This window comes from Vicia villosa, linkage group LG7 (assembly GCF_029867415.1).
Source record: "Vicia villosa cultivar HV-30 ecotype Madison, WI linkage group LG7, Vvil1.0, whole genome shotgun sequence".
Lineage (NCBI taxonomy): Eukaryota > Viridiplantae > Streptophyta > Magnoliopsida > Fabales > Fabaceae > Vicia > Vicia villosa.
Genome location: NC_081186.1, coordinates 62,846,504 through 62,918,592, shown reverse-complemented (window position 1 = coordinate 62,918,592; position 72,089 = coordinate 62,846,504). Strand labels below are relative to the sequence as shown.

Genomic DNA, 72,089 nt, shown 5'->3' with positions numbered 1-72,089 from the left:
GATGGTCAGGTGGTAGCTTATGCATCTCGGCAGTTGAGATCTCATGAAGAGAATTATCCGACCCATGATCTTGAGCTTGCCGCAATAGCCTTTGCGCTTAAGGTGTGGCGACATTACCTATATGGCGTTCACTTCGAGATGTTCAGTGATCATAAAAGCTTGAGATACCTTTTCGACCAGAAGGAGTTGAATATGCGTCAAAGGAGATGGATGGAATACCTCAAGGATTATGACTTTGAACTGAAGTACCGTCCAGGAAAGGCTAATAAGGTGGCAGATGCCTTAAGTAGGAAGGAGTTTCGGGTTGCTGAATTGATAATGTTAGAATATGGATTATTGGAGAAGTTTCGAAATCTTAACCTTCAGTTTGAATGGATGCCCAATGGTGTGTTGATTAGTAACTTGAGCATCCAAAATGAACTGCGAGAAAGAATTCGAATGTCACAAGACCGTGATGAGCAATTACAAGCGAGCGAAGGCATGTATGATTTCGTTAGAGCACCTGATGGAATTATTTTGTTTAAGCAGAGAATGTGCATACCGAATGATTATGAGTTGAAGCGTTTGATTCTAGATGAAGCACACAAGAGTAGATTTTCTATTCACCCTAGATCGACCAAAATGTATCAAGACTTGAAGAAAGACTTTTGGTGGCCAGGAATGAAGAAGGAGATTGCAGAGTATGTAGCACAATGTTCCATTTGCCAACAAGTTAAGATTGAACATCAGAGGCCAGGAGGAATGTTGCAACCGCTGGAGATACCAATATGGAAATGGGATTCTATCTCCATGGATTTCATTGTGGGATTACCTCACGCTCGAGGCGGATATGATTCTATATGGGTGATAGTGGATAGGCTGACCAAGTCTGCTCACTTTTTACCTGTAAAGACAACTCACAAAGTGATTCACCTCGCAAGACTTTTCATAGCGGAGATTGTACAGTTGCATGGTGTACCATCTAGTATAGTGTCTGATCGTGATCCAAAGTTCACTTCGAGGTTTTGGAAGATGTTCCATAAGGAATTGGGGACTAGACTGGATATGAGTACATCTAACCATCCACAATCCGATGGGTAGACAGAGAGGACAATCTAGACGATTGAAGATATGTTGAGAGCTTGTATCCTGGAAAAAGGTGGAAGTTGGAAGGATCATTTGCCGTTGGTAGAGTTTGCATATAACAATAGTTACCATGCTAGTCTGGGTATGGCTCCTTATGAGGCTCTATACGGGAGGAAGTGTCGATCACCGCTATGTGTGGGCTGAAGTAGGGGAGAAGAGTATTCTTGGACCGGAGATTATACAAGAAACTACCGAGAAAGTCAAGATGATCCAAGATAATCTTAAGAAAGCCCAAGACCGACAAAAGAATTATGCGGACAAACGGAGGAGGCCTTTAGATTTTGAAGTTGGTGATCACATGTATTTGAAGGTCACTCCAAGATTGAGGTTGGGAGGACCGTTCAAAACGCGTAAGCTCAGTCCGAGATACGTAGGACCATATCAGATTATGAGCCGGGTGGGTGAAGTGGCTTATCAGTTAGCATTACCACCTTCACTATCCAGGCTGCATGATGTGTTTCATGTATCTCAGCTCCGAAAGTTTGTGCCCGACGCTTTTCATCCTATTCTTCCAGATTCCGTTGAAGTAGAACCAGATCTTTCCTATGATCCTCAACCTTACCGTATCTTGGAGCGTGCTAGCAAGTCTCTACGGAGTAAAGAGATACCTATCGTGAAAGTGATGTGGGATGAGACGCATCCCGAGGAAGCTACGTGGGAGCTCGAGTCAGAGATGTGGGAATCCTACCCTCGCTTGTTTTGGTAAGTTTTCGAATTCGAGGACGAATTCTAATTAAGGGGGGAGAATGTAATACCCGGTATTATATTGTCCGAATTATTATCACTAAGATAATGTGATATGATTAGTGAGACAAATATAATACACCTTTTATTAGTAGGCTTAATGTAACAATTAGGCCAATTAGTAACAATGGGGGGCATTATAGTACTTTCACCCTTAAATAGAATTAGGACTTGTTTGGTCCCCTCATTCTTTCCTTGGTCAAAATAGAATTTTGTGAGGGAGAGAAAGAGAGAAGGAAACGTGGGAAGAGAGGAAGAGGAGAAAGTTTCCAAAACATGGTCCAAGCTCCATACTTGCATGCACCAGAATCTGTCCAAGATTTGCTTCTATCATCATCTTCATCTTGCTCTCAGCTCCATCATCATCTTCATCTCCTTCTAAGGTGAGTCCTTTGTTAGAAACCTTGGGGTTTGCATGTAGGGATTTTATTTGGGGTTTAGGGATTGTGAATCAATTTATGAACCAATGATACTAAACATGTTTAGTTGCCTTAATCCTTGCATGTTATGATTCTGAATGTGTATATATGATGTAAATTTGTTGGGACTGTATTGAGGATACAAGGAATCAATTGTAGGACATTGGGACTGGTTTAAAACTCTTAGAATGCAGAAAAATCGATTCTGCTTCAGAGTAACCGGTTACTGGATTCTAAGTAACCGGTTACCCTGTGTAAATTTGCGTTGCTGGGCATTTTTCATGCCAGTAACCAGTTACTGGTTCCAGAGTAACTGATTACCCTGGGCGCAGGGAAAAAAATAAGCAACTTTTGAAAATTCATAACTCCCATTTCGTGTATCCGTTTGACGCGTACCATATACCGTTAGAAAGCTAACGAGATGTACTATCTAGGAAAATATGCCTTGATGTTTAAATAACTTTTTTCGATATATCTGACATGCCTTCAGTTAAATGCGACTATGGAGAATCTGTGACTTATGTACTGTTAGACTGAATTAACTCCATTATATTTGAATTGCTATGTTATGCTGAATTGTGAATGCTATATTGTGATGAGGCATGAATATATTGTTGATGCCCGTTGTTCCGGTTAAACAATTGGGATTGTGTGCTTGTGTGACCGGCGTTTGATGTGTGTGTGTGCTTGAATCGAAACTGGCCGAGGGCTAGGTTGCGTTATGTCCCGGGCTTTGTGATCAATGGGACAGTCCCGATCATGTGATCTTGGGCTCACACCTGAGCTACCATTGCAGTGTGCTCGTGAGTGCCGTACGGGGCTTTTTACTCACTTGGCGTTAATACACTTGCGTGCTCGGTATGGTGGCGTTATGCGGCTAAGTAGGCCTACGCATAACAGGTAAACCATCTCTAGTGGTGCCATGTAGGCTACATAACTAGGCTTTCGCCCGATGGACCCATGTGTCAAGATGGCGTATTGTACTCGGCGTTAACACACGTGCGTGAAGATGGTTAATGGGACAATGACGCCAATTAGGCTAAAGTCATCTCGCGGCCATTTAGGCTTGTGCAAACCCGTCTAATCGTCTTGCAGTGTGCTTGTACAAGTCTCTTGACAATAGGCATGGGCGTGATTCATCGAGGGTGTGTTTTTATAACCTAGTCGAGGCATTAACGCGTTTCTGGATTCCCCGTATATGGATGCGGGTTTGCATACTTGGTTGCTTATATAATTGTATATTTGCATTATTCATCCAATGGTGGATGAATTGATTATTTGCTCCGTATTTGTACCGGAAGTAAGAATAACCCCGAATCAATGGTGGATTCGTTCATTTATGTATGTTCCCTTTAGATCCGAGTGGACTAATAGGATAGGCGGACTCACTGAGATTTAGTAATCTCATCCCATACCAATTATATTTTTTCAGGTGGTTCGAGGCAAGATCGTGGTAAGGGAAGGATGGATTAGTCCTTTTGGCGATGCTTGTTAGATGTTTCTTTTAGTTCTTTATCGTGCTTACTAGTTCTTGTATTCTGGGCATGTACTCTTGTGATGTACTAATATTTTGGCCATGATACATTCGGCTTTTGTACTTGTGTACTTTTATTTCCGCTGCGAATATTATGTATTTGTCGTCTATGGACCATAATTAATACTTTACGCATATTATTCTAGACATATATGTGTAGGGTGTTATAGTTGGTATCAGAGCCTGGTCGATCTTCGGCTTTGCTAAGACGCATCATAATGCAGTACAATTCTGCCTCATATGTGTATAGTCAGCATGATTCCTTATGTCTTATTTATGGCATTGAGCCTAATCAACTTGATTCCATGCGTAGGACAGACAAGGAGATGGCTGAGCAACGCAGAGGTCCCGGAAGGCCCAGAACTAGGAATGTGGAGCCCGAGCAAGAAACCGGAGATGCAGGCGTCCCTTGGCAACAGATGATGCAGCAGATGCTACAGCAAAATCAGATGATGGCTCAAATGATGCAAGGCATGCAAGGACATCAACCTCCTACTCAACTTCCCGTTCCTCAAGCTGCAACTGGACCAGACTTTCGTGCCTTCTTCTAGATGGATCCTCCAGAGTTTGTTGGCGGACTTGATTCTCTATTGGCTCATGATTGGTTAGCTGATATGGAAAGAGTGTTTCAAGCTATTCAGTGTGCTGAAGAAGAAAAGGTGATCTTTGCTACTCAGAAGATGAAGGGACCGACTCTTAGGTGGTGGAACACTGCATCTACTTATTTCACCGCACAAGAGATTCCTAAGGATTGGAAACACTTTAAAGTAGCATTCTTGGAGAAGTATTTCACTAACAGTGTAAGGACTCATAAGGAGCGAGAATTCCAGAACTTCAAGCAAGGCAACATGTCTGTTTCAGAATATGCGGAGAAGTTCGAGGACTTAGCTGATTATTCTCGACAAGCTGTTTATGCTCCGGATGAACTGATCGAAAAAATAGCAAGTGTACTATTTTCACCGGTGTAGTTATAATGGGTTTTATTCCAAGTATCGATCACGAGGATTGCGTAGGAAATATAAATTATTGTAACTAGTCAATTAAACAAAATGGCATATGAGTGTTTTTTTTGTTATAAGAAAATAAGTGAATTAAAATAAATAAGATGAAATTAAAATTTACTTTTTAATAACTTTTAGAGTAATGCCAAGGTAGGTGTATGATTTGCCTTATAACTCCTCTGAATAAAGATCTCTTTAACAAGTTCATATCCTGCAACTATTTGTTCTTAAGGGTGTTTTCCTAAGTCCTTAGTGAAAACCTTTTGGTTTACAATCCTATTGCCTAAGTCCTTAGAAACAAAGGATTAAACCAAAGCTGAAATTAATCAAGAATATTCAAATGACCTTATGGTATCCCTAGTCCTAGGTGGTAACTATAAGATTTAATTGTTTAAAAACCTTAACAACCGTAGTCCTACAGATTGTTAACCGGAGGTCAATCCTTGTTTTGCCGACAAAGAAAGCATAAAAACATTAAACAATCAAATTGCATAATATGAACATAGGATTAAAGCAATACGATATTCAGAGTCATTACAAATCAAATCAGGGACACCCCCTGGCATTGGGGGGTTTAGCCTCTCATAGTAAACAAGAAATACAAATTAAAAAGTTTAGATATCACAAAGATTGGGAGAACTCTGATCTTCAATGGTGTCCACCGTTGAATCTCTTCGTCTTCCAAAACCTTGATGAAGCTATCTTTCAAACCCTTGATCTCGAATTCTATTGTACGCTCTCCAAAAGTGTCTTCTCCTTGTCTCTCAAATCACTTTTAATCTCTATAGGTTTTCAGATCCCAGCCAAAATACCAAAATTTCCCCCGGGACTTTAAAATCGTAAAAACATAAAAAATTCAGAAATTTTGTCCGCACAGCTGACACGGCTGTGTCAGGTGACACGGGCAGACCGTGTCAGCTTCTGGTCTTGGGGGAAAAAAGCTTCAGGAGGCCTGACACGGCCGTGTCAGGGGACACGGGCAGACCGTGTCAGCCTCTGCCTCTTTACTCATTTTTGTTCCTTGATTCCTTTTTGCGTACCTCTTGGACATGCGATCTTTCATCAGTCCAAAGCTACCTGAAACCATTACCACACGAGATCAAAAGCACCTAATTGACAACAAAAATGTCACAAAAACAAATTGCAAACAAATAAGCTACACCTCGATAAATTAAAGAAAACATTTGAAAACCAACACAAAGTGTTACCAAACATGACGATCGTGTGTCGAATTCATGATGAATTTAAGTGTAAAATGGTGACCGATAACAACCCCAAACTTATCTCATTGCTTGTCCTCAAGCGATGCAAGCGATCAAGCAAAGGTCACCTTGAATTTCTTTTTGTTCCACAACATAGCCGATATCATTCGCAACTTGAATCTCTTCCTTGAGTCAGCTTTTCGGCTTATCACGCCTTGTTGCCCATCACACTTCACATCAAGGTGTATTTCACCTGCAAACTTTTCACACTTCTCACAAAGTCTCTCGTGGTTAGAGTGTTTTTCGCTCAGATCACAATATGCGATATCAACCCTTGACTTTGCGAACATCCTACTTTCATTACACAAAAAGAATTCACACAATTTGAGGGCTTTTTGGGTTGTAATGGGGCTGAGGTGGAAGTTGGATAACAATGAGTGGGTACACAATGGTTTTTCTGCACTTATGTTACTTCTCTCGTTTTTGTGTTCATGTATGTGTGGGGGTTTCTTCTTAGACTCACTGTTTTCACCGACACTTCGAGTGTTAGAATCAACGAGTCTTTCAATTCTTTTTGGGCAAGTGTGTCAAACTCCTTTTTCTTTTTCTCTTCTTTTTTTTTTCTTTGTGTGTTTCCTCCATTTCTCTTTTCTCTTTTGTTTATTTTTCTGCACCTTGCCCCTTTATTTTCATATGTACCACCCCAAACTTACAATTTTCACACGGCTTTGAGATAAACAACGATAAATGCTAGACGAAAATGGTAAACATGAAGGATGGAGAGAAAACAAAACAAACAAGGGGGAATGGCTCAACGGGGTAAACGAGGGATATGACAAAAACAAAACAACAATGGCAGAAAACAAGGATAGGAGGAAAAACAAACAAATGCCTCTTGTGTGATTTCACAATTGTATTGTGTTGGTAGGACATACGCAAAATTAGGGAGATAAAGTCATACCTGATTTCACTCTTATGGTGATCTCTGTAAGTGTTTGGCCTTTTATGTTCCTCACCAGGTAGGTTAAGTTTGCAACTTCCACACCGTTCACCAAGTTGCGTTCGACATTTTCGGCTACATCTACTTCCAAAGTGCCTTGAGGAGTTAGCTTTTGGTTGTGTCGTTCATCCATTCACCACTCATTAACTCATGCCTTCGACACCAATCTTCACCCTGTTACACTTTTGACACAACTAAAAAAAAAACAACTTCAAACGATAACAAACTAAAAATGAAATACTAAAACAAGAAAACAATACTGATAAAATCCCTCCCCCACTTGCACTAAACATTGTCCCCAATGTTTTCGTACTCGCGAGAGAGGACTTACAGAGCATCTTACTGCGGAGGAGGATGGGGGAAATGCAACATTAATTGTTACATCATTCTGTGCATTTCAGTCATCATGACGCCTTGACGAGTTTGTTTAGTTCCTTGACGGTGTAACTCCAGACCTTGGCGTGCTTGCTCACCTTGGAGATCAGCGAATTCGCCATGTATCCATTTCCATTCTTCACTCGTGAAAGAGGAAGATTGGCTACCACCTTGTGACGATTAACCCGTCTCTACCTGTATATATTCTCTCTCGGCATTCGGCTGAAACTGAAAATCTCTCCTAAAAATTTCATGATAGAGCCAATTCTCACTATACCAAATTTGTCTTTTAGCAGCACCCCTACGAAAGCGCTTTTAGGAAAAAGCGCTGGTATAGGCTTCGCTAAAAACAAAATTAAAAAACACGCTAAAAAAGCGCTCTTATAGGGGGGGTATGAAAGCGCTTTTAAAAAGCGCTCTGGTAGGGGGGGTATGAGAGCGCTTTTCAAAAGCGCTCTGGTAGGGGGGGTACGAAAGCGCTTTTCAAAAGCGCTCTGGTAGGGGGGAGGAACGAAAGCGCTTTTCAAAAGCGCTCTGGTAGGGGGGTTTAATGAGAGCGCTTTTTAGTCAAAAGCGCTGGTATAGACCAGGCTATGAGAGCGCTTTCCAGAAGCGCTTTAGTAGCCTTTATTAATAAAATTAAAACCAAAAACACGCTTCTACTGTTTCTCACTTTCTCTCTTTCGTTTTCTCTGCACGCGAAACAGAAACCCTCACTGTCTTCTTCATCATCCTCCATCGCCCCTCCGTCCACCACCTTCGGTCCTCCGTCCACCACCATCGGTGCCGTCCACCACCATCGGTCCTCCGTCCACAACCATCGGTGCCATCCACCACCGCGAAGTTCTTCTCCGATTCTCACGACATCTTTCAATTTCGGTAATCTTCACAAACTTTGAATTGAGTTTTGATCATTGGATTTGCTTGTCGTTAGTTCTTGCGAATTTGTTTGAATTATTTGTTTATTACTCGAGATGCAATAGATTTGTTATAATGGAAGTGTTCATAATCTTGCTTTTGTGCATACTAACTGTTTGTGGAATGGATTGAACCAAGTATGTATCAATACTGCCTTGCTTTATGAAAATGTATTGGAATTGCTTGCATCTCCCATAACTGAAAACAGAAGCAAATAAATTGAGTTATTTTATTTTAAAAATTTCTATTGTTATGCTTCAAAGAATACTACTTCATACTCTGTACTAATTAGTGAACTGTTCAATTTTGTTTCATCATCGTCGCTCATGTGTTGATTGCAGCCAAAATATCTGAAAGTAAAGCAAATACAAGCTGAATAAATCAAGTACAGTAAAAATATACAACGAGTTTAAATGAAGTAGAACTAGAATGACAAAATATAAAACTTACAGTGAGTTTAAATGTGGCAGTGAGATAATGGATTCTGGAAGCTGTCCCGTTAGATCATTGTATGAAAATGTATCAATAGATTTTCAATAGTTTTGATCATTGGATTTGCTTGTCGTTAGTGCTCTAATTGTTTCACATGTAGAGATTAAGTAAGTGCTTATTGAGATAGGTGATTTTGTCTTGTTCTATTGCTACCATTTTCTTCTTGTCTTGTTCTATTGCTACCATTACCAAGGTTTTTTTCTCTCATCTTTCACAACTTGCTCAATTTACAAATTCTTGTTACTATATATGAATTTATGAAGAAACATTATTGGTATTTTTACGGTTTAATCAATGAAATTGTTTGTGTAAAAAATGAAAGACATGGTTGGGTATCTCCGAGAATCTTCCATCTATGGATAGTTATTCTTTTTTTGTTGCTTTTCAATTCTACTTGATTAGTTCTAGTGTATAGCTTGTGTGTAGACTTAGGAAATGAATGATATTCCAAAACACATTTTTATTTAATTTTAATTTTAATTATTTGTATAGTAAAATATATGGTATGCATTTTCATGTTTGTCTCTTTTATTTTTTATGATACATGCAAGAACTTATTAAGTACTTTTTTTATTTAATTTTTGTTTTAAGTTAAATTAATAAATAGCTAAACATATTTAAATAATTTTTGTAAATTCGAGTGTTTGTAGTTACTATAGCTAATTGATAATTGATTTCATATCATTTTAAATAATGGAGTTCTATATTGGGGTTTTTTTGATATTGTGTTAGTAGGGGTGTATTTAACTGCATCGTGTGTGTGTTTAATTTTACAGTTACTTTGAAGTCTCTGGTTTCTACTTGTACAACACCGATTCAAACCTACCCATCTCCCACATCAAGTCTATAACTCAGGTTACTATCCCTTTCTTCTTGCTTATAGTTTGTTATATTCTGCTTATAGTTTATTGTTTATGGTTCTATTTAATATCAATTTAGTGTCTCTCAACCAGTTTTTTGGTTTGTGGACTTATATTACCTTGAAATAAGGTAATGTCTTCTTTAAGAAATCGGGTATTCTGATTAGGTATTCTGATTAGGTATTCTATTATGATGATAGCTATTTATTATCTTGACAGAATTCCTTATAGAAACGAAGAAGCATTTGTTTAGCTTAATTAAGACATGGATAAGACATGGATGAATTCAAACCGATTGTCGAAAGAGTACGAGAAAGGGGTATGGGAATTGGTTGAGTTTGCGGTTGCGCACTCCAAATACCCGCTTCGAATGCCGTGTCCTTGCTTGGGTTGCTGTTATGGGGGTAAGGTTGACGGGAATCAGTTGGGATCTCATTTACTACGGTTTGGAATTGATAGAAGTTATACATGTTGGACAATGCATGGTGAGAAAAGTAACGGGAATGCTGGGTCGAGTTGTAATAGGAAGTATGCTTCAAACGACGATTGCACAGACACATACGATTGCGATCGAGTCGAAGAGATTGCAGAAGCGCTTGAAGAAGATCTTGCGGATTGTCCCAAAATGTTTGAGAGGTTGGTAAGCGATGCAGAGAAACCGTTGTATGATGGTTGTTCAAAATTCACAAGATTGTCTGCGGTGTTAAAGTTGTACAACTTAAAGGCGGACAATGGATGGTCGGATAAAAGTTTCACAGAGTTATTAGCCCTTATGAAAGATATGCTACCAGAGGATAATGTTCTTCCCAATCGAACGTATGAAGCCAAAAAGATGTTGTCCTCTATTGGCATGAGCTATGATAAGATACATGCATGTCTAAACGATTGTGTTTTGTTTCGAAACGAGTATGCAGCGTTGAATGAGTGTCCTAAATGTGGTGCCCCTCGATATAAGAAAAAGTCGTCTCCTGCTAAAGTCTTATGGTATTTTCCTATAATTCCGAGATTTAGACGCATGTATCGTAGTGAGACCGATTCAAGACACTTGACTTGGCATGCAGATGAAAGAATTATTGATGGAAAGTTGCGACATCCGGCAGACTCACCACAATGGATGAAAGTTGATATTGATTATCCTGAATTTGGAAAAGAAGCAAGAAACCTTCGGTTGTCATTGTCTACTGATGGAATGAACCCGCATGGTATTCAAAGTATCTCGCATAGCACATGGCCTGTGATTCTTATGATCTATAACCTACCTCCGTGGCTATGTATGAAGCGTAAGTACATGATGTTATCAATGCTAATTTCTGGGCCTAAACAACCAGGGAATGACATAGACGTATACTTGGCACCGTTAATCGAAGATTTAAAGTTTTTGTGGGACAACGGTGTGGAGGTTTACGATGGGTATAGGAAGGAAAGTTTCAACTTGAGGGCGATGTTGTTTGGAACAATTAATGATTATCCAGCATACGGAAATTTATCCGGGTACAGCAATAAAGGTCAAAAGGCGTGTCCCGTTTGTGAAGATGAAACTGATACGACACGATTGGATCTTTGTCAGAAGAATGTCTTTCTCGGTCATCGTAGATTCTTAAATTCTAATCATCACTACCGTGGGTGGAGAAAAGCATTCAACGGAAAGGCCGAACATGGTACAGCCCCGCCTTTTTTGTCAGGTGATCAAATTTTTGAAAAGGTGAAAGATGTGAGCACTCAGTTTGGCAAGCCTTTTGCACATTCACTTGTCAAGGGTGGGTGGAAGAAGAAGTCCATTTTTTTTGAACTTCCATATTGGAAGTCGTTGTACGTAAGACATTTCCTGGATGTTATGCATATTGAAAAAAATGTATTTGACAGCGTTATAGGTACGTTACTCAATATACCAGGAAAGTCTAAGGATGGCGTTAACATAAGGAATGACATGGTAAACATGGGGATGAGAACCGAATTGAGACCCGTGACGAAAGGAAGACGAACATATCTGCCACCTGCTGTTTACACTCTATCTAGAAAGGAGAAGAAAACATTGTGTAAGTTCCTCAGTGAAGTTAAAGTTCCAGAAGGCTACTCTTCAGATATTAGAAGACTTGTGTCCATGAAAGACCTCAAGTTAAAGAGTTTGAAGACGCATGATTGTCATGTTATAATGGAACATTTTTTACCAATAGGTGTACGTTCTATTCTGCCAGAAAAAGTAAGAAGCGCAATAACTAAGCTGTGTTTCTTCTTCAGGTCAATTTGCAGTAAGGTGGTCGATCCCGCGATCTTACCAACATTGCAAAAAGAGATAGTTGTTACTTTATGTGATCTTGAAATGTATTTTCCTCCCTCGTTTTTTGACATAATGGTTCATCTAGTCGTTCATCTTGTGAAAGAGACACAATTGTGCGGACCAGCTTATATGAGATGGATGTACCCTGCTGAACGTTATATGAAAATATTAAAAGGGTACGTGAAAAACAGAAGTCGACCGGAGGGTTGTATTGCCGAACGATACGTTGTTGAAGAAGCGGTTGAGTTTTGTACTGAATATCTGTCAAATGTTCAATCAATTGGACTCCCCAAATCTCATATTGTCGAAAAAAAAGAAGGAAAAAGGCTAATTGGAAATAAAGTTGTGACAGTATCAATGGTCGAACGGGATCAAACGCACTTGTATGTTCTGCACAATGAGATTGAGGTTGAGCCGTATGTTGAAATGCACAAGGTTGTTCTCCGAGATTTAAATCCAAATAGAAATGAGAACTGGATAGTACGAGAGCACAATCGAAGTTTCATACCGTGGTTTAGGGATCATATTTATTCAAAGTATCGTTCAGATCCTGCTTCAGTAACAGAAAGGTTGAGATGTTTAGCCTATGGTCCAAGTGTAATTGTGCTTTCTTATAGCGCATACGCAATTAATGGATACACATTTTATACCAAAGAACAGGATGATAAAAGTACTATGCAAAATAGTGGTGTTACCTTGGTAGCTGAAGCAATGCACATATCAAGTGCGAATGACTTAAATCCGAAATTTGCAAATTTGTCATATTTTGGGGTTATCGAGCGCATTTTGGTGTTTGATTACGCGAAGTTTCAGATTCCTGTATTTGGTTGCAAGTGGGTTGAAAATAATAGTGGCATACGAATGGATAAGTCAGGATTTTTGCAAGTGGATCTCAATAGGGTAGGGTACAAAGATGAGCCTTTCATTTTAGCCTCTCAAGCTAAACAAGTGTTCTATGTCAATGATCCGACAAGTACGAAATGGTCTATAGTGCTTTTATCTAACAAAATAGTAGATGAAAACATTGAAGATCAAGGTGATATTGGTGTTGGCATTGAATCTTGTACAAGAAACGATCAAAATGAGAATGAATCTTGTACTAGAAATGATCATAATGAGGGTATTTGGATCAATCCAACCGTCCGCGTTGTTAAGAGACGCGTAGAACACAATCCTACAAAGAAAAGAAAGAGACGTTAGTGATAAAGGTAATAGTATACATATTCCGACTAATTTGTTTTATTCAATTTGTACCGATTGTTTTAATCAATAGTATAGTACTTATTCAATTTTGGTGCATATTCTCGTTTTGTACATAACTTTTGAACCATGTATCCGTTTGTCGACTTCTTTACATGTAACTATACTATTTTGACGATTCCGGAGCTGCTCATGCACTTATATGTTCATTTCGGGACTGTTTTTTTATCGGTTTTGCTTCTGCCCGTAATCAAAAGTTGGGCTTAGGGTCTGAATTTCGGAAAACCGACTTTATTTTTGAGTCCGTGGGGACGTTTTACCATAGCCATGTAAATTTCGTTCAATTCCGACAACTTTATTTTTTGACGCTTATTTTGATTTGTACCGATTTCGTTTCCGATTTACTTGTACATGCATGGTTTGACTTCCATTTTACTTGTATAGATTGTTAGCTTATTAATAGTGTACTAATGTGCTTTAGTTTGTTTGATACAGGTTAAATGGCTCCGGATAGAGATGCTCCACCTGAAAACTCACAAGAAAGAGATGCTCAAGAAAGAGATGCCACGGATACAAATGCTCCACCTGATACTGAAGCAAAAGAAGTTGCACGAGGCATCACTATCATGAAGGGAATCGTTCGACATAGAGACCAAGGATTAGTATACCGATTGGAATGGAATTCTGATAAACAAGCAATTAGTCCTAATTCTGCAAAGTTGACAAGTTATATTGGTACACTTGTTCGTATGCATATTCCGGTCTCCGTAGCTAGATGGAATCTGAAAAGCGAAGACTTGGATGCGAAAAAAAAAAGCGATTTGGGACGAGCTTCAGGTATATATCATATATGGTTAATTGTTGTTATTATCTTGATGATAAATTGTTTAAATTACTTATACTAACACACTATGAGTATTTTTTTTGCAGAGGACTTTTGAGATACCAGATGATCGTAGACGCTACATACTTGGTTTGGCCGGCAAAAGATATAGAGGGTGGAAAGCTTTTTTGACAAACACTTATCTTAAGGATAAAGATGGAAACTTTCTTGAAGAGGCACCGGGACGGCCAAAAAAGTATGAGATCTTCATTTGTGAAGAAGATTGGGCTAAGTTTGTAGAGCAAAGAGATGAAGATTTTCGGAAAAGGAGTGCCAAGAATAGTGCGAGAGCATCCAAACCCGCATATCCATACAAAAAAGGGCGTATGGGATATGCACGCTTGGAGGATAAAATTGTAAGTAAATAGAAATGCGTTTTAATTAATTGTCTAAATGTGTTTTATTTGACGATTTTATCATTTGTGTCAATGCATAGTTAGAGGAGACTAAAAGTGAGGAAACCTCACTTCCTGAACATGTGTTGTGGAGGGAAGCTCGTGTGGGCAAGGATCATGCTGTCGATCCCGAAGTTCAGAGAGTTTTTACTGAATGTGTAAGTATAATACTGTGTCTTTAATTAAATCAAATGTTTTTTACCGGTGTAGTTATAATGGGTTTTACCCCAAGTATCGATCACGGGGATTGTGTAGGAAATATAAATTATTGTAACTAGTCAATTAAACAAAATGGCATATGAGAGTTTTTTTTTGTTATAAGAAAATAAGTGAATTAAAATAAATAAGCTAAAATTAAAATTGACTTTTTAATAACTTTTAAAGTAATGCCAAGGTAGGTGTATGATTTGCCTTATAACTCCTCTGAATAAAGATCTCTTTAACAAGTTCATATCCTGCAACTATTTGTTCTTAAGGGTGTTTTCCTAAGTCCTTAGTGAAAACCTTTTGGTTTACAATCCTATTGCCTAAGTCCTTAGAAACAAAGGATTAAACCAAAGCAGAAATTAATAAAGAATATTCAAATGACCTTATGGTATCCCTAGTCCTAGGTGATAACTATAAGATTTAATTGTTTAACAACCTTAACAACCGTAGTCCTAGAGATTGTTAATCGGATATCAATCCTTGTTTTGCCGACAAAGAAAGCATAAAAACATTAAACAATCAAATTGCATAATACGAACATAGGATTAAAGCAATACGATATTCAGAGTCATTACAAATCAAATCAGGGACACCCCCCTGGCATTGGGGGGTTTAGCCTCTCATAGTATTCAAGAAATACAAATTGAAAAGTTTAGACATTACAAAGATTGGGAGAACTCTGATCTTCAATGGTGTCCACCGTTGAATCTCTTCGTCTTCCAAAACCTTGATGAAGCTATCTTTCAAACCCTTGATCTCGAATTCTATTGTACGCTCTCCAAAAGTGTCTTCTCCTTGTCTCTCAAATCACTTTTAACCTCTCTAGGTTTTCAGATCCTAGCCAGAATACCAAAATTGCCCCCGGGGACTTTAAAATTGTAAAAACATAAAAAATTCAGAAATTCTGTCCTCACACTGACACGACCGTGTTAGGTGACACGGGCAGACCGTGTCATCTTCTGGTCTTGAGGGAAAAAAGCTTCAGGAGGCCTGACACGGCCATGTCAGGTGACACGGGCAGACCGTGTCAGCCTCTGCCTCTTTACTCATTTTTGTTCCTTGATTCCTTTTTGCGTACCTCTTGGACATGCGATCTTTCATCAGTCCAAAGCTACCTGAAACCATTACCACACGAGATCAAAAGCACCTAATTGACAACGAAAATGTCACAAAAACAAATTGCAAACAAATAAGCCACAACTCGATAAATTAAAGAAAACATTTGAAAACCAACACAAAATGTTACCAAACATGACGATCGTGTGTCAAATTCATGATGAATATAAGTGTAAAATGGTGACCGATCATGAACTATGGAAGATTGACCAGTTCATGATGGGATTAAGAGCCGACATTGCTCATAGTGTGTCCCAAAGAGAGTTCACTACTTATGCTGAATGTTTAAGGCAATGCTATGTTGCTGAAAACAGTTTGAAGAGGGTTCAAGAAGAGAGGAACCAGAACAGGACTAATTTTAGGGAGCAAGGAAGATCTATTCAACACTTGAGGCCCCGTAACCCTCCCTCAAAGAAGAAGCAGGTTTATGGTGACCAATCAGCTCACCCGCCTTATTGTCTCAAGTGTAATAGGAAGCACACCGGGGAGTGCACGTATGCTTCAGTGACTTGTTACGAGTATGGAGAGTCAGGTCACATATCCAGATTCTGCCCCAAGAAGAGAGCTCCTGAGAATACTGCAGGTCGTGTGTACACCCTAGATGCAAGAACGGCCAAGGGAAACAACAATCTAATTTGCTTACCCCTCAAAAGACTCGACGTCATCCTTGGAATGGATTGGTTGTCTCTTAATTCGGTGTATATTGGTTGCAAGGAGAAGGCCATATTTATTCCTGCAGAAGAGACTTCTTCCGATGATGAAATTACCAAGTTGATAGAAGGTACGATCAGCGCGGTTAATTATCTCTTTTCTCAAGAAAGATCCTTTCTTCTAGTTCTTTCTAAGGAACCTTCTGTAAGGGTGGAATTGAATGAGATTCCTGTGGTATGCGAATTTCCTGATGTGTTTCCTGAGGATATCACTTCTCTTCCTCCGGAAAGGGAAGCGGAATTCTCAATTGATCTTGTTCCTGGAACGGCCCCAGTTTCTATCACTCCTTATAGGATGTCTCCTATTGAACTCAGAGAACTGAAGAGCCAGTTAGAAGAGCTTCTAGCTAAGCATTTTATTCAGTCCAGTGTTTCTCCATGGGGAGCTCCATTTTATGAGTGCATTTTTTCAATCCTAGGTTTTTCGACTACCCTTTAATGGCTTCGAAATAGAAGTCTTGAAACATTTAATGGTTTCTTTGTCGCAGCTGCACCCTTTGAGTTGTGCTTATGTGAAAATCTTCCACTATTAATCCAAATATCTAAATGGGAAACCTTATCTGACCCTTTTCTTCCACCTATTAAAAGGTCAATATGGTTTCGTGACCCAGGCATGGGGTCGTGGTTTGATTCTCCTGGTGCTAGCTATTTGTAATTTTGGGGCTTTTTGGAAAACTAAAAGTGTTTTGCAAAATTTATTCTTCCAGGTAGCCTCGCTCCGCCTATTGGCTCATGCAACATCTCAGATGCCATTGGTTTTTTCCTCGCTAACTCGATTCTTTATAATCCCATACCTTTCGAGGTAGACTTTACTAAATATCTGGCCAGTGGTTTAGTAAAAGGATCAGCCAAATGATAGCTTGTTTGTATATATGTCAGTGAAATGATCCCATCCTTTATCATTTTTCTCACGAGAGAGTGTCTAAGACCTATGTGTCTAGACTTTCCATTGTATACTTCACTGAATGCTCTAGCCAGGTGGCTTGACTATCACAATGTATCAATACTTTTAAGACATTATCTTTAGCTAATGGGACCTCCAATAAGAGATCCCTCAACCATTCTTCTTCTTGTCCAGCAGACGCAAGAGCCACAAACTCTGATTCCATGGTTGAGAGAGTAATGCATGTTTGTTTCTTACTCTTCCAAGAAATCGCACCTCCAGCTAATGTGAATATCCATCCAGTTGTAGATTTATACTCTCCAACGCTTGATATCCAACTTGCGTCGGTATATCCTTCTAGTATGGCAGGAAATTTACCATAATGAAGGCCAAGACTTTTATTCTTTAACAAATATCCAAAAATCCTTTTTATGGCCTTCGAATGTTCATCATTTGGATTGCTAGTAAATCTACTCATTTTAATAACCACAAATGCTATGTCTGGTCTAGTGCATTGCATTAAGTACATTAGACATCCAATTGCACTTGCATATTCCAATTGTCCATAGATCTACCATTGTTCTTTTGAAGTTTGACACTAGGATCGAACGAAGTGTTTACTTCCTTAAAGTTAAGGTGTTTGAACTTTTCCAACATTTTTTCAATATAATGTGTTTGATTAAGTTCATAACCCCCACTATTTAGTTTTACTTTGATCCCTAATATAGTGTCAACTAATCCAAGATCTTTCATCTTGAATGTGGAAGTTAGAAATCCTTTTGTTTCTAAGATTCCATTCATTTCATTGCTAATAATCAACATGTCATCAACATATAGACATAGAAATATTATAGCATTTCCACACACCTTTGTGTACAAGCATTTGTCACAAGAGTTTGGAATGAACCCATTTGAAAGTATGGCAGTGTCAAATTTTTGATGCCATTTTTGGTGCCTGTTTTAAACCGTATAAAGATTTGACAAGTTTGCATACCTTATGTTCATTTCCATGAAGTGTAGCCTTCTGGTTGCTCCATATAGATTTCCTCATCGAGATCTCCATTTAGGAATGCTGTTTTAACGTCCATTTGATGTACAATAAGGTTGTTCAAGGAAGCTAGTGCAAACAATATTCTAATCGTCGTAGTTTTTGCTACTGGTTCATATGTATCGAAATAATCAATACCTTCCTTTTGTCTAAATCCTTTTGCAACTAGTCTGACCTTGTAGGTGTTTAATGTACCGCTGATGTGATACTTCTTCCTAAACACCCATTTGCATCCAATGGATCTTGATCCCTTAGGAAGATCAACTAGTTCCCAAGTGTGGTTTGACATAATTGAATCCATTTCATCTTGGATAGCATCCTTCCAAAAATAAGCGTCCCTAGAAGTCATTGCTTCTTTATATGTTTTAGGATCATCTTCAATTTGAAGAATAATAGGAATTTTATGAACATCATTCTTGTTATTTCCTTCAACTAGATAAACAAAAATAAGTTGAGTATCGATTTCATCTGGTCCTAGACCCTTGTTTTTACGTGCCCTTTTGCTTCTTCTTGGTTCGGGTTGTGTTTCAACAATCCGCGTCCAATCATTGTCACGAGACTCTTTGATCATAGGATTCTCTTGTTCCTTATTCTTTGTGATAAGATTTTCAAAGAATTCTACATCTATGGATTCAACAATTACATTAGACTCTAAATTTAAAAGTCTATATGCTTTGCTATTTGGTACATATCCTATGAAAGCACATCTGATCCCTCGAGGACCTAATTTTGATCTTTTGGGATCCATATTTTTGTAATATGCTACACACCCCCACACTCTAAAATAATCAATATTTGGTGATCTTCCTTTCCATTTCTCATATGGAGAAATTCTAGTTGTTTTTAAAGGAATCCTGTTCATTATGTGACTTGCGGATAATAATACTTCACCCCACAAATTAAATGGCAATTCTGAATGCATTAACATAGCATTAATCATTTCTTGATATGTTCTATTTTTTCTTTCGGCCATGCCATTTTGTTGTGGTGTGCGAGGTGCAGAACAATCGTGTATTATGCCATATTCTTCACAATATGCATCAAATTCTGCTGAAATGTACTCACCGCCTCTATCACTTCTAAGTACTTTTATGGTAGTACTTAATTGATTTTCCACTTCCGCTTTATATGTTTTAAAGGCATTAAAAGAATAATCTTTATGCCTTGAGAGATATACATGTGTGAACCTAGAACAATCATCAATAAACATTATAAAATAACGGTTTCCCCCACGGGTTAACATTCCATTGAATTCACACAAGTCAGAGTGCACAAGGTCAAGAACATTTGTTTTTCTTTCAACATTTTTGAAAGGTTTCTTTACCATTTTTGATTTAATATTTCGCATTTTCAGAAATCATGAATGTTACATGATATCAATCCAGATTTAATTAGTCTATTCATAGTACTAATACCAATATGTCCTAATCTAGAGTGCCATAATGAAATAGATTCAAGAATATAAGCGGAAATAGAAATTTCATTAATAATACTGTCGGTAGTACAAAGTTTGATCATTCCTTCAGCGAAATATCCTTTTCCTACAAATATACCATTACGGGTCAATATTAATTTGCCCGATTCATATACAGATTTAATACCCGGTTTTCCCAACAAGTCCCCACTAACAAGGTTTCTATTCATGTCGGGAACATGAAGGACATTGACAAGAGTGACTTTCTTTCTAGAGGTGAAGTTGAGTTCGACGGATCCTGTTCCAACGTCATTGACCATTTACACTTCTTGTCCATCATTGACTTCGGTATAGGTTTTGAATGCCGCTTTATCATAAGATACATGTACAGTTGCACATGTGTCATACCACCATCCTTGGACCTTTCCTTTGATGGCCATAATTTCGCTTATAGTAGCGATTATGTCGTCATTTACATAAACAACATTAATCTCAATTTTGGGCTTGTTGTGCCTGCAATCTCAAGCATAATGTCCGGGTTTGCCACATGCGTAACATCCATTTTTAGTGCCTTTTTGTCCGCCATAGTTTTTGAACTTGTTTTATTCTTTCTTTGGACCAAGATGGTTTTTTGTGCCATCATATTTTTTCTTTCCTTTTGCAGCACAGCATTTGCCTTTGTAAATCCAGCGGACTCGGTCTTCTCACAATCCTTCGTTTCCTCCTTGATTCGAAGGTGTTTCTGAAGTTTCTCCAACGAGAAATCCTCGGAACTATGCAGCAATTTCTTTCTGTATCCTTTCCATGAAGGTGGCAATTTTGCTATGAATGCACCGACTTGAAAAGCTTCAGGGACATCAAATTTCACGGCTTTTATTTTATTCACGAGAACCTGTAACTCGTGTACTTGTTCAAGAATGGGCTTGGAATCCAACATTTTAAAATCAAAGTATTTAGATATTAAGAACTTTTTCGTACCTTCTTCTTCGGCCTTAAATTTGAATTCAAGTGCTTTCCAGATTTCCTTTGCAGATGCAGTACTAGTGTAGAGATCATAGAGACGATCGGATAATGTGTTCAGAATATGTCCACGACATAGCAATTCATCTTCCTTACGTTTCTTTCTCTCCTTTTTAATTTTGTTTCTTTCTCTCCTTTTTAATTTCATTGGTGTCAACTGCAGTTGGTTCTGGAATTTCCTCCAAATCAGGATCCAAGACATATTGAATTTTCAGAGTAGTCAGGAGAAATGTCATTTTCTCTTGCCAACGGGTAAAGTTTTTTCCATCAAAAGGATCTAGTTTCACAAGGTCCTGGTTCATCAGTTTGATGCTTGAAACAGAAGCGTCAGTGGCCATGGTTTAGAGATACTATAAAATTGTTAGAAAATATCAGTTTCAATCGAATGGATCGAGGCTGGAATCGTGAATGGAATCATATTCCTTATAGTATTTCAAGCACTCTCGAATGTCTTAGAGTTTCGATGTAGGAATACCTAGGATAATTCAGACTTATCGAGTTTGCGCAAGACCGACGAAAACTCGAATGCAGCGAAGAATGCTTTGGAATTATTTTGAGGAATTTCGGTTTTTGTGATGTATTTTCTGAATCCGGAATTATCCTTTTATAGGCCATGTTAATATTGTTTCAAAGGTAGCAACCCTTGATGAAACAATATATTTTCAAAAGTTATAACTGTTGGCACTTTCACTAGTTCATGCATCATTTGCATGGTTTCACTTCTGCAGTATTTCGTGAACAGTTGCCAACTTTCTGAATTCAAAATTTAAATCACGGACACTAAGCAAAATGTAACAACCGGCCGTCGCCCGCCGGAGCCGCCTCATTAACTACGCGAATAGCCCGATCGCTATGTGACGTCTACTAGCTGCCACTAGCGCCTCTACGCCCACGCCCCGGATTCGGAGTCAAAGCCGGAGCCGGTGTCGCCACCACATTTGTCAATGTGACACTTTATCTTCTTTTGTCCTTTTGTTGAGTTAATGGTATTAACTCTTTATAAAGACTTTCAAACTGAGTGAATCTTCCAATGTGGGACTTTATTACATGCATTTATTAGTATTTACTCACTTTCACTATTTTATCATTTTAAAACACAACTTGTAATGTTCATTGAATGAATTACAACGATTCATATGTAAGTGACTATTCTATACTCTTTTTTTGGTCATTATTATTATTATGAATAATTTTTTTATCCATTTGAACAATCAATGTATTATATATATATATATATATATATATATATATATATATATATATATATATATATATATATATATATATATATATATATATATATATATATATATATATATATATATATATATATATATATATATATATATCTGATAAATTAAAAAAAGTAAAATTTATTTATAATAGTAATCCATAATAAATTTATATCCACTCAATTATTTTATACATTATAAATTTTATTTTTATTAGATTTAAGTGTGTGACATTTTTTTCTTTTTCTCAAATCTCAACCTTTTATTTTTCCTTTTTTCTTTTTCATTTCTTTCAATTTATTAAGTGTGTATCTAAGTGTTCCATCATATATCACCCCTTACTTTAGAATTTAACTTCCTCATGCTTTTAAATTTTATCAACCAATTGATCTAGTAGTATTCTTTTTATTAATTATTAGTTATATTCAAAGCATGGTTTTTAGTTAACTCATTGGGCTATTCGTTTGATTTCAATATAATTCCTGGTTACTTATTTTGAGCAAGTTTTTGGATGATACACATACTAATATATATCCATTTTATATGACATTTCATTTTTATGATGCATGAATGAGTTATGATAAGACCATCTAAATAATATTATACTTTCCTTCATTTCATTACCATCTTACAAAAGTTACAAAAGTTAAAACTTCAAAGTATGTGAAATCTGAAAATTAAACATTAATAAAATATTCAATTATAAGATACCATTTGTTATTAATACATCTCGGAGAACTCACATTCACATTTGCTATCAATACATCTCATAATATAAGGAAGCCAGCACATATAACTAGGACAATCCCGAAAAGTCCTACATGGATATTCTCCTTCTGTAATGAAAAAATAAATAAAAAAAATAATGTTACTAAAACATTACAATAGATTGTGTATGAACTATATGAATAAAGAAGAAAATTTGAAAATAAAGAAATAGCATTATGGCATAAATAAACTTGAAAATTGCAGTCATAGTTTTTTCTCTTTACAATGTAGGAAAAATGAATAAAAACTTGTTCAATTTAAGGTATATATATATATATATATATATATATATATATATATATATATATATATATATATATATATATATATATATATATATATATATATATATATATATATATATATATATATATATATATATATATATATAAAGGGAAAACAATTAAGATGCCTTTCATACTTATGGATTTGTGAAAAAACCCTTCATAACATTAGAATTATATTAAATGGCTCTTAGTAGTTCAATGTGTTATAAATATCCTTTTAATAGTAAGTTGGACCTGTAAAAACAGACTAACCTTTCGGAAAGTTTTTTTAAAATATTATGTAGGAATAATGCACTCATGGGATGAAACATATTTATGCACAATTTGATTATTTTTAATATACGACACAATTTGAGTGTATTGTATTTTGTAGGATCAATTTTGTTTATATATATATATATATATATATATATATATATATATATATATATATATATATATATATATATATATATATATATATATATATATATATTAGAAGATTTGTTTTTAATGGCAGAATTAGAGATCGGAAAATTTTAAAAATTGGTCATCAAAATATTTTGCGATTAAGATAAAATTTGGTGTCCGATTTTAGTGTTTTTTTAAAAAAAAATGAAATTAAAAGTTGTGAAATTCAGAAATTAAGGATATGTTTGGTGCGCAAGATATGATATCTGTATCATATCCTATCTCAATCAAGTGTTTGCTGACACAACAGAATATCATAAGTTAATCCTGAAACTTATCCTATCTTGCCTCACTAGTTCAAATTGTTATCCTGAACCTAAGCTGGGTTAGAATCTGGCAGGATATGATAAGAAAATAATGTACTAATTTTCCCCTATAAAATATCATTTAAAATAAAAAATTAAATATGACAAAATATAAATAAAAATTAATTTGATATTAAATTAAAAATATTAATAATAATTTAAAAAAATATGGATGATTGTCATAAGGATAATTTTTTAACTTAATAAAATATAAAAAAAATTAGAATTTTTAAAAATATGAATACTAATTTTATTTTTTATCAAATTAAATATATATTCTTGCAAGGGTAATTTTGTCATTTACATAATACATGAGTTTTATTTCTTGGGTCGAGTACCCTCCAAACGTAGGTGTGGTTTCACTAAATTAGGTTACCAATATCTATTGTTATTTAGTGCTTTAATTATTGACTCTGCATTGTTATCCATTTGTGTGTTAAACATAGTTTAACTTATTGGACCACTTGTTTCAACACCGTGTCCGACATTTGTCCCCTCGTGAATAGAATTTCAAGTGGGTTTAGAGTAGGCACTCTATTCTGTTTTGGTAAGCTCTAGGGAAGATATTTTATGTTCAAGTGGACAAAACTAAAGATTGAGGTTTAATCAACAGGCCACCTGTCTTGGATGGCACAAATTATGACTATTATAAAGTCATGATGGTTTCTTTCTTAAAATCCATAGGCTGCAACGCTTGGAAGACTGTAGTTAAATGCTGGAAACATCTTATGATCATTTTTGAAGATGGTTCAACAAGCTTAAAGCCTTGAGTTAATTGGTCCAAAGCTGAATATGATGAGGCTCTTGGAAATGATAAAACCTTGAATTCTATATTCAATGGTGTTGACAGGAATATGTTTAGACTAATCAACACTTGCATTGATGCCAAAGAAGCTTGGTAGATTCTCAAGACTGCTCATGAAGGCACATCTAGTGTTAGGATGTCAAGGTTACAACTCCACAAGTAACGTGAGAGAGAGAGAGAGATAGAGAGAGAGAGAGTATTATAGACATTATTTTCAAGAACAAAGAAGAAGAGAATGAAGCCAAATATGATTTCACCCTATTGGCTCAAGATGTTGTACCCAATTGCACCAAAGAGAAAAGATGAACTAGGAATCATTGAGGAAAACAATAAGATATTTTATTGTAGGATTAACAAGAAGTACCCCATTACATGGGAGGTGAGACGTCAATGTAATGATGTTAAATAAGCATTGGATGAGAGACAACCCAAAAAACCAAAATAATTTTATTTTTATAAATTTTTTAATTTTAACATTCTTTTTTAGAATAACATAATTGTAAGAAGAATGGAGAAAGAAAGTTTAGGGAAGAAATAAAAAAAAAATTGATAATTTTTAGAAAAATTGTAGATTAGGAAGAAAGTCTTTCGCTCCTCACATTTGAGTGGTGCGATTTAAGTGTTATGTAAAGAAAATCGTCACATTAGTATTAAGAAGCGGTGCAATCTACCTGTTATGTGTTACATCACGTTACTCTTATTATCCAAAAGCAGTACAATTATAACGTTATATAACTTTTATGTTAACATTGGAGATTGAAATTTTGGCGCACCTGATCATCAAAGCAGCTTAATTGTATGAGGTCTATCAATAGTGTTTTAGTTACAACAATTTTCTTCTCTCATTCTCTTGTTCTCTTATTCATCTTTTTTTTACCCACATTACCATGACACCTAAAAAGTGAAGAGGTGCAAAGCAACCACAAGCAATCAAGCACCAAATCTCACTGACAATCGATTCAAATGTTAAAAAGTCGCAACAAAGTGGGAGAAGATAAATTGATCCAAGTTCAATTGAAAAATAAAATTTTATTGGGATGCTTTATTCGTCCATGTCATCGTACTCAATAACCTAAATGCTCGAAAGTGGAAACCTTTCAATAGAATTTTGAGGAAAAAAATGCCAACCACACCATTTGGTTAGAGTTCCTCAGGAACGTGCATGCAGACACTTTAGAACACAAATCTTTTGTGAGAGGAAAAATGATTGATTATATGATAATTGATCAAATTCTTCACCTTCAAGTGTGGTATTCAAAGAAGAAGGAATGTTGATCCTCAATCTCCATGATGAAGGTGATAAACTAATTTGGAAAGATGAAAGTAATTTCACAATTTTGCAAACATTGACTATAAAATTAAAACTCAATAAGAAAAATTGGTGTTAACATGGACACAACATGAAGTTGACTCTGATGCGGCATAAAATCTTTTAAATTCGTTTGAAGAACTCAATTAATATTTTCTTTAATGTTATGAAATCAAAATGAATCTCTAGAATTAGATAAGAGAAAAAAATTATTAAACCATTATAGGGCATTAAAATGTTGTATTACAATCTTTGACCTTATTCTTTTTATAATGAAAAGTTACGTTTCTTTTGTTAGCAATTAAGAAGTAATGTGATATGATTGTCGGTTCTTTAAATATTAGGGGATGGGGAAGTAGGATTAAGAGGAAACAAATAAGTACTATTATTCAAAGAGATAAAGCGGATTTGGTTTTTATCCAAGAAACTAAGTTAAGTAATATTTCGGAAGTGGTGGCTAGGAGCTTTTGGGGTAATACGGATGTTGACTTTTCTTTTATGGGATCGGAAGGTATTCGGGAGGCATTCTCATTTTGTGGAAAGCGAGTTCCTTATCGGTTATTATGAGCTTTCGTGGCCCGGGCTTCTTGGGTATAAAGGTTAGTTGGAGGAATAAATTTTACTATTTTGTTAATGTGTATGCGGCTTGTTCTATGTCTTTGAAGCGGTCTATGTGGAAGGCTTTTGCGGAATTGAAAACTAAGTTTAACGATGGTGATTGGTTAATTGGAGGCGATTTTAATGCGGTTAAGAATAGTAGTGAAAGAGTTGGAAGTTCTACATCGGTCAATAAAATGGAATGGAGAGAGTTTTCCAATTTTATCGACATGTGTGGTTTGTGTGATGTTCCGTGTAAAGGGAAGAAATATAGTTGGTTTAGTGGATATGGCAAAACAAAAAGTAGGTTGGACGTTTTCCTTATGGATGGGAATATTATATCTTCGTGGGGGGTGGTGGGGAAATTGATTGGTCAAAGAGATGTTTCGGATCATTGTCCGGTGTGGGTGGTGGTTGATAAGGATGATTGGGGTCCTAAACCATTCAAATTCAACAATGAATAGTTTAACAATAAGGAGTTTTTGCCTTTTTGGAAAAGGAATGGAAGGCGCTTATAGTTCGTGGTCGTGGAGATTTTCGCTAAAAGAGAAATTTAGATTAATCAAGGATAGTCTTAGATGGTGGAACAAAACAGTGTTTGGCAAGTATGATTTGGAAATGGAGGAAGGAGTTAGAGAGTTGAATGAGGCGGATGAAAGTGATGTCATGGGTGATGAGATTCAACTTGTTAAAACAAAGGCTAGTGGTAGGTTTTGGTTGAATCTCAAGATTAAGGAAAATATGCTTATTCAAAAATCGAGATTAAAGTGGCTTAATGATGGGGATTCCAATAGTAAGTACTTCCATAGAGTGATGAAAGAGAGGAGGAGAAGGAATCATATTAGTTCTATTGTTACAAGGAGTGGTATTATGGAAAAGGTGGAGGATGTTAAGGAAGAAGTGAGACGTCACTTTAATAGTAAGTTCAAGGAGGATAATTTTAGTAGACCGATTCTTGAGAATGCGAGTTTTAATTCCTTAAGTATGGAGGAAAGTGCTTCCCTTGAGTCCCCTTTTAACAAGGAGGAAATAAAGGAGGCGGTTTGGAATTGCGATGGTTCGAAAAGCCCGGGGCCGGATGGTTTCACTCTCTTTTTCGTGAAGAATTGTTGGTATTTTCTAAAAGAGGATTTAATGGCGTGTTTTAAGGAGTTTTTCTCGGGAGGTTCTATCTCGAAATCTATTACTTCTTCTTTTTTATCCCTAATCCCTAAGTCTTCTAATCCTTTGGGGTTGGACGACTTTTGTAACACCCCGTAATTTCATAAATTAATTTAATTAAGTTAAATTAATTAATTGGAGAAATTATGAAAATAAGGAAAAAAGAGAAGCAAAAGAGGAAAAGAGAAGGAACGTGAAAGGGGAGAAGAAGAGGAAGAGAAGAATTCAAGGTTCTTGGCTAAGGTAAAGGGTGAATAATCCTTTTAGCCTATATTATCAGTTTGGGAATGATAAAATTGATTTAGTATATCGCTTATCTCAATTTTTTGGTTCTGGTATTGTGGTAACCGATTATGGTATATGCGTACCCGGTTACAACTTGAAAAATGGCGTTTATGGGCTTTTTAACACGGCATAACCGGTTACCAACCATGCCGTAACCGGTTACGGCTGAGTCCGACAGTTTTTGCTGAACTTCAAATGTTCATAACTTTTTAACCGTAACTCTGTAAATGCAAGCTTCTCAAGCATAGTGTGTTTTGATGAAGACAATATGGACATCAAGCTTTTATAAAGGATGTGCAAAAAGAATTTCAAGTATCAAGCAAAAATACATCTTTTCAAAGTCTTGAAGAATTTGTGAAGATTCAAGGATCAAGCTAAAATGTCAAAGGTATAAACAATACTCATTTTGACATATAATTGTTCACAAATATATTTCCATGCATATCATAAACATACTACAAAGTATCATCTTTCAAAAGTTCATTTAAAACCTTTTTCAAAGTTAAAATTAAAAATAAAGGTTTTAGGAACCGGGTTGTCCCTATGGGGGAACCGGTTCCCAGCATTCTCAATTTTCAGCATTCTGTGGTTTACTATGGGGAACCGGGTTGTCCCTATGCAGGAACCGGTTCCCACGTTCAAAATTCAAATTTTCTGCTGTAACGTTCAGCAGGAACCGGGTTGTCCCAGGCAGGAACCGGTTCCTACTGAACCAGTGTGTTTTTTCATTGCATGATCTTATTCAAACGAATTCTTTTTCATACCACTTGATCATTGCATTGGTTCATGGAAAAATAACCATTCAAAGAGGTGTTTAACACACTATAAATTCTACATATTTCAAAATCATTATTCACCTTCTTCATTAACAATTCATACTCATAAATTTCATTATTTCCAAGTGTCCACAAACCAGAATTTTTATATGAAACTTTCTACACACATTTTCATAGAGAATTCATTCAAAGTTTCATGCATACATTATTGTGAACACTTATATTCATTTTGAGAATTGTTTATTTGAAGAAGAAGATCAATCCAAGATTGATAGTGCTATACAAACTTCATCTAAATCTCTTGTAAAAATTCAAAGAAAATTATCTCCTTACTATCCAGGATTGTTGGAAGTAAGTGGTGTGTTTGAAGAGGATTGTTCTTCATTCACATTAGTGTTGATTGATCTTAAAGGTGTTAAGAACCTTTGATCACCCTATAGGTTAGATAGTAGGCATAGTCTTGTACAATAATTCTAACTATAGTGAAATCTCTTTCGTGTTTGAAAGGGGACTGGAGTACTCTCGGATTGTGAGGGGAACCAGTATATATCGTTGCGTTCTTTACTTTTTCCGCACTTTATTACATTCATCACCATTACCAAAGAAAAGAAAAGAACCTTACAAAACCTTCAAACACTTAACCAAAAATTATTAGAAGTATTCTCATAAAACCGATTAAATTTTAAAAAACCTAATTCACCCCCCCCCCCTCTTAGGCGCAATCTTATACTCACATTTGGCATCAGAGCAAGTTATAGGTAACTTGTTCCTAAAGATCCAGAATGGCTTCCGCAAATCAAAGACCGGTTTTCAAAGATGGTGGCTCTAACAACAAGCCTCCATTGTTTTGTGGTGAATATTTTGACTTTTGGAAAATCCAAATGAAGGCTCATCTAGAAGCACAAGGAGAAGAAGTTTGGGAGGCTGTCCTACAAGGTCCTCATGTTCCTACAACGGTCGTTAATGGTAGAAAAAGGGTTCTTGCTGACAAAAAGGCGATCAGTCTTCTTCATGGTGCTCTTAGTATGGATGAATTCTTCCGAATATCAACATGTACAACATCAAAGGAAATTTGGGATACTCTTGTAGAAACTCATGAAGGTACCGCTGAAGTTAAAAGATCAAGGTTGAATACTTTAAGCCAAGAGTACGAACTGTTTAGAATGAAGCCCGGAGAAACTATTCTCGATTTGCAAAAACGATTCGTACATTTGAAAAATCACTTGAAGGCACTTGGTAAGACTCTTACTACCGAAGAACTTAATCTTAAAGTGCTCAGATCTTTGACAAGAGAGTGGCAACCAAAAGTGACGGCGATATCCGAAAAGAAGAATTTATCAAAACTTACTTTCGCAACATTATTTGGAAAACTTCAAGAATATGAGACAGAACTTGGAAGATTGGAAAAGCATGAGAACTTAGAGAAGAAATCCAAAGGCATTGCATTAAAAGTAGATTCAATAGAAAGCAAAATGAAAGATGCATCGGATGAAGATGAAAACTTCTTGCTTCTTGTAAAAAGGTTAGGCAAATTTTTTGGTAATAAAAATAATATTGATAATACTAACTATGTCAAAAGAAAGAAATTCTCAAAGCATAAAGATAAAGAAGCATCCACTTCATCACAAGAAGTTACATGCTATGAATGTGGGAAACAAGGACACATAAATCCGGAATGTCCAAAGCTTTCGAAGAAAAATGTATTCAAAGGCAAAAGGGAGTTCAAAAATAAAAAGGCCTACATAGCATGGGAAGATAATGAAGTAAGTTCCTCATCGGACTCCGATAGTGACGAAAGTGCAAACCTAGCACTAATGGCATCACACCACTCCGACGATGAAGAAGGCGAGGTTAGTTATGATGATTCTCTTTTTGATAATGGTGCGCAAGGTGCAATAGAAGAATTATTAAAAGAATGTAAAATTCTCTATAAAACTATCTCATCTCAAAAGAAAATAATATCATCGTTAGAAGAGAAGGTTAAGATAATTGAAGTAGAACATAAAGATGACAAAGAAAAAATGATTAGTGTTCAAGAAGATAATGTTGCATGCAAGAATTGTGAATCACTTTCCTTCCAAATTGTCCAATTAAAGCGTGTTTTAGAAAGATATGAAAAAGGGCAAATTGGATTGAAAAATGTTCTTAGCACACAAAGATACTCCAATGATAAGAGCGGACTTGGTTTCTCTAAATTTGATAAATCAACATCCAACAAGACTATCTTTGTCAAGGCTAGTAACCAACCAATTCAAGAGAAAGTAATCAAGCCTAAAGTAATGCAACATTATCCTAAAAGGAAGAACTTTGTTAAGAAGAAATCTTATCCTCCTAAATATAGAAGTAACTTTGAACCTACTTGTTTTTATTGTGGTATTATTGGTCACACACCCAATGCTTGTTATGTAAGGAACTTTAGTGTTCCTAGTGGACATTATGTATGGGTGAAGAAAGGAACTAACTATGATGGACCCAAAGCCATTTGGGTACCTAACAAAACTTAATTTGTTTTGTAGGTATGCTTGAAGACCACTTCAAACCTATGGTATCTAGATAGTGGTTGTTCAAAGCATATGACGGGTGACTTAAACCAATTTTCAGATCTAAAGTTAAAGGCCAAGGGTTTTGTCACTTATGGAGACAACAATAAGGGAAGAATTCTTGGCAAAGGCAAAGTTGGTGCACCACCTTTCACATCCATTGAAGATGTTCTTTATGTTGAAGGACTAAAGCATAATCTTCTAAGCATTAGCCAACTTTGTGACAAAGGCTTCAAGATCAAATTCACTAAGGAAGAATGCTTGATCATCGATGAAGTCACCAATGAGGTAAAACTCAAAGGTACAAGAATTAATAACATTTTTATGATTTCTTTAAATGATTTATCTTTGAAAGTAAAATGTCTTTTGGTAAACAATAATGAATCATGGTTATGGCATAAAAGAGCAGCCCATATTCATATGGATCATTTAAATAAATTAACCAAACATGATCTTGTTATTGGCCTACCTAAGATAAAGTTTGTCAAAGATAAATTATGTGATGCATGTCAAAAGGGAAAGCAAACCAAATCATCTTTCAAACCAAAGAATGTGGTGACTACAACAAGACCACTTCAATTGTTGCATATGGATCTATTTGGTCCATCAAGGACAAGAAGCTTCGGAGGTAATGTATACGCTTTAGTTATTGTTGATGATTATTCTAGATATTCTTGGACTTTGTTTCTTGTGCAGAAAAGTGATGCTTTTAGAGCCTTTAAGAAGTATGCAAAACAAATCCAAAATGAAAAATCATTAAAGATTGTATCCATAAGAAGTGATCATGGTGGAGAGTTTCAAAATACATCGTTTGAAGAATTTTGTGAAGAACATGGTATCTCTCATAATTTTTCAGCACCAAGAACTCCACAACAAAATGGAGTAGTCGAAAGGAAAAATAGGTTTCTAGTGGAACTTGCAAGAACAATGCTTAGTGATGCAAATCTTCCTAAATATTTTTGGGCAGATGCGGTTAGTACGGCATGTTATGTTGGAAATCGAGTAATCATTAGACCTATCTTAAAGAAGACTCCATATGAACTCTTCAAAGGAAGAAAGCCAAACATTGCTCACTTTCACATTTTTGGATGCAAGTGCTTTGTTCTAAACAATGACAAAGACAATCTTGGTAAGTTTGATGAGAAATCCGACGAAGGTATATTTCTTGGTTATTCTCTTTCTAGTAAAGCATATAGAATTTATAATAAAAGAACTTTAACTATTGAAGAATCCATGCATGTATCTTTTGATGAGACTAACACTTCCAAAGAGGAAATAGTTGTTTGTGATGATGATGATCCTTTAGATTTACCCCCGGAAGAACCTTCAAATGATACAATTGTGAAAGCACCGGAAAAATCTTCAAATGATATAATTGTGAAGGCACCAGAAGTACAACAAGAAAGTGTTCAACAAGAAAGTGTACAACAAGAATCAAACACCAATGATCTACCAAAAGAATGGAGAACTCATAGAGATCATCCTATTGATAAAGTTATTGGTGATATTAGTCAAGGAGTTGCAACAAGATTAAATCTCAAAGATGCTTGCTTACACATGGCTTTTGTTTCTCAAATTGAACCTTCCAAAGTTGATGAAGCCTTAGGAGACGATCAATGGATAAATGCAATGCAAGAAGAATTAAATCAATTCGAGAGAAATCAAGTTTGGGAACTTGTTCCTAGACCAAGTAACAAACACATCATAGGTACTCGATGGGTGTTTAAGAACAAACTTGATGAGAATGGTATAATTGTTCGAAACAAAGCAAGATTGGTGGCCCAAGGTTACAATCAAGAAGAAGGAGTTGACTTTGAAGAAACATTTGCTCCGGTTGCAAGGTTAGAAGCTATTCGTCTTTTACTTGCTTATGCATGTTCTTTAAATTTTCAGCTTTATCCAATGGACGTCAAGAGCGCATTCTTGAATGGCTACATCAATGAAGAAGTCTATGTCAAACAACCCCCCGGATTTGAATACTTCAAGAATCCTTCACATGTCTTTAAGTTGAGAAAGGCTCTTTATGGATTAAAGCAAGCACCTAGAGCATGGTATGATAGACTTAGCAATTTTTTGTGTGAAAAGGGTTTCGAAAAGGGTAAGGTTGATAAAACTTTGTTCATTAAGAAAATCAAGAGTAACTCTTTATTGGTTCAAGTCTATGTTGATGATATCATTTTTGGATCGACTAACAAAGAAATGTGTGAGGAATTCTCATTGATGATGCAAGGAGAATTCGAGATGTCTATGATGGGAAAGATGAATTACTTTCTTGGACTACAAATTAAGCAACTCAAAAATGGAATCTTTATCAATCAATCCAAATATTGTAAAGAACTATTAAAGAAGTTTGATATGGACAATTGTAAAGCAATGAATACTCCAATGGGCTCCGGTACATATGTTGATCAAGATGAATCCGGTACTCCAATTGATATTACCAAGTATCGAGGTATGATTGGTTCTTTATTGTATTTGACGGCAAGCCATCCTGACATAATGTTTAGTGTTTGTCTTTGTGCTCGCTTCCAAGCAAATCCAAAGGAATCACATCTTATGGCGGTTAAAAGGATCATGAAGTATCTCAAAGGAACAACCAACGTTGGCTTATGGTATCCTAAAGGTAGTATTTGCAATTTAATTGGTTATTCTGACGCGGATTATGCAGGATGTAAAACTGATCGTAAAAGCACAAGTGGTACTTGTCACATTCTTGGAAATGCATTAGTATCATGGGCTTGTAAAAAGCAAGCATGTGTTGCTCTTAGTACGGCCGAAGCAGAATACATAGCAGCGGGTAGTTGTTGTGCACAAATTCTTTGGCTTAAGCAACAACTTCGTGACTACGGACTTGATCTCGGATGTATTCCTCTTCGATGCGACAATACAAGTGCTATAAATATTACAAAGAATCCGGTCATGCATTCAAGAACCAAACACATAGACATTCGACATCATTTTCTTCGCGATCATGTGCTTAAAGGAGATGTTGAAGTCACTTTTGTAGATACTCATAATCAACTTGCGGATATCGTTTTACAAAATTCGACGAGAGCTTGGAATTTTAGACGAAGGTGATGTTTAAAATTTATTCGTCATTTTCATACATCAAAGGTACACGTTTCTAAATTTTTAAGTTAAAAGTGCTTTATAAATGTTCATTCATTATGACTTGGTAAATATGTATGATATGTATGCTTTATATTTCATAAAATAAAAGATTTTGGAAATTTTCAGTCCAGGAACCGGTTCCCATGTAGGGACGAACCGGTTCCCCATACTAATTTCCAGAGGCGTGTTTTCTTTGTGTCTCAGGAACCGGTTCCCATGTAGGGACGAACCGGTTCCCACGTACATTTTCCAGTTTTTTGCTTATCTTGTTTGGCTGTACATGAAGGTATGTGTGGTCATTATTGTTTTGCCTTATTTTTTCTATTTATTTATTTTAGTTCACACCACACATTTATTCTCTTTTACTCTCATTCACACACATTTACTTTCATTATTCACATACATTCATCTTCATCTTCTTCAAACACCCTTCCACCTCCATAGTCAAACCCCATTCAAAACTCCATTATCTCACCATAACTCTCCAAATTAAATTACCCACTACCTCTAAACACTATATAATCCTCCACTCTTTCACACAATTCACTCATATCCTTCTCCACTCACCAAATCCTAAAACCTCAACTTAAACCCTAACTTTCAACTCCTTTCAACAATGGCACCCAAAGTTTCAAGAAGTGCAAAGGGAAAGAACAAAATGGGAGAGACAAGTGAAGATCCTCAAGAGATCCAACCAACGGTCAAGAGTCGGAGACTCACATTCAACATCCGGAGTCGAAAACTCCTTGCGGCAAAATACGGTAAACTACCCGATTTCCCTAATCATAGCTTCAATTTTCCGGGTAGACTAGCTAATGCAGGGGTAGCTAATTTTGTGCTTGACCATGGTGATTATTATCCGGATTTGGTTAGAGAATTTTACCACAATCTTAGGATAGTAACCGATGAATTTGATGATTTCACATTATTGTCAAAAGTTTCAAATAAGGAAATATGCTTAGATGTTGAGGAATTTGGAAGAGTGTTAGGAATTCCATCTCAAGGCTTAGTGCTCCTTCAAGGTAACATATCGGAGGATTGGCAACCGTATAGTAAGATTGATGTTTTTGTGGATATGTGCCGACCAACTCAACGCAAGTTAGTTCGCCAACAGCTTGCTATCAAGTTTAACATGTTCGGTTCAAGCTTATCGGTGAGTGATAGGATGCTCCATCTTATCATTGCTTATGTTTTATTTCCAAAGAATTCTAACCATTCCAGGGTCAATGAGTTCGAGTTGATGGTTTTGCTTGCTCTAAGGCGGGGCATTGAAGTCAATTGGGCGCTTTCAATTATGCGCCACATGCAGCTTATGGCTTCCCTTAAAGGAGGCTTACCTTATGCAAGGGCCATCTCTCATATTGTTCGGAATGCTGGTGTTCTCCTCCAACGGGAACCAAAGAAAAATATGGATGAACAAGAGTGTGCTATCACCACCGCTACCGCTCTTAAAAATACAGGAATAGTTACGGATCGTGAAGGTAGATTTGTTTACAAAGTTGATTTTGAGCCAGCCGTGCCACAAGATCCTCAACGTCCCGAAGGTGGATACACAATGGATATGATGTTTGCCAAGCTTTGTTCTATTCAAACATCCATTGATAACAACAAGAGGGAGAATAACTATGAGCATAACCTTATGAGAAGACAAATGCGGGAAATTCAACGGACTCAAAGGCGTATCTTAGCTCATTATGAGGGAGAGGAAGGAAGTGATGAAGAAGAAGAAGAACAAGAGGATGATGATGAAGAACATATGGATGAAAGTGACTAAATTATGTGCTTTAATTTCTATGTAATGTTTTCTTTCTATTATTCGTTTTTACTTATGTTCTCTAGACAATGTTCCATTTATGTTCGTGATGTTTAGGACTATTTATGTTTGTGTGTTGTAATCGTAAAAAACTACGTTTCGTATCGTTTAAATTTATGTTTGTGTTGAATTTATGTTTGTGTTATTTTTCATATACTTTTTATCTTTTTCCCCATCCTTTTTGATAATAACAAAGGGGGAGAAGAATATGCATGTGTTTTTGTTGTTGTTTTTGTTTCAAAGAAAAATGCAGGCCATTGTTAAAATTATCAAATGAAACTCATCACTATAAATCAAGGAATCATGGATTTAGGGGGAGTCTCTAACATAGGGGGAGCCTTGCAATGTTCAACATAAACACAAAGCACAAAAACAACTTTTTCAAAACATTTTCAAGACTTGGTTGTCATCATCAAAAAGGGGGAGAATGTAAATGCAAGCTTCTCAAGCATAGTGTGTTTTGATGAAGACAATATGGACATCAAGCTTTTATAAAGGATGTGCAAAAAGAATTCCAAGTATCAAGCAAAAATACATCTTTTCAAAGTCTTGAAGAATTTGTGAAGATTCAAGGATCAAGCTAAAATGTCAAAGGTATAAACAATACTCACTTTGACATATAATTGTTCACAAATATATTTCCATGCATATCATAAACATACTACAAAGTATCATCTTTCAAAAGTTCATTTAAAACCTTTTTCAAAGTTAAAATTCAAAATAAAGGTTTTAGGAACCGGGTTGTCCCTATGGGGGAACCGGTTCCCAGCATTCTCAATTTTCAGCATTTTGTGGTTTACTATGGGGAACCGGGTTGTCCCTATGCAGGAACCGGTTCCCACGTTCAAAATTCAAATTTTCTGCTGTAACGTTCAGCAGGAACCGGGTTGTCCCAGGCAGGAACCGGTTCCTACTGAACCAGTGTGTTTTTTCATTGCATGATCTTATTCAAACGAATTCTTTTTCATACCACTTGATTATTGCATTGGTTCATGGAAAAATAACCATTCAAAGAGGTGTTTAACACACTATAAATTCTACATATTTCAAAATCATTATTCACCTTCTTCATTAACAATTCATACTCATAAATTTCATTATTTCCAAGTGTCCACAAACCAGAATTTTTATATGAAACTTTCTACACACATTTTCATAGAGAATTCATTCAAAGTTTCATGCATACATTATTGTGAACACTTATATTCAGTTTGAGAATTGTTTATTTGAAGAAGAAGATCAATCCAAGATTGATAGTGCTATACAAACTTCATCTAAATCTCTTGTAAAAATTCAAAGAAAATTATCTCCTTACTATCCAGGATTGTTGGAAGTAAGTGGTGTGTTTGAAGAGGATTGTTCTTCATTCACATTAGTGTTGATTGATCTTAAAGGTGTTAAGAACCTTTGATCACCCTATAGGTTAGATAGTAGGCATAGGCTTGTAAAATAATTCTAACTATAGTGAAATCTCTTTCGTGTTTGAAAGGGGACTGGAGTACTCTCGGATTGTGAGGGGAACCAGTATATATCGTTGTGTTCTTTACTTTTTCCACACTTTATTAAATTCATCACCATTACCAAAGAAAAGAAAAGAACCTTACAAAACCTTCAAACACTTAACCAAAAATTATTAGAAGTATTCTCATAAAACCGATTAAATTTTAAAAAACCTAATTCACCCCCCCCCCCTCTTAGGCGCAATCTTATACTTACAAACTCCGTTTGGGTCCCCGTTCAAAGCGTTAGAAAGCTAACGAAATTCTCTTTTTGATGAAAATAAATTGATTAGCACTAGATGATTTAATTATTATGTGGTTGTGAAAATGACATGTAATTGTATATGTGTATGTCATGGAGTAATGTTATTTAAGAACAATATGTATTGGTGTTGTGTACTATGTGCTTATTGTGATACATGGAATTGATGAATGATAAATTCTATGAATTTTTGTGATTATTACATGATAAATGCATATTGTACAAGTGGTGGATAATTCAATATGTTGAATTATGGTGATATGCTTAAATATTAGAATTGCATAGATAACTCTTATTTGCATATGTTTTTGGTAATTGTATGTATACATGAGGCTTAAGTTTATCAAATGTAGATGTTTTTGGTGATTGTTGAGAACTGTATAATGATGATTGATTTGTTTTGGAATGATGGGAATACATGTATATTCTTTATGGATGATGATGATAAGGATTGATGTGGTTATATGTATGTCCTTAATGATGATGATGATGATTGATTTGTAGTGAATGATGTTAATATATATAAACATGCTTGATGATGATGACGATGGCTTGAGTATTGGATGATATTACTCATAGACTTGACGATGGTATAAGTATGTTTCATATATGTTTGCATGCATTCATAATCATTGTGAGGTTGTATCCATGACGATGTGTTGGATCAGTGAAGGGCATGATTCCCATTGTGTGGAATCTGTGCTGGCAGGGCCGTATCTTGATGATGTTGGATCGGTCATGGGTTATTCCCATTGATGATGTTGGTACCACATGCATTAGTTGCATTGCATTAGGCTGTTTGGCATAATTATAACATGAATGGAAGTTGTCCAATGTTATAATTCGTATGTGTTTGATATGAATGGTTGTGTGTTTGATTAACTATTGTGTATCTGAAATACATGTGATGATCGAGTGAATAATAATTGTATGCATAGAGTCATTGCATTTATATTTGTGTTATTATAACATGATTGGAAGATTTCCAATGTTATTTCGTGGTGATGTAATTGACTTTATCTTCGTAACTATTGATGGATAATCTAAAAATCTAAATATGTTGCAGTTGGGTGAATAATCTGCTTATGATATTTTGTCGTTATGAACTTATAATATAGTTTAATTGTGATATGTCTCACCCTTACTATTGACATTTTTCAGATTAAGGAGTAGCGGCTTGTGCTTGGTGAGGATAACTCGTAGAGTTACTTCATTTAGTCGACTGTGTCGGTGTCATGCTCTGGTCTTGTAACACTGGGAGACGTTTATTTTAGTATTGTTTGACGGGTTATTTCTTATGTTAGAATGATGTTTTGTTGGTTTTAAATCGGTAAATTCTTGATGTTGAATACCGATGTTTTATGTTATTCAGTTTTGAAGTATTTTTCGCTGTGTTAACATGATTACTGAATAATGTGTTTTGAAGTTCCTCATAAGGCATGACATGGCTTAATGTTTTAAATATTTTGAAGTTGTAATACCCTTTTCATGTTTTACTCTGAATTTTATTTGATATTCCGCGGGGTTTTAGAAGGGTGTTACAACTTTAGACCTATTTGTTTGGTAGGTTGTATCTATAAGATTATCTCTAAATTATTGGCCAGAAGGTTGAAAAGGGTGTTGCATTCTATTATTTCTTCTAGTCAAAGTGCCTTTGTTCCGAGACGCCAATTGCTCGATGGTGTTCTTGTGGTGAATGAATTGGTGGATTATGCTACGAAGGAGGGGCAGGGTTGTCTTCTTTTCAAAGTGGACTTCGAAAAAGCTTATGACAAGGTTAGTTGGAATTTCTTAAATTTATGTTGGAACGAATGGGTTTTAAGGAGCTTTGGATGAGATGGATGGTTGTTCTAATCTTCACTAGTAAAATGTCGGTTCTCGTTAATGGTAGTCCTACCAAAGAGTTTGTGGTTGAGAGGGGGCTTAGTCAAGGTGATCCTTTATCTCCCTTTCTTTTTGTTATTATAGCGAAAGGGCTTAAAGTTATGGTTAATAAAGCGGTGGAAAATGGGGACTTTATTGGTTGTAATGTTAAAGGTAAATGTTTCGTTGATGTGCTTCAATTTGCAGACGACACTATTTTGGTAGGAGATGGTAGTTGGAAGCACTTATGGGCTATTAAAGCGGTGTTGAGGGGCTTTGAGATGGTATCGGGTCTTGGCATTAATTTTAATAAGAGCAAGCTTATTGGTATTAATATTAATCCTTTTTTCTTGAATGTAGCTACCACTTTCCTTTCTTGTAAAAGGGAGGAAAAAGATTTCTCTTTTCTTGGTATTCGTGTTGGCTCTAATCCTAGAAGGGTGAAGTTTTGGAGTCCTTTGGTGGATAAATTAAGGAGGCGTTTGAGTACTTGGAAAGGAAGGTGGCTTAGTTTTGGAGGGAGAATAATTCTTTTGAAGTCGGTTTTAGGTAGTTTACCTATTTTCACTTTTTCTTTTTATTTGGCTCCTAAAAAAGTGATTCAGGAGATTAATAAAATTCAAAGTAATTTTCTTTTTGGGGGGGGGGGGGGGGCGGCAGAGAAGAAAAGTGTTCATTGGGTGGGGTGGGATGTTGTTTGTGATTCGATGGACGATGGTAGCCTTGGAATTAAGAGACTGGAAGAATTTAATTTGTCTCTTCTTACGAAGTGGAAGTGGAGAATTTTAGAGGATTCTAACTCTATTTGGTATAGAATGCTCAAAGCGAGGTATGGGGATATTAAACTAAGGATGGTCATTGAAGGAGGTAAGAACGATGATTATAGTTCAAAGTCGGTGTGGTGGTCGGATATTTTGTCTTTGGATAAAAGAACGGTGGAGGTTGTTTCGTGAATAATCTTTCTTTTTGGATTGGCGGAGGCTATTCCACTTTTTTTTGGCACTCGTCTTGGTTAGAAGGGGGGATCTTAAGGTTGTTGTTTCCGTCTTTTTTTGCTATTTCTTATTTACAGGATGTTTCCATTGCTTGCATGGGAGCTTGGATCGGCGAAGAGTGGGTGTGGCATGATTTGGGGATCCTTTTGGTTCCGGAGGAATTGGAGGGGGAAATGTTGGTGTTGAGAGATTTGTTGTAGCATCACGGTCCGATGTTGTTCCCCACGCCGCCGGCTAGCCGAGGGGAGGATAGAGTGGGATGGCGGCTTTTGCCCGAGGACTCGTTCTCCGTTTCTTCTTTTTATAATGTTGTTTCCAAGGGATTCATGAAGTTCGGCCCTCCTAATCGCCTCGATTTTTTCTCCAAGTTTGTTTGGAAGGGTGAAATTCTGCTAAAAGTTAAAGATTTTGGTTGGAGGTGTTTCAAGCATAGGATCCCCACTAAGGATGCGTTGCTCAAAAGAGTTATTTTATCTACTATCTCTAATCTTGGTTGTGTTTTATGCAATGATTATTTAGAATCTTCCGTCCATCTTTTCTTCTCGTGTTGTAAGGAGGATAAGGTTTGGAAGGAAGTGGCCGTGTGGATTGGTATGTCTAACTATACGGAAGTGGATTTTAAGGATAGTTTCTGGAGATGGTATTCTTTTTGTAAATCAAAGAAGGTTAGTGAAGGGAAGCGGGGTTGTGTTTGGTTGGCGGTTATTTGGAGCTAATGGATTTATAGAAATGGTATTATTTTTAAGGATTTGGAGTGGAATTTCCGTGATGTGGTTTGGAGTTGTAAATCCCTCATTTGGAAGTGGTCTTTTATTGGGAATATTCCCCATACCAATTGTAACTTTTATGAGTTCGTCAAAAGCCCGTTGTTTTACTTAATGTAGGTTCCAATTGGTGGATAATTTTCCCTTCGAAGTTAGCCTCGTCTTTTGTAATCTTGTTCTTTGGACTTTTGTCCCTATTAATACAACTAGCTTTAAAAAAACAAGTGATGTGATTTTATTACTCCCTCCGTCCCATAATGAGTGACCCAATTGGAATAATTTGGTGTCCCAAAATGAATGACCCATTTCAACTTTCAATAAATTTTTTACTATTCTACCCTCTAATTAATTAAACTTTCACAATTTCCAATACATGATTAGGGGTACTATGGTAAAAATATTATTCTCCCTCTTACTTTTCTACACTTTTCTTAATATGTGTGAAATGGTGGGCTGGATCACTCATTGTGGGACGGAGGGAGTAATTTGATCTTCTATAAGTTGATATATGCCTTGATATAAATTTGTTTAGTAACTTCTTGTATAAACAACCACACATCCTTTCTCCCAAATTGGCGTATTTGTATCATAAATTGTCTTATTTAATTTATTACAATAGTTAAGAGTAAAAAGTCATAATTATATGATCTAGGAAATATGGAAAAGGAAAAAAATCCAATTACATATTATGTTCCAGCACAATAACTAAATGACTTTTTATATACCATTCTAGAGGAACATATACTATATATTAGGTTACATTCTTTCATTCATGTCACTTGTCTTCTCTCTTGGTTCTGGTACTCAATAAAGAACTAGTGGCGTCATATGAACACATTCACAATCATTATTAAAACACCTCACAAGAAAATGAAACAAGCACATATTTATTGGGCAATCTCCATCATCATTACAATCACCAATTGCTGTATAATAAGAAAATTAATAAAATAATATTGTTAAAATAGGGTAAAATATTGTGTATTGTAAACAATGAAATTTCAAAAAGAATAAAAAATAAGACTTACCATTTATGTTCATTGTTGTAAAAGATAGAAGAAATAATACAATTATAACATACATAAACTTTAGAGTCGGAATCATATTTTTTACTTTTATGCAACTTAAAAAATAGAACATGATTTGTTCAATTTATAATCTACAAAGCTCATGCTCTCCTAAACACAATTATAGAGATTTTAGTACTTAGGGAGTGCTAAAAAGCTCTTTCTAAAATTTGTATCATTATTAAATGTCTTCTAAATAAATCAAAGTGTTATGTTTGTCCCTCTGGCATACTTAATGAGGATGCCACTTAAATAACTTGCTAATCATAAGAATTTATTACTTTTCAGCCAATAATTCATTGATTTTCTAACCTCTCATTGTAGTATTGGGAAAATATTTTAAAAATGTTTTTGGATGATGGAAAAGGTATTTGTTGGAATAATGAAATAATTGGATGACAATCACTATGTCAAATTTGTCTTTTAGCAGCACCTCTACTAAAGCGCTTTTAGGAAAAAGCGCTGGTATAGGTTTCGCTAAAAATAAAATAAAAAAACACGCAAAAAAAGCGCTCTTAAAGGGGGGTACGAAAGCGCTTTCAAAAAGCGCTCTTATAGGGGGGTACGAAAGCGCTTTCAAAAAGCGCTCTTATAGGGGGCTTACGAAAGCGCTTTCAGAAGCGCTCTTAAGGGGGGGGGGGGGGGTACGAAAGCGCTTTTACCCTAAAAAGCGCTGGTAAAGGCAGGGCTACCAGAGCGCTTTTTAAAAGCGCTTTCATAGCTGTTTCGTTAATTAAAATTTTTAAAATCAAAATAATTCTGACATGCGTTTCATAATCCCTAAATCTTCTTTCACTGCCATCGCTGCCCAGAACGAAGAAACGAAGAACCATCGCTGCCCAGAATGAAGAACTCCATTAAAACTCCATAAAAACTCCTCAAAACCGTATCTCATCCTCAAAACCGCAACACTTAATCTCCATAAAAACTCCATTGCTGCCCAGAATACGAAGCTAGACGAAGAAGAATCACTGCCCAGAATACGAAGACGAAGAGAAGACGAAGGAGGTACACGATTTATAGTTCTGTTTTTGACATTTGAAAGATTAGTGTTTATAGGTATTTTATTCAGACCTTTACTAGACCTTTCAAAAAAGACAGTGTATGTTTCTTCAGAAATAATGCATTTTTGTGTTCTATGAGTGATGTTGGGGATGGAATAGACCAATGAATATATATTGTATTCAGGGACAATGTAACATAACTGTATAGTTCAGCTTGTGTACGAGAAAGGGGTATGGGAATTCGTTGAGTTTGCGGTTGCGCACTCCGAAGACCCGATTCGAATGTCGTGTCCTTGTTTGGGTAGCTGTTATGGGGATAAGGTTGACGGGAATAAGTTGGCATCGCATTTACTACGGTTTGGAATTGATAGAAGTTATACATGTTGGACAATGCATGGTGAGAAAAGTAACGGGAATGTTGAGTCGAGGTGTAATAGGAAGTATGCTTCAAACGACGATTGCACAGACACATACGATTGCGATCGAGTCGAAGAGATTGCAGAAGCGCTTGAAGAAGATCATATATGGTTGTTGTTATTATCTTGACGAGAAATTGTTTAAATTACTTATACTAACACACTATGCGTATGTTTTTTTGCAGAGGACTTTTGACATACCAGATGAGCGTAGACGCTACATACTTAGTTTGGCCGGAAAAAGATATAGAGGGTGGAAAGCTTTTTTGACAAGCACCTATCTTAGGGATAAAGATGGAAACTTTCTTGAAGAGGCACCGGGACGGCCAAAAAAGTATGAGATTTTCATTGATGAAAAAGATTGGGTTGAGTTTGTAAATCAAAGAGATGAAGCTTTTCAGGAAAGGAGTGTCACAAATAGTGCGAGAGCATCAAAACCCGCGTATCCATACAAAAAAGGGCGTTTGGGATATGCACGCTTAGAGGATAAAATTGTAAGTAAATAGAAATGCGTTTTAATTAATTATCTAAATGTGTTTTATTTGACGATTTTATCATTTGTGTCAATGCATAGTTAGAGGAGACTAAAACTGAGGAAACCTCACTTCCTGTACATGTGTTGTGGAAGGAAGCTCGTGTGGGCAAGAATCAAGCTGTCGATCCCGATGTTCAGAGAGTTTATGCTGAATGTGTAAGTATAATACTGTGTCTTTAATTAAATCAAATGTTTTTTAATATATAAATGATTTTTTATCTCCACTAATAATTATTGAAATGTAAATGAACTACAGGAGACCTTGTCGCAATCGGTGTCCACCGGTGAGGACCAGGATGATAGGAGCGTACTTAGTAGAGCACTAGATGCTCCTGAGTATCCCGGTCGGGTGAGGGGTAAGGGTCATGGTGTGACTCCAACCTCTTTTTACAAGCATCCTAGGAGAAGAAATCCTACCAATCAAGAAGTGTTGCAAAAATTGCAGGAATTGCAAGCACAAGTCTCTGAATTGCAAAGAGATAAAGATATGTATATGAGAGAAAAGTGCAATACTGCATCGGTGAAAGAAACTAGTGATAAAGCTAGTTTCAACTGTCAAAGAAAACTTCCCGAGGTAATTATAAATTTCTTTTCCTTACAAATTGTTCTATTTAATTAACGATAATGACTTTATATTTACTATTGGTTTAGGGCATTTCTTCTTGCCAACTATACTTATCGTCACCGAATTATCGCCTAGTTGGCAAGGGAAAAGTGCACAACACTGTGGGAGATTTACTTCACCATAGACCGCTCCCGGATGGACACCTGAAAGTATCAGTTGATGTTGTATTAGATCATGATGCGGTGCTACCGGTACCTGACATGGTCTCAGAGACAACATTGATGCGAGATGCAATAGGGTCATTTGTTGCATCGCCCTCGGAGCTCATTATCATTGGTGATGAGATATATTGAAAACCATTATGAATCATTTAGTTTTCGAATGTCAATTCTGCACCGTTACGTTAATTATTTTTTACATTTTAATTTTAGACTGCTCCTACAAAACCCGCAATTAAGGGCAAAGGGATTTTACAGGAGGAGGAGTCTGTTGCATCACTAAAAGAGGTACATTTAAGGTGTTAATATATAATTTGAATCTAAAACTGCATGATTTTATATTTTATCGATCGTTATATGATTTTTAGGCATCTGCTCGGGGGTCACAACAAGTGACACAGGATGTTCGTAGCGTACCACCTAAGGGTCCTCCGAAGCAAGCGGCAAAAAAAGGTGGTGCTTTTGTGCCTCGATACCGGACGACGCTCGGAACACTTGTTGATATGTCCGATTTGAAGGAAGGTGCTCTCCGTCATATCAATATGGATGAAGGTATCTTTGGTGTTGAATTCATGTCACATATTGCAATAGATGACTTGGAAGAGATTTTTACGCATGAACAACTAGGCGTCGCTAATATGCACTCATACATCCGGTAATATTCACTCATCCGATATATTATTTAATTAGTCGAACAATTCATTTACACATTATGTTTATTATGTTTTTCACTCATCCGGTAATATACACTAATATGCACTCATACATCCGGTTATTCACTCATCCGCTAATATGTTTATAATGTTTTTATTTAAGGTTGTTGCATGACAGAGTGTTGCGCGGGACTGCATTGTCAAACAGATTCCGTTTCGTGTCTTCCGCCCATTGCAGCGGAATGACAATTGCTTCGGAACCGGAATCAGTTAGACAGCGCTTAGTCGATAGATTCATGTCATCCGGCAATACAGAAAGTCTGATTCTTTGGGCGTATAATACCCGACCAGTAGGGTTAGTTTCTCATTCTTGGTTCATTTAATCTTTGTTTCTTTTGCGTAGCAAAATTTTCATATAACCTATTGTTTTAATTTATAGAGCACACTAGTTGTTGCTTGCTATCAACCCGATAAGAGAAGTGGTATATTTTCTGAATTCGGTAGATGGTGAGTGGAGCAATTATCCGGCTATAAAGGAAATTATTGATTTGTAAGTGGGATCGTTCAAAATATTCTTGTATATTTATATATTTAATTATTTGTGAGATTGATCTAAATATATGCTTTTATATTTTTGTTAGATCAATACAAGTGTTCCGAAGTCAACGAGACGCACAGGTATCCCGGACTAAATCAAACAACATTACTTGGATCAAAGTGCAGGTACATTATTTTTCACAATTTTGCTTATAATATTTATGCTACTTGATAAAACAAGACAACTATAAAATCTTATTTGTTTTTCTATGTAGTGTCCAATACAGCGAAACAGTTCAGACTGCAGATACTTTGTTTTGAGGTTTATGAAAGAAAACCTTCAAATGAATCAATTAGAGATTCCAATCACGGTATGGATTTATAACTTAATTAGATAACTTCTTATAATTTATTACATTTAACTAAATCATTCATATTATGTTTTTATTATGTAGTACTTTGACGAATTCCATGCTGCTTCTTACACGAGACTTAAGTTGGAAGAAATCAAAGAGGATTTGTGTCAATTTTATATTCATCAGCTATTCATGCAGTAGGATTTGTGTCGATTTGAAGAGAATATTATAGTACTCTAGGATATATGGTTACTAACTTTGTTCATATTGTTGCCAATATTTGAAGTATAATATTGTTGATGTTAGAGATTTAGTTTGTTTGACATAATGATGTGTATATATATATATATATATATATATATATATATATATATATATATATATATATATATATATATATATATATAGGGCATATCATATGAGAATGACTTTTTTATATGAGAATGTGAGAATGAATCTGAACCATTGGATTTTAAAATAAATGGTGGAGATTATGGGTGGATCTTTTTTTTCTCTCTCCTACATTTTGAAATAAATGAGGTAGGAGAGAGACAAAAAAGATCCACCCATAATCTCCACCATTTATTTTTAAATCCAATGGTTCAAATTCATTCTCACATTCTCATATAAAAAATGCATTCTCATATGATATGCCCTCATATATATATATATATATATATATATATATATATATATATATATATATATATATATATATATATATATAATTTTGGATATTATAATGGTAGTATATTAGTATATATATATATAGTCCTACCTATGGTTGAAAATATATCGTCGAAAATATATTACAGGTCGAAAATATTACAGGTTGAAAATATATTACAGGTCGAAAATATTACAGGTCGAACTGGGAGGCTGAAATTACAGGCTGCACTTTAAAATACTTCATTTAGCAACGACAGCGCTTTTAAAAAGCGCTCTCAAAGGTCCACATACGAAAGCGCTTTATTACAAAAAGCGCTGCCAAAGATTAAAAAAAAAGAAAAAAAAACGCAACCTACCAAAGCGCTTTTGGAAAAGCGCTCTAATAGGGGGGGCTACCAGAGCGCTTTTTCCAGCAAAAGCGCTCTTATAAGGGGGTCTACCAGAGCGCTTTTTCCAGAAAAAGCGCTCTTATAGGGGGGTCTACCAGAGCGCTTTTTCTAGAAAAAGCGCTCTTATAGGGGGTCTACCAGAGCGCTTTTAAAAGCGCTTTCGTTACCTACGCCAGCGCTGGCTTTGGCAGCGCTTTAAAGCGCTGTTAAAGCCCAAAAAAAGCGCTCTTGTTGCTGTTTCGTGTTGTAGTGAATATTTTTATGCACAAGTTAAACACCTGGGGTAGGGCAAATGCAGGTGATGTCTTGACGATATGTTGAGCAGAGCCACTTCATGTAGCCTAGTTGATGGTTCACAGCATGGATTGATTTGAATACATGGCAAATCATAGATTAAACATAAAGCCGCTAGAGACATAATTATGTTATAAATTTTGATAAAGTTAAATTGATCCAGTTCAGTTACTTTTTTTTAAAATATTTTAAGCACTCTTTTTATTATTTTAGAGTTTGGAAAACAAGAATACTCATGATAATTCAGTCTTTTAATCGAGTATGCAAAAGATAGGTGAAGAACTCGAATGCAATGATGAATTTATGGAATAATGAAAAGGATGTACGCTTTGAATGTATGATTTTAGAATTCTGAATAATGTATTTATAGGTCATGCATGCGTTGTTTCACAAGTTTGCAACTCTTGATGAAACAACACCTTTTCAGCATAAGTTTGTAATGGTTCACTTATAGTTGTTACCTTATGCACCACTTCATGATGTGTTGTATATTCTGAATTCGAAATTCAAACTTTTAGCAACAACCAAAAAAATTAGAAGCAATATAGCCGCCGCATGCGACCGGTCACCGACACCGTCTCTTTAATGCCGCAAATAGCTTGATTGCTCCGATGCGTCGTGCTTAAGTGCCGCCTACAAGACACCACTAGCGCCTCTACGCCTACGCCCTCGGGCCCAATCCCGAAGTCGGAGTCGGTGTTTCAGGTGGAGACATCGGCAAGGGGTTGTTTGGATGAGACAAGTGGTACTTTATCCTCTTTGACTCCTTTGTTGAGTTTAATATTTCAAAGTCTTTATAAATGCTTTTAAAGTAAGCACAACTTTCTTTGTGGGACTATTTGCAATGCATTTATTGTCATTAATTAAATTGCCCTTTTTTGTTATATTGAAACACACCCATGGGCATTGATTGTTCATAATTTTCAACAATCTCCTACTTGTTTTAATAATGACAAATCTAATTCCAAAAAAAGAGGTATAAAGAGTCTTAATACAGTTATGTATTTTTCTATTTAAAACTTAACCTTAGTTAGGACAACGTAAAGTTTAATCGGAATATTAGGTAGCAATGATTTAAACCATTAATCTATATGATCAGACCGGCGTTACCTTACACACACTCTTTAAGGGTTCTTCCCTTACATATCTCCCTTAGCACTTACTTATGACCATGTGTTATTCTGTTTCATGAATTTTTTATGAGAGAAACTCCGATTCTCACTTTGAGGCGGCACCATCTCGAAATTCACATAGGTGGAGTTTATGTTGTATCCTTTTCCATGAGATACTCATCCTCGATTTTGAACTTCATTAAGTTTTGAAAACCTCAACCCTCTATTTAAACTAGTCAACATTATTTCCCAATGTATGACACTCATCTAAATCAACGACTTGTTACACATTGAATCTTGAAGTTAATGTTCTGTTAACATAAGATTTGGTTCCCGCCGTTGTTGGAACTCTTATTCAAGGTGTTTCAACCCCATACCTCTCGATTTTCTTATCAAGTCTCTGGCCAGTGACTTAGTAAATGGACCAGCCAAATTATAGCTTGTTTGTATGTAGGTGAGTGAAATGATTCCATCCTTAATCAATTTTCTCATGAACAAAATTCTAAGCCCTATATGTCTAGACTTTCAATTATACAATTCATTGAATGCTCTAGCTAAAATGGCTTGACTATCGCAATGAATAATCACCTTTGAAACGTTGTCTTTAGCCAATGAAACTTCCAATAGAAGGTCCCTTAACCATTCTGCATCTTGACTAGCATAAGCAAGAGACATGAACTTTGATTCCATGGTTCAAAGATAATGCATGTTTTTTTCTTGCTCTTCCAAGAAATTTCTTATCCAACTAGTGTAAATATCAACCCAATTGTAGATTAGTGATCTCCAATATTAGATATCCAACTAGCATCGGGATATCCTTCTAGTATGACAGGAAACCTACCATAATGAAGGTAAAGATTTTTAGTTTTTAGTAGATAGCCAAAAATCCTTGTGATTGTCTTCCAATGTTCATTATTTGGATTACTAGGAAATCTACTCATTTTACTAACTGCCAATGATATATCAAGTCTAGTATATTGCATTAAATACATAAGACACCATATTGCACCTGTCTATTCCAATTGAGCCACTGCTCTTCCATTGTTCTTTTGAAGTCTGACGTCATGATCGAATGGAGTGGTTACTTCTTTAAAGTTTAGGTGTGTGAACTTATCAAGCATTTTCTCAATATAATGTGTTTCACTAAGTTCATAACCACCACTATTTCGCTTTATTTTGATCCCTAAAATTGTGTCAACAAATCCAAGATCTTTCATCTTGAAAGTGGAAGTTAGAAATCTCTTTGTCTCTAAAATTTCATTCAAATCATTGGTAATTATTAACATCTCATCAACATAGAGACAAAGGAATATTACAATGTTGTTTCGCACCTTTGTGTGTAAACACTTGTCACAAGAATTGGGAATAAATTAATTTGAAAGTATGACAGAGTCAATTTTTTGATACCATCATTTTGGTGCTTGTTTAAGCCATATAAAGATTTGACAAGATTACACATTGTTTGTTCATTTCCAGGAAGAATGTAGCCTTCTGGTTGTTCCATGTAGATTTCCTCATCGAGATCTTCATTTAGGAATGTTGTTTTAACATCCATTTGATGAACTATATGGTTATTCAAAGAGGCTGAGGCAAACATCAATCTAATTATGGTTGTCCTTGCTACCGCTGCATGTGTAGAAGTAATTTATAACTTCCTTTTGTCTAAATCCTTTTGCTACTAATCTAGCCTTAAAAGTGTTTATGGTACCATCACTATGATGCTTCCTTTTAAACACCTACTTGCATCCAATGTGCCTTGATCCCTTTGGTAAATCAACAAGTTCCCAAGTATGGTTTGACATAATTGAATCTATTTCATCTTGGATAGCATCCTTACAAAAGGAAGAGTCCCTTGAAGCTACTAATTCCTTGTAGGTTTTAGGATCATACTCTACTTGAAGAATAATAGGAATGCTTCGAACAAAATACTTACAATTTCCTTCAACTAGATAAAAGGAAATAAGTTGAGGATCAACTTTGTTTGGTCCTAAATTCTTCATTTTCTGGACTCTCTTGCTTATCCTAGGCTCGGAGTATGCTGCAATGATCCGAGAATTACTTTTGGTTGTATTTCTGCAATCTGAGAAGAATCTTCTTCACAAGATTTTTTATTTGTGGCCGACTCATATTCCTTATCTTTAGTGATAATTTTTTCAAAGAATTCTACATCCTGGGATTCTACAATCACTTTAGACTTTTAAGTTTAAAAGTAGATATGCATTACTATTTTGTGCATATCCTGTGAAGGCACATTTTATCCCTCGAGGACCCAACTTAGTTCTTTTAGAATCCATGTTTTTATAGTAGGTTACACACCCTCATACTCTAAAGTAACTGATATTTGGTGCTCTATATTTCCATACCTCATATGGAGAAATACTGACTTCCTTTAAAGGAATTATGTGGCAAGAAGATAGTAGGGTCTCACACCATAAACTGAATGGTAATTCCAAGTGTATCAACATGGTATTCATCATATTTTGATATGTTCGATTTGAATGTACAAGATCAAGTAAATTTGTTTTTCTTTTAACACTTTTTGAAATCATTTATATTCCATGAGATCAATATAGATTTAATTAGTCTCTTCATAGAATTAATAAAGGTATGTGCTAATCTATTATGCCATAAAGAAACAGACTCAAATATGTAAGCCGAATTCTAAATTTCATTAACAATATTATTGGTAGTACAGAGTTTGATCATTCCCTTATCAGAATATATTTTTCCAACAAATACACAATTACAAGTTAATATAAGTTTGTCGGGTTTATATACAAATTTAATACATGGTTTTCCTAACAAATCTCCATTAAAAAAATTCCTATTCATGTTGGGGACATGAAGCACATTGACAATGGTGTCTTTCTTTCCACAAGTGAAGTTGAGTTCGACAGATCCGGTTCCAAAAACTTTTGATCATACTTCATTTCTCATTTTTAATTCCTGTCCATCATTTGATTCTTTATAGGTTTTGTAGACATCCTTGTCATAACAGACATGCACGCTGGCAAATATATCATACCACCTGCCCTGGACTTTTCCTTTGATTGACATTATATTTCTCACAGTAGCGATTATGTCATCATCTACATGATTGCATTGATCTCATTTTTTATCTTATTGTGCCTGCAATCTCGACCACATTGTAAAGGTTTATCGCACACGTAACATTTTATTTTTGGACCTTTAGGACCGCCGAATTCTTGAACATGTTATGTTCCTTATTTGGTTCGAGATAATTCTTCATGTCATCACGTTTCCTTTTTCCTTTAGCGGAAACAACATTGGACGTGGAAAATTTGACGGACTTTGATTTCTCCCTTTCTTTTGATTCCTCCTTGATTCAAAGATGTTTCTGGATTTTCTCCAGAGATAAGTCTTCAGAACTATGCAGCAATTTCTTTCTATAGCCTTTCCACGAAGGCAGTAATTTTGCAATGATTGCATCGAGTTAAAAAGTCCCAGGAATGTCTATTTTCACCGTTTTTATTTTATTAATGAGGACCTGTGACTTGTGTACTTGGGGGAGAATGGGCTTGGAGTCTATAAATTTAAAATCAAAATATTTAAAAATTAAAAACTTCTTTGTACATTCCTCTTCGACTTTGAATTTAAACTCGAGTCCTTTCCGGATTTCTTTTCCAGACAAAGTATCCCTATAGAGGTCGTAGAGACGATCAAACAACATAATCACAATATGTCCATGACATAGCTATTTGTCTTCCTTCCGGTTTTTTTGCGATCCTTCTTGAGTTCCATAGAGTCATTCTCAGCTGGGTTAGGAATTCATGTTACTTCAGGATCTAAGACATAGTGAACCTTCACGGCAGTCATAATAATGTAATCTTAAGTTGCCATTGGGTGTAGTTGGTTCCATCAAAGCGATCAAACTTGACAAGATCTTGGTTCATAACTTTGATGCTTGAAACTACAACCTCGAAAGCCATTACTAGTATACATTTAAGAATGTTAGAAATTTTGATAAAGTTAAATGGATCCCGGTCTGAATATTGAATGAAGTCACTTTCCTTTAAAATCTTTCAAGCACTCTCTATTGTCTTAGAGTTTAGAAAGCAAGAATACCCAGGATAATTTAGCCTCTTAATCGATTCCGCACAAGACTGGTTAATATCTCTAAAGCAAGGAAGAGTGTCTAGCATAATGAAGATGATGTACGATTTGAATGTATGATTTTCGAACTCAAAATAATGTATTTATAGGCCATGCATGTGTTGTTTCACAAGTTTCCAACTCTTGATGAAACAACACCTTTTCAGCATAAGTTTGTAATTGTTCTTCTGTATTTACCTTATGCACCACTTCATGATGTGTTGCATATTTCAAATTTAAAATTCAAACTTTTAGCAACAACCAAAAATTCAGGAGCAATACTGACGCCGCATGCCGGCCAAAGGCTGGCCTCCAGCACTGTCTCATTAACGTCGCGAATAGCCTAATTTATCTGATGCAACGTGCCTAAGTGCTCGAGTTCTGCCTACAATCCGGTCTCGTAGCTAGAGTCAGTGTCGGCGGTGGCGACACCAGCTAGGGGCTATTTGGATGAGACAAGTGTCATAATATTTGGGACCACCACATTTGTCTATGTGGCACTTTATCCTCTCTGGCTCCTTTGTTGAGTTTAATGTTTCAAACTATTTATAACTGCATTTAAAGTAAGCACCACTTTCCATGTGGGACTATTTGCAACGCATTTATTATCATTAACTCAATTGCTCATTCTTATCATTTTGGAACACACTCATGGGCATTGATTCTCCATAATTTCCAACAAATTATTGAGATAGAACTTGAAAAGAGTTTATATAGAGTGACACTCTTCACTCTATAAATCCGTTTTTTAAAAATGAGTTATGTTAACCTAATAGTAAGTCTTACTTTTTTCTATATATATTTCCTATGACCTATGTGATAGGAAGAGGATTCTCTCCCGTGAAAAAAAGCTGGATGGATTGCAGTGCCCATATTTACCATTCAATCAATTTTAATAAATTTTAAAATCTAATATTAAATAATATCAAAGGCCATGGTTTCACTGGAGAAAAAAGTAACAGGAGACAATCCTTTTCTTATATGATAGGATTATACTAGCCACAATATATGGTGAGTTTTGCAAGCTAAGTGACAAAAATTGTTATCAGGTGAAATTCGTATGACACATTTCTTGAAAAATAATTACAAGTGTGAGTAGTATGTGGAAGTCCCACATTGGTTAGGAATGTGGAAACTTAAGCATTTAAAAATGGAATAACCCGCGCACCTATCACCTTAAGGGTTTGGGTTAGTATGTGGTGTGTCTCTTACAAAGTGTGTTGCTTCTAAAAAAATGACCCAAGTTAAAATGCTCCTTCGACGACCCCCTGAATTGCCCTAAAAATGGTATCGTGAGCCTTTGCTTCGAGTGAATGGACCAACTTACATGTACCGAAAAGCCCGTATAAGGTGTCACGTCGAAAAATTCAGTGGCAGTACAAGTGTATGTGGATAAAAGATCTTCCACTTGTGGGGGATCATTGTTGATAGACTTACACTTAAGGAGGAGTGTTGGAAAAGAATTACAAATGTGAGTAGTGTGGGGAAGTCTCACATTTGTCAGGAATATGGAGACTTGAGAATTTATAAGTGGGAGAACCCACACACGTATCACCTTAAGGTTTTGGGAGAGTATGTGGTGTGTCTCTCATAAAGGTTTGTTGTTCATAAAAGAAAAGCCCCAAAGCTAAAATGCTCCCTCGTTTTGACCGCCCCAAATTTCCCCAACATCATTCTCTATCGTATCTATGAATATTGTGATAGGTTTACCTTAAAATCAGTCATCATATGACTCCTTATGTGTAATAATGAACATATAAACCAAATAAACTCATTCCTTTTGCTGAAGACCGCTAACCATACCTTTATAGTTCTTTTAAGTGATTTCTTCATTTAATTTGTATAATTTTTTGTAGGATTTAATAGGGATTTTGATGAATCGTGGAAAAGACCAATTTGATCCAAAATCATCCAAACCAGACAATTTATTTCTACCGTATGACTTATGATGACAAAATAATGAGAAGACTAGCTAACAAGAAACAAAAGAAAAAGAGAAGAAATTGCAATAGAAGTTGCAAACACAATACGCCCATATAAGAACGATGATATTTCAGCCTAGAAGAAGGAAAATCAACATTAGAACACATAGTTCCGCATCTAAAGTAGTGTAGTGCTTGTTTCTCTCTAAAGTGTGTCACAAGCAAGTGTATATGTATGTATAAAATTAGCAACTGGCACAGGGAGTGAATGGTTACTTAGGTTGATTTTGTATGGAACTATCCTTTTAAGTCTAAGCATGAGCAAGGTAACAAATAATATTGAGTATCAGAAGTTTGGTTTCACTTAAAATAATGTTAAACAATGTAATGTGAGAGTGGAAATATATCAATAGTAAATATGTTGAGCTATGATACATTACTATAATAGAAGTAATCATGTGTTCATGATATGATATGTCGTGCCATGCAATATCAGATTGATCTAAAGGTTTATTTCTAGAACATCAAAACATGCATAGAAGGGGCAAGGGAACGAATCTCTAATTCACACTTATAATCCTAACATATGTCTGTTGTATTATGAATACCTTAATAGTTGTAGTCCCGTATCTATAAGTGAACTAAGTGAGTGAATATCTCTATCCTACTATTTCAACTACTTTTATTATTAAGTCCATTTGTTGTTGGATCCCTCAAAATAACAAGATATTGTCTTTTCCTAAGTTGATCATTCAAAGGAACAAATTTGTAAACAAGTTAACACATAATAAAGCAAGGCATTGAGCAACACATCATTTAACACAAGAACAACTTAATATTTACTTCACATTGCTCATCAACCAAAGTTTTAGCTCATAAAGAGTTAAGTACAAACTACAAGCTTGGTTCTCAGAAGAAACATCCTTAAACAAACAGTCCAAAAGAAATGTAAACCTTAGAGGGAGATGAAGTTTTCTTGAGATGGATAATCTGCAACAGATAACCTCGATCGTTCCAGAACTCACCAGCTGGTACACGATTGGATGAGAAGAAGAAAACTCTCTCTACTATTCACTATCCTCACACTAGTATATTCTGTATTTCACTTTGAATTGATAAACTCTCTCTTCATTCTCATTTAGATCCTATATATAGTCCTTCACTAGGGTTTCTTGTGATGTCTTGGATCATGAGCCAAATATGAGGAAATCACATCAAGCCCATGCAATAATTAGTGCTATCACTTTTATTTCTTCTGCTTCACCAACAAGGAATCGGTTACGAGGGGATATTGGTGGGGGGATAAGGTGTCTTGTGGTACACTGTCACAGTAGGGTGAAAACGGCGTTGCAGACTATGCAGAGTACTATTGTATTCCCTCCAATGAAACAATTCTTCTACATTTTCCCTAGAAACCACTGACTTTTCCATTATTCTCCCTTAGCTAAGTCTACCTCCTTGCTTTAGGTTTGCGCTCCCAGGTAACGACTACTGCAGACTTGTCTTAGCTTGACGGAATTAATGTTAAATCAAGCAGAAAACAAATCAAGATAAAAAAGGGGACACCGGTCGTGCTCCAAGCAAATTACTATCAAAACACTTAAAATGAAATAAAACAACAACTAAAAAGAAATTAAACTAATAATAAGAAGAAAGATTAAGGCATGTATTAACTCACAAAATGTGAGTTAACAGTGCTATGTTTGGCCATTATAAAGCAAAGCAGCACTCTAGATACATAAGTGGTGTTATATTTGGCTACTTATAGAATGTGTAGCTCTCCCAAGTGCTAGAGTTACACATTTTCTACGATCACAAACTCCTATGTCATATAAGTCGGAAAGTAGAGGTGCACCTTAGGCTTAGGTTAAGAGAGACATGATTTTGGGATTCTAGAATTTTGTTATTTAATGTAAATTTCAATTAGTAATAAGGTTAAAAAAAATTATGAGAAAAAATACATAATTCGGATAAACTAAGAAGGGAAAACACACGACATTTTTTGAAAATCACACTTAATCATTTTTAAGGCCAATCTCTTTCTTTCAATATTAATTGTCATGAATCTCTTAACGATGAGTGACTAGTTTCCTTAGATTAAGCCTCCCTTAGATAAGCTTTCAACCAATAATGTGAATCATGTGATTCATTTAGATTATTTCTATGTAATAAATCTCTTCTTATAGTTATTCAATATTGTTTTGTGTTTATTGTTTTTTCCCGTCTACAAAATTAGGAGAACTAACTGTAGATTTTTATATTGAAATTAAATAAAGTTATGGGTTTGTTTATGTTTTATAGACATATGGTATAATCGGTCATGAACAACTTATTTTACAAGCGATAAAACCTTCGTCGGTTGAAACTTTCACCCAAAGTCACTGGAGGATCATATTCTCACAGAACAGATTATGTGGCGATTAAATCGTTCGATAATTGTGTATAATAAAATAGTTGTGATATCAGAAGACTCATTATAGGTTCATTAAGAGATTAACTAAATGAAAAGGGTAAAAGATTCATATGGGAAATTAATCAATTTTACAATAATATTTAGTAATTATTAGTATTTAGCTAGTTTATACGTATCACACAAAAAAATCTGATTGGCTCCACGCACCCCATTTACATGATTAGGTTTGTTTTTCTAGTTACAAGTACTCTTTATTCATTTTTATTTAAGTTAAACCTATCCTCCTAGGTAGTATATAAAAATTTACTCACCATTTATGGTTTTTGTTAACACAAATTACACTACAATGTTTTGAGTTCAACAAAATGGAACCTCTATCAAGATTATTGATCACTCCTACGAGACAAAGTTAGGCGATTTACTTGATATTTACTTTCTGTTATTATTATTGCATTTCATTTTTAGTTTATTTTATTTACATTAAAGATATCTCTTATTTAGTGAATGTGTAATACAGGTTCAAGAGAATTTTCAATTTGATCCAAAAATAAAAAGGATCACAAGTGAAATTCAAAAAGCTAAAACAACAAGTCAAAAATATGTCAATCCATAACTATAATGTTAATTATTATTGAGGATTTCTTTATAGACTCCATGGAGTGAAAATTCTGTTGAAAATTCCAAAATACTTTTCGGAAATGCATCTCAGACAAAAAAATTAAAATTTTGATTAATTTGAAAATGCATCTCCGAAAACACCAAAAAAAATTGAGATTTTGATTAATTCGGATATGCATATCCGAAAAAATCCCAAAAATTGTCAGAGGTTACCATCCCTTGTCTCCGACCGTGAGATGCATATCCCAAAAAATTTGGGATATTGATTAATTCGGATATCTTATAATTGATATAATTTATAAGTTATGAATAATAATAATGATAATTATACTATTTATATTTCTATGATAATTTCAATTATAAATTAAAAAATAAAATTCATAATTTTTTTTATTATTTTATAATAAATTTCATATTAAGAATTCCTAAAATTATAACTAATACACAACAATTATACTATATAAAAAAAATAAATACATTAATAATTATTCAACAAAAATTTAAAATAAAAAAGATCAAATAAAAATAAAATTATTTACTATTTTATTCATATTTTTATATTAATTTCGAGTTACATAGTTTTTCAAACTAATAAATAAAAATCACAAATATAAAAATTATTTTAGTAACTAATTATGATAAAAAATCATTTATATATAAAATAACTTTAAAATTTAAAATTTATTTGGAAATTTTGTTTATAAAATAAATTTTTTTAACTATAAAATTGTTTTTGAAAATTAGTTTATAAAATGATTTTTTATGTAGTATCATAAAAAATAATAAATAAATATCTTTATTATTATTAATTTTATATAAAAAATTAGGTGTTGATTTAAATATTTATTAGGCTAATATTATTATTATATTTTGATTATAATGATATATATCTTATAATATATTTTAATTAAAACAATTAATTATACTATTAATTGTATTGATTCACCTTGATTTTAATTTTTTAATAAGTATTGAGTTCTTTTCGGATATGCATATCCGAAAAATCCGAAGATAAAAAATTAGAATATTTTGAATATGCATCTCCGAAGACACTCATTTATCAAAAATATGTGTCTTCGGAAGTGCATCTCCGAAGTCACATTTTTTTCTAAAAAAAATGTCTTCGGATATGCACTTCCAAAATAAATTTTTTTTCTAAAAAAAATGCCATCAAGATGCATTTCCAAAATATAAGAATATTTTGGAGTTTTCACCACGGATTCCAACTCTCAGGGCCGGCCCAAGGGCCAAGCTATTCAAGCTAGGGCTTTAGGCCTCAAAAGTTTGGGTTTAAAAAAGGCCTCAAATTTTTTTCATTTAGTTATAAAAATATATAATGACACTTGAGTTATATATATTATTGTAGTTGAATTGATAAAATATAGGCCTCTTTTTCTTTTGGTATTGAGTTCAACTCTTAGCAACCACAAAATTAATATTTTCAAATATATTTTAAAGGTCTCATTTTAAAATTTGCTTTAGGCCTTTAAACGAGTTGGGCCGGCCCTGCCAACTCTATAAAAAAAAATTGTCTTATTATTCTGATGACTCACCTCAACAAAGCCCACCTAAATCTACTTTAGGACATTTTATATGACTAATGTCTGAAGAAAAGGTAGTTTATGCGATCCAACCAGTAAATCCTTAATTTTTTAAAATTTAAAATTTTGTACTTGTATGTAGGTTTGAGGAATACTCAATTCAACATCAGAGCTTCGATAGTTCCTTACGTGCATTTAGCAAGGTTCAAAGAGACATTTTCACACTACAAAAAAAACATCAATTTGCCAGGTGAATAGCACCCCGCAAATGCAAATGTCACCCTGCAACGTAACAATTGCGGGGTGGACAAAACACCTCGCAAAAACGATAGTCGCAACTTTTTGCAAGGGGAAACGCACTTCGCAAGTTTGCCAGGTGGTTTTCACTTTGCAATTTTGCCAGATGAAAAGCACCCCGCAAATTCTTTACTAGAATTACACGCAAAACAGAGCAGAGAGTGCAGGAGTGCAGGGTGGTTCAGAGCAGAGCAGAAAAAGATTAAAACTTGCGGGGTGGAAATCACCTGGCAAACAGTAAATAATCTAATAAAAAATAATATATTTACATTATTCTAAATATTAAATTATTAATATTTAAAATAATATAAATATAATAAATCATAACTATCATAAATATATTAAAAATAGTAATAAATGTTAGTAATATAATATTTATGTTTAGCTTAATAATAGAGGGTAATAATATATTGTTTCCTAAAATATAATATTTAATTATTTAATATATAATAAAAAATATATTCTGTTTTAACAAATAATAATAATATTTTGTTTTTTTATAATAATAAAATATTCTGTTTTATAAAATAAATAAAAATTCAGTTTACTAAAAATAAAAAGTATATTCTATTTTTACAAATTTCAGCATCTATTTCTACTAATTTCAGCATATATTTGTTCCCATTTCAACATATATTTGTAATTAATTTCAACATACAAAAATCATATAGCATATTTTTCTACCCATCTATCATATAAGAAAGTTTAATGCTCTGCCAATTACTCCTTTGCCTTTTTACCAAATACTCAACAATAAGACTATCTACGTGGATAGCCTCTTATTTCTTTACAGAAACTAAAATCTTTCTACCTCTCTGATTTCTAACTTTTCATCTGCTTTTTTCCAACACCTTTTCATCTGCTTTTTCCCAACACCTTTTCCATCATCCTTTCCCATCACTGTCTGTATTCTCTCCTTCCAGCCTTTCTCATCACTTCTTGGCAGTCTGGCTTTTTTTCTTTTGCTTGTAAACATGAGTTTGCTTAAATCGATACAAACCCTTTCTCTCTTCATTATAGTTCATCCTAAAACTATTTCAACTTTTGGTTCTTACACAGACACTCTCATCCTCTTAATTCGACAAACAAATTTTTCGCAAATCTTTCTTCGTCTTCCTCATGGCCAGACCGTTCGGGCGAAGAAGTTGGTTGCGGTGTGTCAAACTCTGGGTTGAAGCAATCGTCAGAGTTCGATGAGTTCTTAAGCTTCTGTCACCTTTGTGAACTGGCATCAATCGTTTGGGTTCTCAATAATCAACACCTGCTGATTCAATGATAGGTTTGATAGCTCTGTTGTTCTAATTTTAAGGTTTTGTTTCTTTAGGTATTTTTGTTCGATCTCATTTTCTTCTTTCGTTTTTAAGTTTCTCTATTTTTTTCTTTCTGATTTTGATAATGTTTAATCTCATTTTGTTGCAGGAAAAAGTATAAATTCTTTTTGTAGATTTGAATGTTCAATCACTTGACTCTGAACATATTGTTTTATCAGAATGAATGGATGTTTAGGAATTCGTAATAATAAATTGATTCAATTTATGTAGGTTTCGAGTTCTATATATGACTTTGAAAATATTGAAGGAATTGGGTCATGAAGCATAAGTGGCCATAAAGTTTTGATTTTTGCTCAAACCGCTGTTGTATAAGAAATATTTCGTTGATAAAGTTCTGATTTTTCTATGTTTTGGAGACGCCCTTTTGTTTGTTTTAGATGGATGTATTCAAATTTTTGTGAGTTAATAACAAGTCCACCCTTTATATCATGTCTTGGTTTGTATCCATCTATTATTAAACAGGCTAGCAGGCGTGCTCTGGAAAATCAGAATCTAAGAGGAGAATCAGTGTTGGGTTCAATCAAAACCCTAAACTTGATGTTGAGAAGGCAGAGCATCGCAAATTGAAAATTGGAGTTTTGGGGTGGCGAGCATTGCAAGACAAATTTACCAACTAGAAAATCGTTAAGGATGAGGTATTAACCATAATCCCCTAGATTTTTGTTGTGTGTTCTGCTCTCATAATTTAGAATCATCTTATTTAGAATCATCTTACCGAGTTACCTGTACTTATACTCTTTTTTTCATTGATTCTAATCATTTAAATTTATGTCTTTTCCTCATTGAATAGATGGTTCATATGTGTTTCATTCTTGATTGTATTTGTAGTTATGTTTATATTATACTAACCATGTCCTTACATTCATATAGAGCGTCCCAAACCCGGGTGGATATCAATAGAAATAGTCACCGATACAATAAAAGGTAAGTTGATTTTCATAAATTTCTTTATTTATAATTCCTTTCTCTCATTTGTTGCTATGTTGAATCATTGAATCAATTCATTTCATATTTCAGCGGCAAAGAAACCTTCAGTTGCTGCCATTGATGGCCTTGTCTTGGACGGGGGATTAGAATTTGAATGGTAAGAGTTACTACCTGTTAAGAAAAAAGAAACATTTTTTCATTGTTTTTTTACAAAAATTACCGGTTCTTTCTCATATAGGCATGCAATGCACGATTATCAACTGCAACTGCTCAACTGGGTTTACCTGATCTTGAGTTTGGGATAATTCCTGGATATGGAGGTAGTCAATTGAACTCAACTAATTCCTCTTTATCTTCAAGTTGACTTATTTTGTGTGTGACTTGAAATTGAGTGCATTGAGAAGATACTGAATAAGCAATTCAAATGTGATCTTATCATTTACTCATCATTTATGCTCTTAGAACTGTTTGTATAAGGAGAGATATTTTCTAGAGTAGTGCATCATAAATTATTAGATATAAATAGAACATTTGAAATAAAAAAGTTGGTAATGTTATGGAAGGGTATAACATTCATGTATTACACAGTGGTCTAATTATATTGTTCATGCATTCGACGCGATTGCTTGGTCATTGGTTCCATGGCGTTAAACATGTGTCTCAGATTTTTTTTGGTAGCTTGAAGCAACTGATAATAAGTTACACCTTGATATGCTTAAGATGTTTGCATAAATTTAAAGTTATGGCAATCAACTTTAAAAACTTTCAAATTGACTGTGAAATTCTGGACTCAGACACGCGATGTCTTACAGGATGTCACGACATCACTATCTGAATGTTTTTTAAACAAATGAACAAAGTGTAAACAGAAAATAACACAGGAAAATTGTTAACCCAGTTCGGTGCAAACACACCTACATCTGGGGGCTACCAAGCCAGGGAGGAAGTCCACTATAAGTAATATTAATTCAAGGTAATACAACTCAATATTACGCCTTTCACTTAATATCTACCCAATGCAACTTCAATCTAAACCGCTAGACCAGAGCTCCTACTCACTCCCCCTCAATCACAGCAGTGATGAAAAACTAACAAACGAAAAGCAACAGAAGACACTCTTCAAAAACACAACTTGATCTTGCTTAAAAGCTTTGATCAAGTACAATAGTACTCTTGCTTAAAAGCTTCGAGTACTTTTTACAACTCAAAACAGAAACGCCTAGACCAAGACAATCATCATGATGATTGTTTGGCTTACAAGAAATCTAATACACAGACGAACAACACCACAAACTTCTGAACGGCAAACCCTAAAAAACCATACATCCAGCAGCTTCTTCATTTGCTATATATATAACCTTGCAGCAGCTGGGCCTTGGATCCAATAATAGTTTTAAACCTAATTAAAACCATTTCCATAAGGCAAAGATCCATCGCATAACGTTGTTCTGAAACAAAGCAATATCCAAAGTTTCCAAAAGAGGCGCACAAAGGCTCAACAGATCAAATAACCATAACGCGAACATAGTAAAACACAGCAGCTTCGGATGTCATGACATCGGTCTTGACATCAGGTAAAAGCCTGCACAAAAACAACTTCAAGAAAAAAACTTCAAAACAATGCATGTCATGACACCAGGTTTGACATGATAAAACACTAATTGTTTTACCAAAAAATACAGCCAATCAAAAACATCTACAAACTCCCCCTTTGGCGAAATTTTGGCTAAAACAATAATAGATGATACCATCAGAGATCAGAGTACACGCAGCAGCCAATAGAAACAAGGATCCACAAACAGAAGGATCCAAAAACAGAATAAATTCTGTTAGCCAACAACATCTTGCTCATAGTACAACCAAGAAACCAAACAGAATAACAGCAACCAAATCATCAACCAAATCATCATCTATCACTTCTCCCCCTTTCTAGCCACAAAAGAAGCCAAACAACAAATGAAGATTTACACTTCAGAATCATTATCCTTACTCATCTCTACATCATTGAAGCTACTAGTCCGAGCATCAGCATCCTCACCCTCCTCAGCCATCACTACCAACAGAATGATCATTACCACCATCAGCAGAGTATCCTTGATAGTCAAGAAAGAAATAGTGCTGATCCCACACCCAATTAATTGCTATAATCCTTCACAAAGACAAATGCCTAGTTTGCTTCTTAGATTTTCAAATTGATTTGCATCCAAGGCTTTTGTGAAAATATCAGCTAGTTGAAGGTTTGTAGCAACATGTTCCAAGACAATTGTTTTATTTTCAACAAGATCTCTAATGTAATGATGTCTAATATCAATGTGCTTGGTCCTGCTATGCTGAATAGGATTCTTTGAAATGTTAATGGCACTTAAATTGTCACAATATAATGTCATGACATCTTGTGTGACATTGTATTCTGATAACATCTGTTTCATCCAAACAAGCTGAGAGCAACTACTTCCTGCTGCAATGTATTCTGCCTCTGCAGTGGACAGAGACACACAATTTTGTTTCTTGCTGAACCATGAAATAAGATTATTACCCAAGAAGAAACATCCTCCTGAAGTACTTTTTCTGTCATCAGCACTTCCTGCCCAGTCTGCATCACAATATCCAGTGAGAATGGGTTCACACCCATGAGAGTAGAGCATTCCATATTCACAAGTACCATTCACATATTTCAGGATCCTCTTGACTTGATTGATATGGCTGGTTTTGGGTTCTGCTTGATACCTGGCACATACCCCAACAGCAAAGGCAATATCAGGTCTACTGGCTGTAAGATACAGCAGACTTCCTATCATGCTTCTGTATAAACTCTGATCAACACTGGTTCCCTTTTCATCTTTGGTCAGCTTCAAATGGGTAGGTGCTGGTGTCCTTTTGTGAGAAGCATTATCCATTCCAAACTTTTTAACAATGTTTCTAGCATACTTGCTCTGAGAGAGAAAGATTGAGTCTTCCATCTGTTTGACTTGCAGCCCAAGAAAATAGGTTAATTCTCCAACTAGACTCATTTCAAATTCAGATTGCATCTGATCAACAAAATGTCTAGTCATCTTGTCTGACATTCCACCAAATACAATATCATCCACATAGATTTGAGCTATCAGAATCTTCCCTCCTTCATCTTTAACAAAAAGAGTTTTATCTATCCCTCCTTTCCTGTATCCATTGCTAGTAAGAAACTCAGTTAGTCTCTCATACCAAGCTCTAGGGGCTTGTTTCAGACCGTAAAGAGCTTTTCTTAATTTGTATACATGATCCGGGTGGTTTGGATCTGCAAAACCTTTAGGTTGTTCTACATAGACTTCCTCATTCAAATATCCATTCAAGAAAGCACTCTTCACATCCATCTGGTATAGTTTGAATTTCAGAATACAAGCAATTCCTAACAATAGCCTAATTGACTCAAGTCTGGCAACAGGGGCAAAGGTTTCATCAAAGTCAATTCCTTCAACTTGGGTGTATCCTTGAGCAACTAGCCTTGCTTTGTTTCTGATAACAGTTCCCAGTTCATCTGACTTGTTCTTGTAAACCCATTTAGTTCCAATGACATTAGTACCTTTAGGTCTTGGTACCAGCTCCCATACTTCATTTCTTTCAAACTGGCCTAGTTCTTCCTGCATGGCATTAATCCAGAACTCATCTGTTAATGCTTCCTTGACATTTTTAGGTTCAATCTTTGATACAAAACAAGAGTTTGAGACAACTTCTCTTGACCTTGTAATAACTCCACTGTTGAGATCTCCTATAATAAGTTCTTTAGGATGATCTTTCTGAAGTCTTATAGAGGGACTCTTGTTAGGGGGTTCAGTCTCAGCTTCTGTGATAGTGGGACTGCAATCATCTTCTCTTGTAGATCCTTCTGCTGTAAGATCCCAGAATGTTCCGACATCTTCTGTGACATCTGCTTGATTGTGAACATCATCAACCACAACATTTATGGATTCCATTATTGTTTTGGTTCTTGAGTTGAATACTCTATAGGCTCTGCTGTTTGTAGAGTAGCCCAGAAAGATTCCTTCATCACTCTTGGGATCCATCTTCCTCCTGTGATCTCTATCAGCAAGAATGTAACACTTACTACCAAACACATGGAAGTATTTGACAGTGGGTTTTCTTCCCTTCCAGATCTCATATAGGGTGGTAGAGGTTCCTTTTCTTAAGGTGACTCTATTATGGACATAACAAGCAGTATTCATGGCTTCAGCCCAGAAGTAGATAGGAAGATTCTTAGCATGAATCATAGCTCTTGCTGATTCTTGAATAGTTCTATTCTTTCGTTCAACAACCCCATTTTGCTGTGGAGTAATGGGGGAAGAGAATTCATGATGTATTCCTTCAGAGGAGCAGAATTCAGCAAACTTTTGATTCTCAAATTCCTTTCCATGATCACTTCTGATTCTTACAACACCATTTTCTTTTTCTCTTTGAATTCTTTGACATAGGTCCTTGAAAACATCAAACACATCTGACTTTTCTCTGATGAAGTTTACCCAGGTGTACCTGGAGTAGTCATCCACAACCACATAAGCATATTTCTTTCCTCCAAGACTTTCTATTTGCATTGGTCCCATCAAGTCCATATGTAGAAGTTCAAGAACTCTGGATGTAGTCAGATGTGTTACCTTTGGATGTGACATCCTGGTTTGTTTACCTACCTGACATTCACCACATATTTTTCCTTCATCAATTTGTAGCTTAGGAATTCCTCTTACAGCTTCCAGAGAAATAATTCTTTTCATACCTCTTAGATGAAGGTGACCAAGTTTTTGGTGCCACAACTTAGCTTCTTCTTCTTTAGAATAAACAGTAGAGTAGCTGGATTCATGAGACACCCACAAGTAGCAGTTATCTTTGGATCTGACACCCCTCATTACTACTTCCTTTTCTTTATTTGTAACCACACACTCAGCTTTGGTGAAGTTGACTTGGTATCCTTGGTCACATAGTTGACTGATGCTTATGAGGTTAGCTGTCAGGCCCTTGACCAACAAAACACCTTCTAAATTTGGCACTCCTGAACAGTCTAATTTCCCAACTCCTTTGATTTCTCCTTTAGCTCCATCACCAAAGGTTACATAGCTAGTGGAATGACTCTTGATATCAACAAGCAGATTCTTGAGTCCAGTCATGTGTCTGGAACATCCACTATCAAAATACCAGTCTTCTTTGGCTGAAACTCTAAGAGATGTATGGGCTATTAAGGCCATATTTTTAGGTTTCCATTGTTGCTTCTGGATGGGCATGATCTTCTTAGGTTTGTAAGAAGGAGCTTGATCTGGATATCCATGTAGTCTGAAGCAAAAAGGCTTAATGTGCCCAAATCTTCCACAGTAATGACATCTCCATCTTTGAAACTTTCTCTTCATTTCACCTTTCTCGTGATGTTGAGTCACATGTTTTGACATCGGCTTCAACATCTCAGCTTCAGGTTTAGTTCTGCTACTATCTTGGACATATTTCTTTGCACCAACAAAACCTATACCAGACATATCTCTTGAACTTTTTCCAACCTGCAAGATCTCCTCCAACATATCCGTGCCACTGTTCAACATTTTTACTGATTTTGACATCTGATCAAGTTTGGATTGTAACAGGATAGTTTCACCATTCAGTTCAGATATAGTTTCATTAAGCTCTTTGTTATCAGCCTCCAACTGCGCTATGTATTTCTTCTGCTTTTCACCTTGTTGACACACTTCTGCACATTTGATACACAGCTTTCTGTAGGAACCTGCCAGTTCTTCAAAGGTTAGCTCGTCTTTCCTAGAATCTTCATTAGAATTGCAAATTCCAGTAAGGGCTGTGACATGTTTGGCTGATTCTTCTTCAAAATCACTCTCTGAATCTTCATCAGACCAGGAGACTGACAATCCTTTCTTTTGTTTCTTGAGATAGGTAGGGCATTCAGCTCTAATATGTCCATACCCTTCACATCCATGACATTGAATCCCTTTGTTGTGGTTGTACTTTTCTTCTGGTTTAACTCCTCTGCCAGAGTCATAAGATCTACTGATGTCAGATGAGATGTTCTTGACATTAGGTCTTGGCTTCTGATCCATTCTTCTTATAATTTTGTTGAATTGTTTGCCAATCATAGCTATAGATTCAGATAGATTCTCTTCTCTACTTTCCTCAACTTCCTCTTGAGAGTTGGACACAAAGGCTATGCTCTTGTTCTTCTTTTCAGAATTTTCACTGATTCCCATCTCAAAGGTTTGAAGAGATCCAATTAACTCTTCTACCTTCATTTTGCTGATGTCCTGTGCCTCTTCTATAGCTGTAACTTTCATATCAAATCTCTTAGGTAGGGATCTAAGGATTTTCCTTACCAACTTTTCATCAGACATTTTTTCTCCCAAAGCTCCTGAGGTATTAGCAATATCGAGTAAATTCATATGAAAATCCTTAATACTTTCATCATCCCTCATCCTTAGATTTTCAAATTTTGTAGTTAGCAGTTGAAGTCTTGACATCTTCACTTTGGAGGTGCCCTCATGAGTAGTCTTTAGGATATCCCAGACATCTTTGGCTAGTTCACACTGGTGCACCAGTCTGAATATATTTTTGTCAATTCCATTGAATAAAGCATTTAGAGCTTTAGAGTTGCCAAGCGCCAATGCCTCTTCATCTTTGTCCCACTCTTCCTCTGGTTTAAGAGTTTTGTTGCCATCTTTATCAGTAATAACAGGATGTTCCCATCCTTTGTTCACAGCTCTCCATGCTTTGCTATTCACAGATTTCAGAAAAGCCACCATGAGAGGTTTCCAATAATCATAATTAGAGCCATCCAGAATGGGTGGTCTCATTATAAATCCACCACCTTCTTTGTCCATCGAACCAGAAAATACCTTCCCTAGATCTCACCCAGTGAAAACAGGCAGGGTGCCTGCTCTGATGCCAATTGAAATTCTGGACTCAGACACGCGATGTCTTACAGGATGTCACGACATCACTATCTGAATGTTTTTTAAACAAATGAACAAAGTGTAAACAGAAAATAACACAGGAAAATTGTTAACCCAGTTCGGTGCAAACACACCTACATCTGGGGGCTACCAAGCCAGGGAGGAAGTCCACTATAAGTAATATTAATTCAAGGTAATACAACTCAATATTACGCCTTTCACTTAATATCTACCCAATGCAACTTCAATCTAAACCGCTAGACCAGAGCTCCTACTCACTCCCCCTCAATCACAGCAGTGATGAAAAACTAACAAACGAAAAGCAACAGAAGACACTCTTCAAAAACACAACTTGATCTTGCTTAAAAGCTTTGATCAAGTACAATAGTACTCTTGCTTAAAAGCTTCGAGTACTTTTTACAACTCAAAACAGAAACGCCTAGACCAAGACAATCATCATGATGATTGTTTGGCTTACAAGAAATCTAATACACAGACGAACAACACCACAAACTTCTGAACGGCAAACCCTAAAAAACCATACATCCAGCAGCTTCTTCATTTGCTATATATATAACCTTGCAGCAGCTGGGCCTTGGATCCAATAATAGTTTTAAACCTAATTAAAACCATTTCCATAAGGCAAAGATCCATCGCATAACGTTGTTCTGAAACAAAGCAATATCCAAAGTTTCCAAAAGAGGCGCACAAAGGCTCAACAGATCAAATAACCATAACGCGAACATAGTAAAACACAGCAGCTTCGGATGTCATGACATCGGTCTTGACATCAGGTAAAAGCCTGCACAAAAACAACTTCAAGAAAAAAACTTCAAAACAATGCATGTCATGACACCAGGTTTGACATGATAAAACACTAATTGTTTTACCAAAAAATACAGCCAATCAAAAACATCTACAGACTGCACTGCCTATCACATTTGTTTTGGATACTCCCTTTATTCTCTTCCAATTTCAATTTGCAGCTTGTGAAAACAATCATTAAAAATTTCTTAATGATTTGATTTTTTTTATTTACTTTAGGGCGTGTGATGTCTGCACTTGTGGAGCACCTTGGTAATATCCCTTATAGGTTTTTCCCTCTTCTGTTTATGTCTGGATTATGCTCCATTTGATTTGATAACACCTTCACTTCTAGGCATCATTATATTAAGTTTTTGTTTGAATCATTGTGTTTAGATATCTACAGTTACATATTTTGAATGTATCTTTTTCCTGTTTGCTTATATAAAATAGTTTGAATTTAGGGATAGAAAGTTGACACGATTATTGCGCGATTCACTTGGCCGAACGACAAAAACCTGTATCATAGCGACCGTCTCTCATGCAGTTCATTGCTTAGAGGAGACCTTGAGCACATTGGAGTATGCTCACATGGTGAAGAACATGTCAGTTGAGCGTATTTCTTAACTATATCTTTGGATTTACCTCTTAACCATTATTGATTCATGTGTAATTGTGTAATAAATATACAACAATGTGCAGGTTTTGAAAAGAGAAATTGATATCAACGAGCTTCAGTGGTATGCGTATTGCATGTTCAAGACACTCACGTGCTGCACAAAGAGGTAATTTTCCCTCTTGCTTATTCTTTGCGACTTTGACTTATTGTTTGACAAGTCCAATCTCAATTAATGTAGGGAGGGAGTCGTCCATAGAGATGTCAAACCTGGAAACTTCCTTTTCTCTCGAAAGCTAAAGAAAAGTTATCATTTAGCATGTACTGTTTATAAGTTATGTTGAGATATTTTTAAACATATAATCAAATTATTGAGTTACACTAAATGTCAATGAGAAATGAAAGAATAGTGCAATAGAAAGTCTTGAGATCCTGTTAGAAACTTGAATACCTTAACATGGTTGTGTATAACACATGTTCTATTCGACTTTGCAGTAATCAACTTAGCCAAGATGCACATCTGACCATGAAAAACCCTTAGCTTTTCTGTTAGCCGGATCAATGGAATTAGCTGCTTCTCTATGATAGTCAATAGTAAAATAATAGATTGAATGACCATGCATATTTGCTTGTAATGTATTTGAACTTTCGTATCATTTTATATGCAGGCTGTTACGGGAACCATGGATTATATCATAGACACAATTTATGCTATTCATCCTCTGTTGCCACTGCTTTTCCTGTTGAAGCTGAATGGGAAACTGATCAATGTGGGGTTGCCTAGCAAGCCCCTTGAGCTCTCTGTCTTTCCATTAGTTAGAGGTAAGCCAGCACATCAGTAATTCTATAGTAGTTTAAGGTCCATTGTCTCGTCATAGCAGTAAGCCAGTATTGGATCACTTTCTTTCACTGCGCTATTTCTATTAGATAAACAATACCATGGTTTTGAAGTTATTGAAAATAGTGGTTAATATTTATATCATAGCAGGAATGTGATGTAGATTGACCTACAATTTCATGCCTTAACTTTTAATGGTCCCTAGAGTTAAGATTGACCTACAATTTGGCATGCTCCTATATTTTTTATATTTAAGCTATGATGCATGTTGTTGTTGTCCTTAAATTTATCATATTTCAG

At 35.5% G+C, this 72,089-nt stretch overlaps 2 protein-coding genes and 1 long non-coding RNA gene across 3 annotated transcripts; 2 read left to right on the top strand and 1 right to left on the bottom strand.

Annotated features, from left to right (window-relative positions):
- The first annotated feature begins 27,078 nt into the window (after window positions 1–27,078).
- Window positions 27,079–27,837, top strand: LOC131619189 (uncharacterized). The gene has a single exon (XM_058890313.1). The coding sequence runs from the start codon at window positions 27,079–27,081 to the stop codon at window positions 27,835–27,837; it is 759 nt and encodes a 252-aa protein (XP_058746296.1).
- A 12,055-nt stretch (window positions 27,838–39,892) lies between these two features.
- Window positions 39,893–41,082, top strand: LOC131619188 (uncharacterized). The gene is made up of 2 exons (XM_058890312.1): window positions 39,893–40,828; window positions 40,960–41,082. The coding sequence occupies exons 1-2, from the start codon at window positions 39,893–39,895 to the stop codon at window positions 41,080–41,082; spliced, it is 1,059 nt and encodes a 352-aa protein (XP_058746295.1).
- Window positions 41,083–42,207: 1,125 nt separating this feature from the next.
- LOC131617305 (uncharacterized) lies at window positions 42,208–42,949 on the bottom strand. The gene is made up of 2 exons (XR_009288530.1): window positions 42,675–42,949; window positions 42,208–42,572 (listed from the first exon to the last, which is right to left on the bottom strand). It is a non-coding gene; the product is annotated as an uncharacterized LOC131617305 (long non-coding RNA).
- Between the last annotated feature and the right edge of the window lie 29,140 nt (window positions 42,950–72,089).

Bases quoted from the DNA above. Each gene is read 5' to 3' on its own strand.
- LOC131619189 (XM_058890313.1), top strand. From the start codon at position 27,079: ATGGAAGGCGCTTATAGTTCGTGGTCGTGGAGATTTTCGCTAAAAGAG.
- LOC131619188 (XM_058890312.1), top strand. From the start codon at position 39,893: ATGTCGGTTCTCGTTAATGGTAGTCCTACCAAAGAGTTTGTGGTTGAG. The intron at 40,829-40,959 runs GTTGTTTCGTGA...TCTTATTTACAG, and splicing joins TGGATAAAAGAACGGTGGAG to GATGTTTCCATTGCTTGCAT.